Raw genomic sequence first — 72,089 nt, forward strand, 5'->3', positions numbered from 1 at the left:
GCATTATGTTACTTAGAAAACTGGCATAATACTACAGATTTCATATATATATATATATATATATATATATATATACATATATATATATATATATATATATATATATGAAATCTGTAGTATTATATATAGATAATATACGTATATATACGTGTATATATATATATATATACGGTTACTTGCCTAATCCTGTTCAACACTTGTGTATAAGTGTAAACACAGTGTATAAGTTACTGTAGATAAGAACATCTGCCAAAGTAATGAATGTAAAGATCAACAGAGAATACAAGAGAGAATACTTTCATGATCATGACCATGATCTTTTTTTTTTTTTACCACATACAAGAAATGTGTGACTCTTAACAGAGACACTGCTTATGTTGAATCCAGTTTAATCATTGTGACAAAGGCACAGCTTACATTTCCAAATTTCCAAAGGCGACTTCAAAGATAAGTAAGCTCACTCTTTGTGACATTGTATTTTCTTTTTTTGTAAATTAACATTATCTCAATTAAATGTGTAAAATATGTATAAAACATAAATGAAAAGATTTAAAAATCCAAAATAATATAAAATTATGTAGTGCTTTACAGTGTTTTTGTTTTTTTTTATGTTTTCTTTAATTTTTCACAGGGCTCTTCCACTACACCCCCTTACCCACTTGATTATTTACACTATCTCTCCAGCTCTGCTTCCAAAATTTCACCCCAGGTCTCTGCATCCAGAGGGCACATGCTCTTGTCCGGGATTTCCTCTGCAGAGTGAATGAAGCTAAAGCGGCCACTTAGCCACTCTTTCTTCACATAACCTTTCTGATAATTTCGCACGAGGATGACCTAAGGAGAATATAAACAAAGAGAGAAATTTCACTATTTTAAAAAATGCTGAAACATATATTGCTTGTGTTTGTGATGACTAGAGCAAACACATGATAATGGACTGGATGGACATATTTACAGTTCAGACCTGCAGACAGTTAACTTTCCTATGTAAGAATATTGAATTCTGGTCCACATGTTGCTTCAAGTCGGCTACATAGAAATTTTAATTTCTTTGCTAATTAATTCAAATTCATTTGCCCTGTCCTGCTCTGAAATGAAGCAGATCTACGTTGGGAAATTAAGTTTGTTTAATTATTATTACACTTATTACGTAAGAATAGCATGCAAGCATGCATTTGCCTCTTAGCACCAACAATTAAGGGACAGTTCTAAGTGACCAACCTTCCAAGAAAGGCCCTCTTCTCGGTCCCCATCGACTTCTCGCTGACAGACCGCTCGCACAGTCAGGCAGTGGTTCCTCCAAAGATGGTCGCTTTTTTCAATAATGTGGTTCCACTGTTTGCATGTAACCGCGGCGCTGCACAGGCTCTTAATGTCCAGTTTGCTGAAAATGTTCACGCACATTTCCACGGGCAGTGTTTCAGCAAAGTTGTGCCCATATGTCTGTTCGCTGGATATCAAGGTGGGGCTTCCTTCACCGAAATGACAGGTGTCCGGATTCCTTTTGGAGACATACTGCATAGCTTGCCGTCGCAGACACTTTGATCCACAGCCCCTTTTGACAAACACGATGTGAATGTCAACGTTAATACAGAGAAAGCTGGTGGCCAACAAGGACAGCTGCCATTCCTTTCGGAATGTATGAACATGCCTTCCTGAATCTACGGTTTCATATACTGTAACCTGATGGTCACCAGTTATTAAATTGTTATATGGGTACAGAAGAAATACCTTAACAACAATTAACAAGTCGTGGAAAATACATCATTTCAAGTAAAATATGAAGGGCCTTTAATTAGACTGAAGACTGGCTGCTTTAAATGGTAACGTTACACTAGATGGATTTCTTTCCATTCGCGCCTGTGCAGCTTAATTTGAGCACTGCGTTATGATAAGTGTCTAACGCCAACAAAACAAATACAGCAGCAGCCACTGGTCATGATTTCATATTTATGCACCAGCCCCTTCCTAACGTAAACAGCTAGATAGCTAATGCATGTTTAAAATACAAATAGCTAGCAAACGTAGCTAAGTTATACGCGTTATCACTGCAACATTATTAGCTAGGTAACTAATTAGCGTTTGCTAACTTATATAAACTTGTGGCCATTAGTTGACATTAGCTAGCTGTTACCGGTATTCACTAGCAAGCTAGCTTGCTGTCTCCCTCTTCCTTTTCACTTGCATATCTAACTAGACATTACCAAACGTTAATTAGGAATGTAACAAGTGCAACACTGTACTGCAGTTATCTCAGACAAGGGTATGTAGGTACTTAACTCGCTAAATCACTACCTTCAGTGTGGTTTCCAGTCGATCCCCTTGACAGCTGACGGTTTAAAGGTCCTGTTCAAATCTTGTTTATTTACATGACGTAGCAGGAACGCCTAAATGAACAGCGCATGCGTAACACTCCAGAAAGCAAGTTGGGCTTGTCAGAGAACTGAGCCTTGCCAACATAATGGCTTTTCATTTTTCTGCCTCAGTTTGAATATAGTTCTGTTTTATTTTATGAAGTCGTTTCAATAAATTTACGCAGTGCAAATAATATAAAACAGCAAACAAGCACATCAAAGCGCATGCTCCAACCGGAAGTGTGCTAAACCGGCCGATCGAAATAATAACAGGAGTGTTATTTACACCACCGAGATAGATGGCGATAGAGAAGTGAATGAGAGATTTGTGTTGAAAGAGGAGCTTCTCTTGTCAGTATCTTCGTTTGTTGTCAGGCGCGACTGCATGATAACCACAGAAGTTTAGACCAACTGTTAGCAAGCAAGCGTGGATTTGTGCAACGCAACTTTGTGTTGCCTTATCATGCACTGTGGGCTTCTGTTAAATTTAACGATTTTTTTTTCTTCCGTGGCACATTGGTCCGAAAACACACTACTTTGCTACGTACTGTGCTATTCCCATAAGGCGCTTTGATGCGAAAACACATCCTCGCGGGGGTAGGAACGTGACCTCCTAGTTACAAGAAGTATTTACTTCGCACTCTCACATCGGTATTTACATTATATTACGTTATTGTCACTTAGCAGATGTTCTTATCCAGAGAGACTTACATATGCTATTTGTAACATTAAATGTACTGCAATAATCAGTATCAATAGTAGCATGAGATGTCCATTTCGACTCGCTGCCTTCCGAGTCTGTCTTCACCATTATCGATTATTAAATTGTCTACCTAGATAAGATATCTAGAGATAGTACGAGCTGGTTGGCTAACTGTAGCCAGTCTAAATTAGTATAGATGGCCAGCTGCGAGCCTTTACATCGACATTGTTCAAGCTTTCAAGGTAAAGCGGTATTTCACGAACTTTTAGGGCTTGAATTAGAACTTCCCAGGTAGGAAGACATCCATCCAGATTTCAGCCAATGAGTTATGAAATCCATTTTTTCGTATCTACAAATAGATGAATAATTTTTAAAACCTCCTGTTTCCTGCTCATATTAATGATACTTCGCTGTCTGACTCGCTATCTTTCAGCGTGCGATCATTATTTACCTTGGTAGGAAGTCAAGGTGGGCTAATAAGTGATCGAGTGTAAACAAAACAACTGTGTTAAATAAATTAGACATCTGTCCAAACTGACATGACACACATTGATTCCCTAACAATGACTTAATCTGCATCCTCATGAAACAGACGGCAATGTCACGTTTTGAGCTGGAGCCCGTGGACGGCGGCAGTTCTATACCACTGCCTCCTGGGGAAACCGTACTTGGAAGAGGTCCATTTTTCGGGGTGAGTAGATAGACTAGTTAAACTAAGCATTCTTTATAGATAATTTAGATAACAAGTTACCTCCAGACGTCACATGGTATGTTTATATATCATGGTTCTAATTAAATGTTTGATTACTGGATGAAATCATCACGAAGTAGGCTTTTCACTTAATTTATCAAGCTAAGTAAGCCATCTAATTAGCGAAATAACCTATTAGGGCCAAATGAATTCCGCGATGTGGAGAAAGGCTTTAACTGAATCTGGGGTTTATCGCAGAACTTAACGAATCACCTGCAATTCAATGTAAGAAACGCAGCCAACATGTTGGAAATCCCGAATGCCCTGACAAAGATGGTTTTGCCCCAGATTAGACAAATGAAGGGTGGGTCCTTGAGCAAGCAACTCGTTGCGTGATGCCGCGATGCAGAGACTTAAATTTGGTGTGTGCAACTAGTACGTATGTAGCAAGCTAGGTAGTAACATCAATCATGTCTAAGAGAACATCTAAAGAAAGTGGTGGGGGTGGTGGTTACTGTTCTATAAATTTTTCATAGAAACATTTAAAATGACATTTTAAGAGTGCAGGAATAAACTGATACAGTGCATTACAATACAGAGCATGTCCAAATTTGAATCCATTGTTAATATGAATTGTTCTGTTCTTAATTGCAGCACTTTAATAAAAAAGTCAAAGTGAAAATGTTACGCGTTCTTTTTGTCATTTATCAAAAAGATGGAATTCAGGACATTTTTACAATGAAAACGGAAAAATGTGCTTTAAAACGGAAACGAAGAAAACATGCAATAGAAAGTTTAGAAAAACAGATTTCATTTGGCCCTAATATATCCTAAGCGGAATATCAAGGATGAACCTATCCAGCATAATCAAAGAGTATCGAAGCATTGATAAGGATTTATTTGATACATCTTATGATACAGTAACTATATTGGGTTAGGTCACACTACATGTATTCACCACTGGACAGATTGCTGAGGATTCAGACTTTATCTTAAATGAAATATATAGGCCTCAGATGAATAAAGGAAATAACCAAGTAATTTTTTCACTACTGTATATGTACTTGGACATGAATTGATTCATGAGGGTTGCTACATAAATTTACATTATGACTTTCCACCATGTAGTTGCTTGAGTCACTAAACGAAAACATACTGGGCCAGTTTTCCAGACTTAGGTTAATACTACTCCTGGGCTGAAAATCACAAAACCTTCCTGAGCTAAAGCATTGCCATGACTTTCAATGGAAGCACTCTTAACAGCAAGGTAAGTACTCAGTGTAAAAACTCTAACAGCAAGCATTCCAAGTTTGGTTTATGAGTTTGTATGTAGTGTGAGATGTACGTGTTTGAGTAATACCAACCATGTACAGTGGCTCAACACACCATTTCAAAATTTATTGTTTTTGGTGTCTTAAAGGTTGGAAAAAAGACAAGTGAAGTTAGCTCTATTTACACGTTGTAACCAGCAATATCTAAGTGAAATCAAATGCCTCAGTGTTTTAAAAAAATATTAAAAATTAAAAACTATGAATGTCTTGGTTGCATAAGTCTGCACACCCTTAAATGAATACTTGATGAAAGCAAGGTGGACCTTTTGCATTGATCAAGTGGCTTTTTGCATAATTCAGACAAGACTGGATGTTCTTTGTGAGAAGTGGCTTCTTTCCTGCGACAGTACCCCACAGCGCAGAATTGTTGAGAGCAAATGAAATTGTTGCTGTGTGCACATCTTGGCCAGTGTTAGTCATGAAGTCCCGCAGCTCTTCATATAGCTGTGATAACCTAGCAATAGGTTAATTGGTGGCCACCCTGATCAGTTTTCTGCTTGCACGGTCATCCATCTCGGAGGGACGGTCTGGTCTAGGCAAGGGCCTGGTAGCGTATTTAATCAATTTCTTGCTTGTGGTTTTTACTGTGTTCCATGATGTGTGTGTATATATATATAGCTATAATCCTCTCCTGATCTGTACCTTTTTACAGTTTGACCCTGGAGATGTTTTGGCAGCTCCTTGTTACCTGTAGTTGTTTCCTTACACTGGCATACACTAATAAACAAGGAAACCTGCTGGAAAAACCTACAGGAGAAGCTGATTTTATCCTAAACTAACTAGAATCACTTCAGTTGGTCACAGATGATGGTGAATGGTTAGATCTGAATATAATTACAACTCCCATTATAAAGGACATGTAAACTTATGCAGCCAATGTGTTTTTCTATTTCAAATTCATATTCAGAAATGTTTTGCCTTTTGATTTTTACTCTGATGTTGTGGGTTACCATATCTAAATGAAAGTGGGGAAAAAAATCTGATTTAATGGGCTTTCATTTCAGGCCTCAGAACAATAAGAAAGATATTTTGGAAGGATGTGCAGACTTCTACATCCACTGTAGATTTCATATTTATGCTAATTTCTTCTCTTTTGTATGCACTTTACCAAAGGAAATGTGTTTTAGTTTTTTGGACTGGGGTGACCATTTAGGAAGCGTGTAAGGCAATTCTTTGTTGATCTGTACATTTCCCAGACCGACATTAAGCCTCCTGGTCCATATATAATTTTCAATTGAAATTCCATTCGAAATGATTTTCAGTCCAATAGGCTAAATCTACATCTGGAAAATGCGTCCAGTATGTGTTTTTGTAGTGAATCAAGCAGGTATTTACCAGAATGAAATGATACGCAAGTGGTAAATTTTATATAGCAGCTACTATCTAACTCTCACGAATCAGCTGAGTACATATAGTCACCAAATACTTATATGGTTATTTCCTATACTTCTCTGAGGACTATGTATTTAGATGTTTTCTGAAAATCCAAACTTTATCCCCAGTCATGAGTGTATGAAATTCTGGCAAGCAGCCACACACAATGTTTAAAAAATGTTTTTTTAAAAAATAGATTTCAGATGTTTCTACCCTAACAACAACACTACTGCTACTTGCAATTAAAGTATACTTGTGATGGGGGCAAACCCATTTAATACAACTAGAGGTGAATATTTTTATGACATTTTCAAACATGTTAGCTTGAGCCCATCTCCCAAAAGGCAGCTATAGGGAAGCAGGTTGACATAATACTGGATTTCACTGTATTCCGTGTCTGTAATCTGCTCTGCAAATGCCTCCCACACAAAACAGGTTAGTCGACTGTTAACATCTTCAGGGATTTTCAATCTGATCAGCCACCACTTAGCATATTTTGAAGTGGAGGTGTGTGTGTATTGTTGAGTGCAGAGGATTACATGATTTTATGCTTCATCATCAAGTGACTGGTTGGTTTTACTTTCCCAGCACATCCTTTTGCTGGCCCTGGCATTTGGGCTGTTATCTTCAGGGATTTTTGTGCACCATGGTTGTTGAGCTCAGCGGGGTGTCATTAGTGTAGGCTACATGCCAGTGATTCCACACGTCAAGTGACTGTTTTACAGCTACCAGTATTGTTATGATGGATTGCTGGCTGGCCAGCGAGCTGGTTTGTCAAGTAGTGTTATAGAGACTTTCAGTTGGAGCAGACATCACTAATGCTATGGACTGTGCCACATGTGTTTAGCTGAAATGATTACGTGCTAATGATTTGACCCATTATCGTAAAGTGAGAGGTTTTACATGCACAAGATCTTTTCACTTGCATGGGAAATTGGACTGAATGTGATTTAGGTAGCCAACCTAGCTAGTGTAGTTTATCTAGCTACTTATCTCATTGTAAGAGACATATTACATGTTGTAATGTGTGAATATTGTTAACACTGATCTATTTCTGAATCAAACACATTCTGTGTTAGCCAACTAGTCATTTTAAATGTTGTCATGCAGGAGATGTATTAGAGCATCTGCTCTGTATGCAAACTGTACTAATATTTCTTCTGTAGCTAGGTAGCGTGTGTTGCTAGCTGCCTAATGTAATGGAGCGAGCTAGTGAACAGCTGGTATGGGACAATCAGGAAGTGAGTACACCTACTGCTGGTTACTTGGCTCATGAGTACTGTCCAGTGGAACATTAAGCTAGTAGCCTTTTTTTTGTGTTTAAATTAAATTCCTCATTGTAAAGTTATCCTTCTCCTAATCCTGGCACCTTTCAGGCTAACTGGCCACCAAATCCTAGATTATGTTGTGCAGAAGTCCTTATGATATCAGTATGACCATGTTAAATAAGATACATGTGTATGTGTTTACTGATAAATGGCAAGTGCTTACTATCATTTATTGCAATACATTGAGAACAACATTTATTTATAGACTAATCTGATATAGTGGAATGATCATTACAGCCATAATAAAATCCAGTTTACAATAGATGGAATTTATTTTCAGCGTTACTATTATCAGTGAAAACAAAGTAGACACCACCTTCACTACAGTGTCATAATCTGTTTCTCTCAGTGCTTTTCAGAGTCATGTTTTCCAGACTACTGAATGCAAAGCAACATCATCCACACTTTATTTTGGAGTTGTGTCAAGACAAAATACATGTTTGGTACTATATGGTATTATTGTGAATACAACCAGGTGGAAAACACCTATGTGAATATGTTTGTTAAAACACTATCAGTTTCTCCTTTAGCCAGTGGGATATCGACAAGTTGCGGTGCACTCTCCATCATTGTTTGCTTCAGTTGCTGCAATAGGAAGCTGCTTCCGTTTCCATTCCAGTTGTGTTTAGTTCAGTGGTTTTGTTGCTTACCAGTGGTACCTGCTGTATTCAGTCCTTTGGCTGATATTGTGTAGCCTCAAGCATTGACATTAGGGATGCACCGATATATCGCCCGAACATCGGTATCGGCCTATATTCGCCTTGTTGACTGCCATCGGCCTATCGGCAAATAAAATGACATTCACCGATGGCAGTGGCCGATGTTTATCTGTTGTGTCGCATCAGTTTTGCGTGGGATAAATGTTCTGTTGGTTATTTGCGGACTGACTCGGACAACAGTAGCCTACCCAGCTGCAGATTCAGAGAAGATCCAATAGGTGGTACTATAATTAGCCTTATTTACATGGCAGCCATTTTGCTCTTATGTCACACTCAGGGTGGGAGCAGGGTAACTCTTCAGTCAGCATCTATGGCAAAGTGGACCAAAAGTTTTACATGTGTTTGTATCTACCTTTTGAAGAAATAAAACAAAACAGTAGCGGTTTTAAGGTTATATCCACTAAGTTTAAAGAAAGACCTGGCGCACTTAGCTAACTAGCTAGCTAAAACTAACTAGCTTATTATTACTTCGGTATGCAATTAGGAAATTATCAGGAAGCATTACTATTATATTGTTCGATATTTACCAACTCTCCACCATAGAACAGAAATGGCAGAAAAATCCAAAGCTTGATAAGCATAATAAGCATTAAAAATGCTACTCTACCTATTGAGATCACACTCTCTTCAAAATTTCCATGTGCCAGTAAAGCTTGTCAAATATGAAGGGTTTCACCTAGCTACTGTTGGCATGTTCTGGTGTTTGCAAGCTTGTCTGATGTTAAAAATTTAAGTTCATCCCTTTTTCCCCAGTGTGGTCACTTGGTAGTGGCTGTTCACAATGGGGGGAGTAGATAACAGGATAAGACACTGTGTAGTTCCATATAGCTGCACTGTCTTTTTGCACTCTGTGGAAATGTTAAAATGAAGTCACATTTCCCTGGATTCAGACTATGCTCCTTTGTGCTTTAGCTATTTTCAAACTGTATTGTCTCAAAAATGTAACCTGCTCTTGCCAATAGTCTGATTACACTAATGCATACATGCACCTGTATAATTTAGTTAGAACTGGGGTGGATCCTACCTTGCCCTCGGAGAATCAGAGCCGCATTGACACGAAGGACAAACCACAGTGCTTGAGTTTGGCGAGAACAGAGGGATTTGTTGAATTTCATTACATTTCTGAAGTTCCCATACTGATGTTAGGAAACAGCAGAATTGTCACTTGGTGTATTCAGAGAAAAAGAAACTGTGGGGGTCTTAAAGGGTACAACATTTAGCAACAAAAAAAATCAAGTTGACAACAGTAATGTAACCTACCCATGTATTTTGGGGCGGTGTCCAGGAGATTATCTTGGGAGAGAGGCATATCATTAGAATGGCGGTAGAATCAGTAGACTCAATAGAAGAGTCTCTGCCTCTATTGGCTGGTTGTTGTTTCCATGTCATTATACCATCCATGCTGGAGAAAAGAAACAAAGTTCCCCAAGTGTTTTCTGTGATCATCTGTGCCTTTTGTATAAGAAGCACTTAGTGACAAAGTTTCTGCCTCTTTATCAGGGATTGTACAGAATATAATAATTAGTCATGTTCACCTCAAGCCACTTGATACTGAATGAATTGAAATTGTGATCAGAGTGAGTGCTGGGGAGGTTATCTTACCCGAGGATAATTATCTTGCCACAGGTATTTATGTATGAATTGTCAATAAATGCATATATATTTCATGCAGGTTTTAATTAAATCTGTTTAATAATTATTGGTGAAATTATGTATTGACTTAAGTATACAGATGAATAGTTTTGTCTAACTGAGCAAACATTATTTTGAGCTGTGCATTTCATTTAACCTGAATTCAATCAGTTTTTAACCTCTTCTGGCATGGGATGTATTTCTTGATCAAAAGCTCAACTCAAAGTGAAATGCATTTAGGCTTGTAACATCTTTACAGATTTAGTCATCCCGTTGGCGTGTTTGTCCCATGCAGGTAGCTCATACATTGGTTTGGGTTTTGTATAGCATTGACTTGTAGAGATTCTAAATGCAGTACTGTGGCGCTGTCATTTTTCAGCCGTTTTTATTTTTGTTTTTGTTATTGCAGTGTTGGACCTCCAGATGTCGCTGTAAAGCTAATCATGCCAACAGCAGTCCACTAACCAGTACCTTCGCTTGCACTTTAGATTTTTCTTCAGGAGTCAAGAGAAATGAGGCAATCCCCCACATTTGTCAACTATTCGTAGGCCAGTAGTGTGGTAAAGTCGTTAAAAGTCGGGCAGGTTGCAGGGCCAATTCCCCTGGTGAGAATTGAAGCCGCAGACTTGAGCAACTTACTTAGCCTGAATTTTTTCTTTAAATATGTGGGGGTGTAAATGGATAACAGATCAAAATGAAAGCTATTTATGTTGCTCCTGACGAAGTAGGCTTTTGGATATCCAACTGTGAGTATCAGTATTTGCCTCAAATGTGCAAAAAGCATTTTCTGTATATACTTCTGTTTAACTTGCTTCAACAGTGTCTGCATGCTTATGATCTTTGGAAGACAAAGAGGCACACCAGCGACACAGCTCAAGCTCGGAGTCAGCATCTCCCTTCATCCATTAAATTGTAATCTTTGTCTGTAGTACTTTTTAATGAAAACAATTGGCTGCATCTGCACTTTACATCATGTACTAAAGCAAAGAATGAAAAAAATTGTGCCTGAACTCTTGCTCTAGCTTTAAGCATCTTCTTTATTGAACTTAGCCTCTTAGCATCGCTTTCTTCCATAGGGAAGCTGAGTAGTTTAAAAGCAGCTGCATTCCACACTTTCATTGATGCCCAGACATTATGTCATACCCATGTCATGCATAGATCAATGAACCTGGGAAAGACTAGGGAAGTCTGGCTGATTTGCAGCCATTAAACCCTGTTAAAGGCACAACAGGTTTGGGATAACACCTGTCAGATGGCAGGACGGGTTTGAAAGGAGGCTTTTACCCTGTGAATTGTGCTGGTGTTACATCTCCAGAGATTCTTTGCTTATCGAGTGTGAAGCTGATGCCTCACCTTTATTGGACGGCTTGTGTAATGGGTTGCATGGTGGAGTTGTGGTAAGGCTTTTAGATTACTGACCAAAGACCTAATCCCTTTTTACATAGTTTTTTCCACTCTGTAAAGAAATTTACTACAGTACAATGGACATCGTACAAGAAAATTAGGGCTGAGAACTCAACAGGTATGTGGCGTTAGTTTTTTCCCGTTTTAACAAAAAAAACTAACGCCACATACCGAGGATAGCTGTTATTGTGCTAAAAATAGCTGTGCGATATATTGTGATGGCTATATCATGCAGCCCTAATTTGCACTCAAAAATCATTATTTTCAGTTTTCATCGCGTCTCGCTGAAAGGTCTGTGGTCTAGTCTAGAAGTGTGCTCACACTGTGTTTCTGAAATTTTCGCTCATTAAAACAGTCTTGTCCCCAGTGGCTCAACTATGTCAGTGGTGCAACATCTCATGGGGTTATAACAAACAGGCTGAGACACACTTCTGGTAGGGGAAGTAACCACTGCATTAAAAAAGCAATCAATTACAAGTAAAGGTTCCTGCTCTCTTTCCGATTACTGTACATTTTCCCAGTTAGCTGAGGTTCATCAAAGTTGCACCTTATTGCAGACTTTCCTGTCTCACCTTCCTGAGAAACATTTGGGATGTTATCACTGAGCATAGTGTTACAGATACTTTCTGATCTCAGTGGCTTGTACCATATACCTGTAGGCCCTTCTTACCACTCCTCTTGTGGTAGTTCTGTTCTTTTTGATCTATAACTCAGAGAGCAGTAACTTTGAAACTGTACGTGCCATAATCTGAGTACTGAGTCATCCTCTTTGTCCCTTACAACCTCAAAAGAACTTATAGTATATTCTGAGGAAACTGATTAATGCCACCTTGGTTAATATCACAACTCTTAATGTTGTTTTTCACCAAAAACAGCTTGACACTCCTTGGTTTCAGTGTTAAATGTGCTCTTAAAATCACCAGGAAACATATATTGGCACCCTCTGGGTTGTCACTTCCAGCTGTTAGCATAGTATGAAAAGTCATTTTAACCAACGTTTATTGCCTGTTTTAATCTGTTGATTAAAAAAGTCATGCTTTTCCAGTTGTAGATCGAAAGGCAAAGGCAGATTCTGCATTGATATCAATCAGCATTATCTGAACAGCAGGCAGCCTTTTAGTTTTTCATTCAGTTTCTTGTCAGCTTGATGCAGCGGAAAGAAGACCTTTTTTAGAGCATAAACGTGATGACAAGGTGCTTTATCCCTTGTTCTGTTCTAGCTGACATCCTCGGTGCCGTGGGATGCCTGTTGTGGTTTAGAATATTAACTCACCTTTAGGCAGCCGCAAGGCTAACGATGTGGTGTTAATGTGCAGAAGTGTGAGATACTTGGTGACTTACTGTGACTGTGGCATGGTCAGCATACAGCAGAGCACCAGTGTATCACTGTAGTAACACTGGACTTTATATAAATGCTGAAAACCAGGTACTGGTCACTCCTTGCATGTGACCACGATTTCTTGTATTCTGCACATGTCTGGGCTATGGTAGGGTGGCAAGACAGAAACCCTTTCTTACAAAAATATACATCCAAGCCCATCTAAATTATGCCAAAAGATTCATTCAGTCACCCCACACCATGTGGGAAAATGTGCTACGGTCTGACGAATCAAAGGTTGAACTTTTCGGTCTAAACGGTAAAAGATATGTTTGGCGCAAAGCCAATAAAGTTCATCATCCAACGAACACCATACTGACTTTGAAGCATGGTGGTGGTAGCATCATGCTTTGGGGCTGCTTCTCTTCAGCTGGCCCATCAAGATAGATGGGATAATGAATAGGTCCAAATGTCAAGATATTTTGACACAAAACCTGATGGCCTCTGTCAGAAAGCTGAAGATGAAGAGGAATTTCACGTTCCAACATGACAATGACCCAAAGCACACATCCAAGTCGACCAAGGCATGGCTTCGGAAAAGAAAAATCAAAGTCTTGGAATGGCCTAGTCAGAGCCTAGACCTCAGTCCCAATGAAAACCTGTGTAATGACCTAAAGAGAGCTGTACACAGGAGATCCCCTCACAATTTGAAGGAACTTGAACTTTTTTGCAAAGAAGATTGGGGTAAATACCCAAGGTCTAGATGTGCAAAGTTAACAGACACTTATTCACAAAGACTTGCTGCTGTAATAATGCAAAAGGTGCTTCTACAAAATATAAGTTGGGCAGGGTGTGCAGACTTATGCAATCAGGGTGTTGTAGTTTTTTTATTATTTATTTTTCCTAATAATTAACTCTTCTTTCTTTCTCTGGATTTTTGTTTGTTGGAGGGTCACAAGATGGAAAGAGTCTGACATTTATGCTGTTATTTCTGTCTTTCAAAAACCTGCAATTTCATAAGGGTGTGTAGTCTTTTTATATCCACTTTAAACTAAGGAGAGGATTCCATGTGGGGAAAAGAAATCTCGATTTTTGGTTATTTACTTCTGATAGTGGCTCAGTATTTTGTGTCATAAAATAATCAGTGGTGGAATTTTTCGAAATGTCATTAACTTAATTGTAAGTTGTGTGTATTATTATGCTAACATGATCCATTAAGGTCTCTGCATTGAATTATTTTCATGCACTATGGTATAGCTGGAACCTTTCTGTTCACATCTATTCAGTTCAAGGGAAATCTACCAGTCCACCTGTTTTAGCTTGTTCAGGGGATGAGTTGAACTAAATAGCTGTTGGACAGAGGCTTAGATTCAGTCAAGCTACAGTGTCCTTTGACTTCGCCTTTGAGCAACCAATTTAAATGAGGTATTTTTTCCATTTATTATGACACATTTTGGTCACATTTTGTCAAATTCAGTTTTGTGTAACTGGGAATGGAAGAAATGTAATGTTTGCTTAAAAAGAAAAAAAAAAAAAAACATGCAAACTAGATTGAAATTGCACCTGAATTATGATACAGGAACCAGCCTTTTTGTAGTGGTTGGCACAGGGCAATCAGCAGAGGCATAAGTAGAAAATGTTCAAAAAGGAGGAAAGTGTGGAAAAATAAGAAAGATGTGATCGTCTCAAGCTTTAGAAAAACAAATAAGAAACAACTGTTTGCTTGGTTATGACAAGCCTGCAAGTGGCTGGAAGGGAGGTTTCTTGCCACTTACACATGTCCTGCCACAAAGACAAGCAAGGCTTTCAATATGTAGCTGTGAGCCTTTTATCTGAAATCTGAAGTTGGATCTTAAAATGGACCTCAAATGCATTGATTTTCTCTTGGATATGTTGTGTAATTGCAAGAAACAGACAGCCTGGTAACCTTTTATCTCACAGAATGTGGGCCATTGGACCATTGTTGTTCAATAAGGTGCAGTGCGTACTGGAAGGGGGAATCCTCACGTACATGAATGAAGAGGCTTTACCCCAGCGGACAGGGAACTACATTGATTAAAAAATGAAAATGAAATGCTTTGATTCAGGCTGATGTTAGTGTGATGAATGTTTGAACGTGTCTTTGAAGGAGCTCCATTTCTACTTGCAAACACGCCAATAACAAAGCTCTCTGTCAGCTTCATTCCAGTAGTAAAATTGTGTGCTCAGTGAGGAATATGTGTAAAGGAAGCCAGTCATTACCTAATGAGCAATGCCTGCATGATTAGCCTGATTAATTAGACAGGTGTATTCCTGTTTAGTAGGGAGGTTGGTTGTTTTGCTGTGGTGGTGTCAGTGTCCTGGCTCCTGCTTTGTTGTTGTGTTAGAAATTTTATGAATGTGTTAGTTAATTAATTAATTAAATATCATATTGTAGTCATTGTATTTGCTACAGTATATATATATATATATATATATATATATATATATATGTGTGTGTGTGTATGTATGTATTGTAAGGTAAAACAAGGCGCAATCCCGATCTTGGCAGAAAAGACTTCTTTATTTACAGGAACGGCAGTTGTCAGAAATACGTGAAAACGCACTCTGGGTTCAACGGAGTCAATCTGAACCCTGAGCACTCAGCGAAGGCATTCTTTATACTGATACAGAGCTTTGATCAGGATCGACAATAATTAGCATACAGGTGGTGAAATACAGGAGGTCTGGTAATTACATTATCTTCCCTAGCAAGAACAGTTCTCAATCATCTATCACCGGTTTCTTTAGAAGTACCAATTGCTGCAATGGCCAGCTGCGGCCAAAGTAACAATTGAAGTCTGTGAGCAGAACTGTGGTTACAATAAGGCCATCTAGACAAATGAATACAGGCACTTGCATACCTTAAGTGAGAGGATCTGTGCTATCTTATACTGCACTGAGTGAGCTGGTTTAGGGAACTGGACCAAAATCTTACAGTATACTGAAATGCTGTTATTTGCAACTTCTCAGTGGGGATCTCTTACAGCTGCCACTTTCAGATGGATATGAACATGACAACAAGGGAAGACTTGAAATTAAAGACTAAAAGGAATCAGTAAAAGCTCTACTATATATGCATGTGATGAAGGTGTCCCCATTGTGTCCACTTCATTATGATTATAGATGGAGAATATATATAATATATGTCCCTTTTTTGGATGAAGACAAATTTTCTATAACCAATTGCATCTTAATGGAAGGAAAGAGAGCTCAGATTTATATAATATTAATGCAGGAACAGAAAAATATTTTCTTCTTGTTGTGATTTGACAGTGATTGCATTAACCTCAGAAGCATTTGGTTGGCTCCCTTAAAAGAGCACATCTTGGGGTGCCTGGAAAGTGCCTGTAAATTAAAAGCTTTGGATGATGTAACATCCATGACTTTGTACCATAGCTTTAAGTGACAGCAACCAGAGATGAAACAGGAGGGTGACTCATTTTCATTAAAGACAAGAGTTCAATCAGGCCTACGATACATAATTTTATCTATATATTTTTTTTCCAGCAATGTTTATTGAAAAAGATGGCTTTGGCAATACTGAGATGCATATCAATTACTATAATGATACATAGTCCACAGTAATTACAGTATTTTTTGGTCTGTTTTTTTTTTTTTTTTTGCTATTTGCCATGAAACGCAAAAGGTCTGTGTCTTGCAATATTAAGCATTCTCCTTTCTCATTCTTTGGGTAAATGTTATTCTGAATTTTTTATTGTTATGGGCCCGTTCTGTTGCAACAAGATACTTTTGACCAGAAGGTCTAATCAAATGAACTCACAGGCAAATTGGGTTAATATTGAGTCTTGTCTTGGTACTGAAAAATTCAAACCTCAAAAATTCAAAGGCTTTCTAAAATCTTTGTAATCATTGTCCTCAAAGGTATATCCGTGGCTGGGTGGAGTGGTTGTGCCCTTTGCCTTGTGTCTGGTTCTGTCAACACACTTAACTTGGGGAAAAAAGTGATGAAGGAGTTGAAACTTGGTGAAATCATTCCCTGTGAGTCAAGAAATAAATTACCTTATTAGGTCATATAAAATGTGCTCCTGGTTTTTAGTTTGCCCTTTTCAGAGTAACGCACGCAGGCCAAGACATGAATAAATTAATAAAACTTCAGCAATGAATAAGAAAAATAATTTATTATTTTGGACATCAATTCTTCCATATGGAAGAATGTGGATGACCAGTTTTGGGATTTTTGACCTTTGGCACAAAGAAGAAATGCTTAAAATGTAGGACTGCCACATATTTCTAAATTATGTATTGACCATCATGGAATGCCATGTGATGCCACAAAAAATAATTCCTTTCATTTGAAAAGAAGCATTAATGAGACATCAAACTAATTAGACATACTAAATATACATTATGGGACATATACTAAGAATGAGAGATGTTAAAAATCACTCCATGGAGCATCACTATAGTTTTATTATGAATTCATTTTTAAAAATGTTTGTCTCACTGTTATTGTTCACATACAAAGATGACCAGAGTATCTGCTACCCTCTTGTCACCACAATGAATGCTGGTATAGATTCCATGGCTTCTCTACCGGTCTGGTCAGATGGGATTGGAGCTGGGGTTGTGGAAGCTGGTGAGGATGGCAGTACTACAGTTATAGGCTCAGCTTGATCCTCCTCCAGTGTCTTCTCTTGGAGTTGTACCTAATCTTGTTGCCAGTTTTCATTCGGATCCACTGTGGGATAGGTCGGTTCTACTTCTTGGCAAGAAAGCGCTTGATCCTGAAGATTTTCAGGCTACCCTGAAAAAAAGGCTACCCTCTTGTCACCACAATGAATGCATGTTTTTTGTGCTGAATTGATCTGTAGTCAAAAATTTGTTTTATTATTGGTAAAGAACATTTTTTTCATTAACAATATTTCAAAGTAATGAACATAATGAAACTGTAAAGCATATTTGAAAGACAGTGTCTCTTCTTTAGGAATTCAAAAAAAAACAAAAACCAATGTGCATTGAAAGAAGGCATTCAGAGTAATACATGTTTCAGAAAGGCGTTCAAGCACTAAAGAGAATTGTTTTCTAAATGTGCCATGAGTTTCTTCTTTACACAGTAAAATGAACAGCTTTGTATAACTTCTCTCATAAAGCAACATAAATGTGGTACAAACAGCACCGCACTGCCTACTTTGCCATGCTGAGCGGCCAGACATGAAATTGGTCGAAATTGGTCCTCTTTGCAGTAGCTGTACTTAAACATGTTTTACATGAGTTGCTTCATTGGCTTCCAGTGATCGTGACATTTTAAAATAGAACTTTATTGAACTGAACCCAAAGTAAAAGTATTGCAGTTGCTAGCAAGTTGAGTTTAAGGAACAAGTAAGCAAGGTTAGTATGGGTGCTGTCCAGCATGATAATGAGCTTCAACCTGGCTGTGGGTAAAACTGTATTTATCCAATCCATCGTCTGGAAGTGTTATCCTGAACTTTCTTATTAGACTAATGATTCATGGTCCCTTCACATGCAGTGTTTTTGTCCATCAGATTCATTTTTTTCTTTTTTTGAATCCTGTTTTTATCTTATGTCCAACATTTTAGTTAAACATATTAGTGATTAATATTGATTGTCCTGATGTTTATTATTTGTAAATGTGACAGATTATTTATCCAGTTTTTATCATATTTATCCTGTGAATGGAATGTCAACCCCCCCCCCCAGCACCCCACCTTTTATTCTTATTTTAAAAGATGACAATTTTTTGGATTTACAGATATTTTGTTAATCTCAAACCACTTTGAAATACATGACAACTCATCATTGGCTTTTCTGATTGGTGTGTCAAAACTGTGATTTGTGTGACTGGTGTGTCAAATAATAAGGTTAGTGTCATCAGTAAACAAAATATGAAATATAGTGTCACATACCCAGGCAAGACCATTTATATAAATGAGCAATAGTAATTACAGTAAGTATAATTTACTCCTGTTTTCCCAAGGTTTATATAATTCTGTAATATGGGGGGTGCATTCCACTATTTCATCTTGTGTGGCTGTCTGCATTTTGTGTTATCTCCTGGCACTGTAATACAAGCAAAGCTAAATGGGCACAAAACCCGACCAGTTTTTCAGCATGACATTATTACATTAGTTGCTTTGCTGGTACTCTTATCCAGAGTGACCTAAGTAACTTAAGTTGATTTTATACATCACCCTTTTTATACAGCTGGACATTGCTGAAGCAATTTGGATTAAGTATCTTGCTCAGGGATACAACGGCAGTGCTCCTAAATTGAACCAGCAACCTTTGGGTTACAAGACCTGATCCTTGTCTCTACATCTTGCTGATATGAATTACTGGTCATTAAAATTAGTGTGTGCATGTATGGAGGGCAAAAGGTCTGGTACAAAAATTCTGGCTGAATTTTTGTGTTTTTTTTTATTTTTATTTATTCTATAGCCATTGCAAATACGAAGGTCAGATGAATTTTTTTTAAGATTGGATTGGTAACAGGAAATACGCTTTTTTCTGTTGTTTTTTTCTAACTTGAATTGATTCACTTCACATGCAGTTGATAGTTGTTATTGTTAGCAGATGTCATTTGATGAAGTCTTTTAATCTTGTTGTGTTTGCCCATACTAGTGTCCATGTGGGTCTCATCTTGCATTTCCTTTGTTCCAGGTTAGCGATAAAAGAGTCTCCAGGCATCATGGATTATTGGAAAATCAGGGGGGGCAGCTGCGCATCAAACCTGTATGTATCCCTTGACTTTGAAGAGCTAGGCCGACTTATTTCATCATATCTTGTCTTAACTTCATCACATTTCACATGTGCCCATTGCCTGCCTTTGCCGGCTATGCTTATTATTCTTTACTAATGTCATTTTGAACGGCCTGTTAGCCAAAAGTAAATTGAAAGTTTGAGACCATATTTGGATTTCAGTACAGCTGTTCAAATGAACCAGTGCTCAGTGCCAAGTATCAACACTTCTAAAACATTATCTTAGCCTTGAATTAAACCTTCATCCTTTGATTTCTGCATCTGTTTCTAGTTTGTCCCTTCGGCTTTCCTAAAGGGTCAGTGTAAATTTATGATGAGTGTATTTGTGTGGAATTTACAAAAAAAAAAACAAAGAGTATGTGAGTGAGTCCTGGCCACATCCTGCACTGAAGACAAGATTAGCCAGCTAGTTATTTGTGTTTCTTTCTCTGATTTTATGCTTGCTCATAATTAATGGCTATGGACAAGCTTTTCAGGTCTGTTGTTGCTCAAGTATTGACAAGAAAATGATTAAACTAAACCATTAGCTATACATTCAGTGCCAAGTTCATGTCATGTGAAGAATGTGGCCAGAGAACAACAAAAACACGCGCTAGTATGATTAAGCAGCGCAAGATGTGGACACAAGAATGAATAATTAGACCCTGTGCCCCAAAAGTTCAACTTTCAAGTAGTACTAACGTCAAAGTTATAAAATGCTAAATATTTCATACCATACTTGTTTGTGTAGATAGAACAAATCCAGGTAGAATGTCACTCTAACTGCCCAGGTGTTGATTATGACTCTTAGTCACAAGTCCTTTGTATACTTACTTTATTAACCAATTTGCACAGTGTTCCCTGTGTGAAATAGAAGTATAACAGTTAATTTTATGTTCCAGCAGTTGACCTTACAAAACCCTGTTTCAGTTTATTTTCCAAGATGAACTTTGATTTGTTACATTTTGATTTCATGTGTTAAAGGAAATATGTTTTTTCTCTTGTGTAGTATTTTTTCTGTTACTGTATCTCTCTATATTTTCATCAGGCTAGGGAAAGAGGCAGCTTTGTAGGGATTATTTTTTAGTGTTTAAGTGGAAAAAAAAACAAATTGCTTAAATATCTCCTCTACAACTGGTCAATTACAAGTTAATTAAGCACACCAGAACTATTGGATGAATAATCACCTGCTTTCTGCTACCACCAAAATGAAATGCTTGAATTTCAGTATTCAACTTAAACTCGTAGTTTTCGGAGAAGTCTATGTGTACTACCACCTCAGTGTTCCTGATGCTATCTTTTAGATTTCTAAACATTTGATGTGGCCACTGATTTCAGGAGGCCATTCTGATGTAGTTTGCTAGCAAGGAGCTTGACATTTTCATGGTCTATACAAGCACACATATTCTGGTCACTTCTTTTAGGCTCAGTCACATTAAAGGGGTGCAGGCGTATAAACTGTCGGTATGACAGTGATAAATCCTCTCCCACTCCTTCATTATACTGCAGTTCCTTCAGTGGTTTTAGAAGGACTCTTCTTTGTATCTTTTCCTTTGCTTTGTTTGTGGTGTCTTTTTTGCCGGGAAACAATCGACTGTTTTCATCTCTACACAGGAATTGGACAATTTTTGCCTTCCTCTCTACTGCTACTTTCTTAGCACCCCTTGGTTTGTATTTTTCACTTAAATTGGTCTTTTTTTTATTAGATGTTATTAGACCTTTCCAATGTCTTCCTCAGCTTCTGACATTGTTTTCTTGATTGTTTGAGTTGCATTTTAAGTTGGGGGTTGATGGTGCGAGTGGTTCCTGCTCTGGTGCGGGGTTCAGTGGTGAGTGTTGTTGTGGTTCATTGTTCTGCACAGGCCAGGGTTGAGGTGAGTGCTCAGGTGAAAGGTCACGAGGCTGTTGCTGATGGAGTGAGGTTCTCTCCCTGCGACTCTTCTGGTTTGTCTTCCATTGTTCCCTTCCCTTCTCTGTTGGTTTTAGTGCAGAGATTGGTGTCTTTATCTTCCCAGCCCCTTGTAGCTAGACATGAGATTAACACAGGAAAAGAGATGATGTGAAAACAAGCAAAATAATTCCTCAGTTCATTCCTAATATGTTTGTGTAGATTGATCTAGAACCTGCTGCTAAATGCATAAGACTAGCTCTTATTTTTCTTAATCAAGTGCTCTTTTTTTACTGAACTGCCCTTATTCCTCAACTGTTCCACTTCACTTCACTGATACCTTTTCTCAAGGTACTCTTTCGTAGCTGCTGGATCTGCATGGATCCTGCTGGATCTTGTCTTTATTGGACAGTGGCATCTGGAACATAAATCACATTGAAAACCTTAAAACATTAATTTGAAATTATTAAACTATTAGTCAATAATTTAAGTTAAAAAATTCAGTAACAACTGGGGGGGGTGGCTATTGCCATTGTTTATCTGGGAAATACATGTAAATAAAAAAATAAAAAACACAAAAACATTTCTCAAAACATAAAAAAGTAATAAATATATGGATATCTATGAATTTGACCTTCAAAAGGTTGATGTCATCTTTCATATCGAATGTACAAATTTGAATTAAAACAACATTATAAACACTTTGTAAGCGCTGTCCAGTATGACACACGCTTTTATTTCAAAGTACACCAGTGATATAAAAGGCCAAATTATTATTATTTTAGGAGAGACTCACTCACCTTGCTCTCTGCCTTGGGGTTCACCAGGGTTTTCTTTATGATGCAATTTCCTGTCAGATGACTATCACAATCCATTATGGAATGAAATGGCTACTGAATGTCTGTTATCTGGGATGACACTGACTGTAACCGCAGTAAGTGGACAGAAGTGTTTCAGTTCAAATTGAAATGATCTTAAGAACAGCCACAAAACTTTAATTTATTTGTTAAAACAATTGAATAATTATGCCTAATGGATAAAATTTAAGTTTAATTGATTTTTTTCTACTTTTGTAACAGTTTTACATTCACAACTAAGGTGTGGACGGATATCCGGTATGACATTTTGGCACTTTTGAGGTCACTGTAATGTCAAATTTCTGTTTCTATTTAGGTACAAACTCATTCACATAATAAATAGAGGACAGATGAGCCAGAATGTGTAGTATAATAATAATAATAATAATAATAATAATAATATTTTATTTTATAAATATGCTTTGGACACCAAAAAGTCATGTCACGTCATTGACCCGAATGCACAACCCTCAACTGCTGCTATAGGTATTGCTGTAGTTGTGTTTTAGCCAAAAGCTAATGAAGGATCTATTTTAAACAAAGCTGCACTGACAGGAAAAAAGGACAAAGGTTTTACTATCAGACCTAGCAATTTTAAATTCTTGCTTTTACCTGCCTTTTCAGTGCAACCTATTACATGCATAGCAAGACCTATTTCAGCTGTCCAGGAAACATGGCTCCATATCGTTTCACAATATGGCTGAGAAGACAGAAGTCTCCAATTATCTCTTTTGCCTCTGGGTAAAGAAGAAACACCTGCTAACAGTGCAGGAATAAAATGGCTTATTCACTGCAAAGGCCAACTACCTACAGCAAAATATATTACGGAATAAAGATTGTCTTTATTTTGTAATCATGTTGGCACACCTTCTTTACAAATGGCTATTTGGCAGCTGTGTGCTTGCAGATGAAAACAGTAACAAAATCATACAACATTCTAATGATATGCTGTCCTGCTTTTAATCACAGGGAAAGACTGAGAGATTTAGGTGCCATATGTACTTTTTTAAGTAAGCCCAATGGAAATTAATCTTGCTCTTTTTTGACTCGCTGAGATCCAGGGCCTGTCAAAATGTTCGTATTCAGCTATTTGCAAATGACACTAATTTCAGGCGGAGGCACAAGCTTTACTGTTACTTGATATTAAGGCTTGGCTTTGGGGGTAATATGTTCTCTGTGGTCATATCTCTTGCTTAAGATAATGACCAAGGCACACTTTGGTCAGAGGCTTCGTACTTATTTATGGCCACAAATTATGAGCTTGTGGTCTCATGTTTCTGTTCTTTTTTATATGATAATGTTGTAGGCAATATTTCAGTGGCATCAATTTGCTGGTTGCCTAGAAACAATACCCCAGCTCTATTGTAGATATGTATGATGCTTGATATATTTTTAAATGGTAAAATAAGCATTATTATTATTCATAGTAGTGGAAAGCAAAATGGAGCAGTCATGTCCTGTGATCACACAGGAAATTTAGCTTGGATTTACATGAGGCTGGAGCTCACTGGCCCAACAGGAAATTGGCAAAGCTTCACTTAGAAAATATGTTCAGACATGATCATTGATTGAATCAGTATGTGCTCATTCTCCTGTAGAGTGTGTAAACTGTGTATTCAACACAAATAGCTGCTTTGGTAAAAGCAAAATGAAATTCTGTGTCACAATTTACAGTTTTTTTTTTTTGTCCTTGATAACCACCTCACGATCTTGTTCATTCTCACTGATATAGTGGTAAATTTGTGGTAAACAACACTTACATGCCATTTCAGAAACAAATCCTTAGTCCTTCAGAAATCTGCTTTATATGAGGGATCTAGAATAAACAAGTACTGTTTCCTACATAAATCTATCTTTCAAATCCTTTCAATAAGCAGACAACGCAACACAGGAAATCACAGTTTTGTTTTTTTGTTTTTTTTTAAATAAATGTCTTTTTGGTTTTAAAGGGGAAAATTAGCAAGTTTGTCTAGAATTTGAATCTAAAAAGGCTCAGCTGTGTGATAACTGAAAGGCCAATTTTTCCTCATTTTCTCCAAAAAGAAGAGGACACAAGTAGCATAAATTGTTCATTGTCCTTGAAAATGGAACTTATCTGCTTAAAAGAGACATTGTATTTTCATTTGATGCAAAAGCATCTGAAGAATCCACTGTTTTCCCCCAAGTTCATTTTTTCATGTCGACATCCATTTCAGGCATAGCCATGCCGACCTCAATCTCCTTAATGAATAAAATACTCCATTAAGGGATGCTTGGATGTGAAAAAAAGATTAATTCACTGCCCCCTCCTATTTTACTATGTGTAATGTGTTAGACAAAAGTCTTTAATGTAATTTAGTCCTTCTCAGACAGTAGAGCAAAATGCACTTGATCCAACAAATCTTTCTTGCATGAAAACAGGATATGATAGGATGTAGTAATTCTCACAGTGATACTTCAATTAAGTAAAAATAATATCACTCCCATTAATTAATTGCATAATACTCTGCATAAAATGTTTGCTCCATTTTTGGAGACATTTCTCAATTAAATAGGATTAAAAAAAAAAACAGGTCTGGAGGTCTTTCTTTTATTTTCATGTAGGTTTTTTATTTCATGCAGTTCTACTTGTGAGGCGAGAGATTGAGCCTATTTTCTGTTGAGATTTGAAAGCAAAAAAAAAAAGACTGATGGCGTGAAGGTGAGATCCAGTGCTTATTGCCATGTTCAGTGACAACTTTGAAGAAAAATATTGCTTTTATTTTCCTCAATCAAAGAGAACCAAGAAAAGCTGTGTTTGTACTTCATGAAGCTGTCATTCTGGGCAATGAATAAAACTGGGTTTGTAGCTCTCTGTTTGTGCTGTTTATATAACATGCAGTTTAATAGTGTGCTCAGCATCAGTATACCCTGGTAAAAACCCTCACTTAAAAATTTTGATGTGTTAATGTATGTACTGTAATGTTGTGCATGTGGTGCAGTTAAACACATGTACCCTATAGTATACTGTAGTATATGAGAAGGCCTAGCTACATTGCAGACAAGGTCAGTAGAATTCAGTGTCAGTGAGTGAATTCCCCCATAATCATGGCACCCTTGGCAAAAGTGCCTAATTTCAATGAAACTTCAGGCAAAGTGAGGCATTAACACAGAGTAAGGTCCAAGTGGTCCTGCACATTTATACAAAATGCTGTGATGCAGAGTCTGGCTGTTTTAAGATCAGATGTTAACAGAGTGTAATTAACCGCATGTGGTTCAAAGGAGGAGCAACTGTCAGGGGTTTTGAATCCAAATGTAGATTTGTCAAGAAGATGTTGGCAAGGTCACCCCCTGTAGTTTGAGTGGAGGCTTTTAAAAGTGGCCTCATCACTTCTCACAAAAAGTTAAGACGGTAAAGACAGTAACCCTTTGTAGAAAGCATTGTGAGAGGGAGCAGGTCTCGTTGTCAAGGGAATGGAGATGACTGCGAAACATGTTTTACAACATGAAGTGTATTTGTTTTTTCTGGCTCAATGCATGACAATTGCAAACATTACATGACATTCTTTAACTCTCACAGTAAGTCAACTCAACCAAAATCTGCTTAATATACAGGCTATACAAGCTTTGTGTAACATTAATATTAAAACCCAGTCCTACGGAATTATTTCCCCAAATTATTTCCCCGATGTGAATATGATAATTCCATAGTGGTCTGTGATGAAGCCGGCTGGCACACCAGGAGCAAAAAAAAAAAAAAAAAAGTACTTTATTAAAAACTCACCAAACAAAAACCCACCCTTGAGCTTACATAGCCATAAGCAAACTCCTCACAAAAAGTCCAACCACACACCTGTATTTAATGAACAGCTGAATAGACAGGTGAGGCTCATTAACCAATGGCTGGCTCTTACACAGACAAAGACAATTACAAATGGATAATTAAAGTAGCCTGTCTGGATGTGATTGAATAAAATGAGCTCAGTCATGGGAAAAGTAGAAATTATAGCAACAAGGACCCTTAAACGCACACACAGCGCACACACACTCACTCTTTAACAACTGACAATTAATTAATCAATCTGTTTTGGGGGAAGGTGAAGGGTCTTCCTCACACTGTCCAATGGTGTTTTCGAAGCTCCAGCTCTATCATTCCACCAGGTATTCAATCCATTTGCAGTAGTGCAGTGTTGGCCAGGACATTTGGAGATTATAAAGGGTATGCAGAACCCAGCTCAGTGTTTATGCACATGTCAGATTTATGTTTCTTATACGAAAGAAATCATTTTAATATGTGCCTCAGTGAAAAGTATGCGTCATTTCCTTAACTAAACGAAAGCAAAAACGTCTTGCCAAGCTAAGGTCACGATGCTGGTAATCTGATAAGAGGATGACTTTTTCAGCAGTTACAGGTTTAGGACACCACTGGTCTGGTCAGAAAGTGACGGGTTTGATGCAGCAATGTGCGGCTTTTATTGCTCGGCCAGTGTTTGTCTTGGGTGATTTATGAAAGTGACAACAGAAATACATCAGGCTGCTCCCAAGATGAGAGAAAACATGACCGTTTTTGTGGATTTTTTTATTTTTTTATTTATTAATTTTTTTATTTGGGCCATTCAGCAAGGTGAGCTTGGCAGGAATGCGCCAGTGTTGCTGGATTGAATTTATGTCATCATACTGAATTTAGAGGAGCGTTTGCCAACGAGGAACAAAAGAGGAACAAAAGCAGCCCCAGTCCCCTACGTTCACTGTGGTAGACCTTTTTGTGACTGTGACGGCACAGGTGAAGGAATAGAAGAAAACGAATGGTAACTCAAGCAGAACGATACAGACAGCCGTATAATTTACTCCTCACTGCTGGCATTCTTAACTGTTAGTCATAATTGTTTCGAAGTCGTGCGTTCAGATCCGCATGACACGAGAGTGGGTGTCCAACAATAATGCTCAATAAACATGCTGCAATTTAGTCATACCTGAAAGCGTAATTTTTGTTTTATTTAATGTGTCGATGCTAATGAAGTTGCGTTCACAGAAAGCTACACATTTGATCTCCCAGAAAATGAGTGGCGCGGAGGGGGTTAGTGTGTTTTCTGAGTCCTTTTGCATCATTACTCTAAAATCACTCAAGTTTGATAATCACAGTGAGTGAAATGAATGAAGGAGTGAAAGAGAATGTTATTCTCTTTCTCATGAGGTTCAGATGCGGGTTTTTGTTTTGCCTGTGCTAGCTGCAGTGAATGTCATAATTTTGATGAAGATGGTTGATTCGCTGATGTGTCAGAGGAGATAGGCTTTCTGTGCATCCACTGTCCTATTTCTGCACTCACGTATGGCCCGCCATTATTCACAGCCCGTGTTTGATGTGAGTCTAGCCTTGTCGTGTGTCCTCCCAAAAGATACTTCAATGTGAGGAATAGGTTGGGATGAGTATTAAGGTCAAAACACTTACCCCCCCCCCCCCCCCCCACCAGACCCACCTGAATCCCTGCTTCTGCCAGTCATCCCTGGAGGACCGCCCGGAACCGCTGGAAAGAGACCAGTGGCACACGCTGCTGCCCGGGGACCTTTTCTCCCTCCTCCCTGGGAAATACATCTACAGGGTGGTGTCCATCAGCACCGACAGCACTCAAAGGTACCACCCGTACTGACTCCCACACAACATCGCGAACAGTTTTTTCATAGTAAGAGGATCAACGAAGACGTTGGCAAATTGTAACGTAGGTGCAGTCCGCATGAATGATAAATGATACCCATGCGATTAACCGATATTGTTGACTTCCAGTCAGACAAAGCTGAATATGAGCCCACACATGCTTTCGGAAACTTAAGTCTAGTTTTTACCTCATTGCAGTTTTCCCATATTTATGTAACTGCTCCCAGCAACTTTTTTATGTTTATTTACAGAACTGTTTTTTTTTCTTTCTCCAGCAATGGCTGCACCCACACTTTGTCTTTGTGAGTGATAAAAATAACAGCACTTATACCAGTCGTTTCAGAGTTATTTTCAAAATTAAGCACAAACCTTACAGTCACATTGACATCTGGGCTTTGTGGTGTGGTGGCAGAACACTCTTACTGTAGCGCCAGAAAATGCCTCTACCGAGAACACTTTTGCTGATGAGTTTACAAGAAAAAATTCAACTAAGCGCTTTACTAGGGAAAAAAAAAAACTGGTGAGTTCTTGAGTTTCAGTTTTTACTTTCGTTGCTCCATATTGTCAGCTTAGTTTTGATATGAATTAGCTTTGATATAAATAATATTCATAACAATTAAAATTAAAACTATTAAATGGTAATTTAACCAGAAATATCACCCTGTAGTGAAGTTTTAAATCTCTCCCGCTCTCTCTCTCTCTTTGCTCTGTTTGAGCAAATTTATGTATCAGTTATTGAATTAGCACATTTATTTCTTGAAGCTTTTTCTCACAAATATAAAAAGGCACTTAAAATGTAGTTTAAACATTAATATAATTGGTGTGTGTGGCTTTAAGATGTTTACAGAAAGCAATGTGATAAACAAAAATGTTTTAATTCACAGATTGAAACATTTCCCTTTTTACATGTGGATGATATTTACCATAATTAAGATAATAATTAAGACTGTAGTACTATTCAAAAAATTGAAGCTTGCCTTGTGATTGCATGCTTGGTTGAAACAAACTGATATTTGCTCCAATCTGCATCAAATTGAAAATATGCCTTAAATCTTCATTGTAATTTTAAAACATGGAAATGAAATGCATAAAATAATGTGTATATCACAGAGGGAATGGTGAATAGGTGGGCAGAAAGCTGTATATATATGCCTGACGTCTGAATGGAAGGATTAAAAAAAAAAAAAAAAAAAAAGTAATTCTGGGATGTGTGATCTTTGAAAACAGTACCCCATTGTCTCTTGACTGCTGACTGTATCTTTGATGTCTTTTTCTGTTTGAAGTATGGCTTAAAAACAAGCTAAACAAAACACTCAATTTTACTCAATGACGAGTTCAACCTGAACAGGATTCTGTAAATTACAAAGATTTGGAGTGGGCTGTTGAGGTCTTAGATCTGCTGGTAGTGGTATCCGTTCCCTCTGCATGTTCAGTTATAGCAGGTTGACAGCTTGTGATCTGTAAAAAATAATGCTGTGCTACCTTTCTCTCGAGTGGTCTGTGGAATGTGTTTGATACGACAGGCACCTCGTTAATTAATACACATTGATTTGAATCCAAAGGTGGTCGACTCTCCTATAATCGCACCTGGTGTAGTGCCAGGTGCTCACATGTTATTTTTAGGGAGATACTTAACCTTTGAATTTTGAGAAAACAGTGAAAATCAGTCATGCCTGCTGAAAACTACTGCCTGCAGAATCGTAATCGTAATTAAATATCAAACATGGGATGTGATATGACTTGCAGTGCCAGGAGATACCTTACCGGCACAGCTCCTTCATTCTTCAGTTCTTACAAACTTCAGGTTGGAGCAAAAATTTCCTCTCAGCACTTTGGACACAATTACAATAGCGTGAATTTCTCTCACTAATTTTTAGAAGGAGCCAGCAAGCTCAGCAGAAGCCAGGTAGCTTGCATGTAGTTAACCCTGTCAGCTATCATGAGCACAACCAGCACTCTGCTCACATGGATGAATAACCATCCCAATTATAACGATGTGTGAAGTACCCCAACCAATCTTAATTTGTCACTAGGGGCTTTCAGATAATCTGACAGGGTTCAAAAAGTTTCCAGTCTTTTAAATCAGAAATACTTAGATGGTTTATATTTTCAAAAACTCAAAAATATATCCACCTGTCTTATAAGTTGTATCTTCATTCACTGTTGTATGTCATATTGTTGTATAGGTTTGTCTCTCGCATGTGTACAGTGTACAGGAACAGTATAAAGTAGAAACAAAAGCACTGATGAAAGAGATTGAGTGAAAACATCTGCGTTTTTTTTTTCTTTTTAAGATTAGATAATTACCGGAATTAAAGTTATTGATTGGAGGGAGCTTTTTTTTGAAAAACAGGTTTTATTTTTTTGTCCAACGTACCATGAAAAAATATTATAAGAATTGGACTTATTGAACAGTACCTGAGTAGCTGAGGCATTATCAACACTACCTCGGTATATTGTAGTAACTTGCTGGATATGGTTGCCCTGGTTTATTAACTGACATTTACTTGTTTTGAGGCACAGACTGCACCTGACTTGACATCAGATGCTCATTCATTGCTGCCTAGAACTCTATATGCTCTCCTTTTGTAGAATTTCCTGCAGAATGAAGCCTGGACTTACCCCTGACAAAATCAAGAAAACAGTTACAAGTGAATGAAATCTCAAACAAAACATGTTGCACGTGTAAGCATGCAAGCGCAATTTATAGCCAGTCAAATCTGAGTTTATTTGATGTGGTTCCTCACAGAAATAGTCAATGTTTAGAAGATGAAGAGCCACCCTCTACATCCCCTAAACCACATGAGGAGCCAGTGCACCCCCAGCCACCGAATGGACAGAGTGACCTGACCCAAAGTGTCACCCGAAAAACGCAGCCGACAGGATCAGCGCCAGCTTGCTCGGGTGAGAAGGAAGAGGGAGCCGAAACGCAGGCTCCTCACTCTCAGAAACAGGTGTGTGAGTCCTGATTCTCTGAATTAGATTAAGCAAATGTCTTAGAATAACTGTAATGTGCCCTTTGCGAACGCCTGGGGCTATCGTTATTTGAAAGTATAAAATGGGGAGGGATTTGATCACGTTACACTGGTGTTGTGAGCGTGCGGGTGTGTTCTCGAAGCCCAGCGCGGGATATTCTGGATCAGGAAGCGAGGACCGCCCCAAGCCGGAGCAAAGGAAAAGGGTGCTGCCTGCCTGGATGATGACCGCTGCTCCAGATGTCAAGAGCCCCTCGACGTGTAAAGGTACTCCTGCACTCCACGGTCACACCCATCTCGTCCCTGCCTCCTGTGTTACTCTTCTTACGCTGTGGAGCTGTCCCAACCCATTCCCGCTTGGGTTGCAGGCATTTGTTTTTTGCATCGTGTACCTCTGCCCCGGTGAAGGTGAAGTGGCTGGGGAAAATTTGCTATACCGTAAACGCTACTTTCAGTTTATCTTCCCTAATCATTCAGTGTTCGTGTCCAAAAACTGACAATCCAAAAACTATCCAGGGGTCTACATTAACGGTTGCAGGTCCTGCCCAAGGAAATCAAATTTCACCGAGCAAGACGTTTTGCCAACCGTTGGCAACCAAAAAATATATGCAAGTAATGAAAAAAACTGCAGCCTTCATAAGACCAAATTAATCCCTAGTGCAAGATTCTTGTTGTAACTGCTTAATTTAGGGAGTTCGTACTTGATAGTACTTCTGCCAGTCAATACATGAACAGTTTTAGCCAACATATCTCTGATCCCTCAGCCTCTGAAGTGTGTATCACTTGTCACACACACACACACACACACACAGACACACACACACACACAGACACACACACACACACACATTTTCAGTCTTTCTTGGTGTGCTGTTTTAAACTGTTTCTAATGGGAATTCTTCTTTATCTAATGAAAATGAGGCCATAAACCTAATCAACTAAAACAATTTAAAACAGCTTAAAACAATTGCATTCTGTTTTGGGAAGGTTTAAAATCTTGCTTCTAAATTGTTGATAACTTATGAGACTATCCATTTTTAAAGTGCTCTGTAGCTTATCCCATGTGTATGGAGCATAAATCCAACTGCGGAATAGTCTTTTTTAGTCAGTTTAGAGTGGTGCACAAAATGGTGGCTTACAGTTCCTCGAAGGATCTGTGAAAAGTCAACCAATGAGATGTATTCCAGAACCTTTTGTAAGCATATTTTGATGTTTGCAGTTGTTTAGTTAGTCACCCCTCACCAGACATTTAAGATGAATTGAAATGACAAGTGGAAAGAAAATCCCTCACAAATAAAGGTGGGCTTATAAGGTTAAGCCCTGGAATGGTGTTGCAGTAAAGTTTTTTTTTCCCCTTCAACACACCACCAGTTTTTCACCTCTGCTGTAGCAGCTAAAATGGGAGCTCTAAGTTTTAGCAGCTTTGGCCTAAGCCTTATCTTTGACACGGTCACAGCCACATAACCGAGAGAGGAAATGTGTCAAAGATGAAGATCTCTCAAGTGTGTTGAGTGTTGGTTGGGAGATGGTGGCGTGGAGGCTGCTAGGATCTTGAGGCTCCAGTCAAATATGTGGTCAGCGCCATTGGACAATTTCTGAGTGAGAGTGACATGTAGGTGACCATTCCTATGTAGCACGTGAAGTCATGTTTTAATTTCTGAAGTTCCCGAGCTGATGTCATTCCTATTGGAATACAAGTACGCCTGACAACTAGATATAAGGTCAAACATTGATAGTGTATCACATCTTTTTTCTATCTGATAGACTCTGGATATGACGAAAATGTGTCATGTATTATTGGCCATTTGTATTTGAACCACTTAATTTATAACATTGTACACTCGACTTAGGTGATTATATCACGATTATACCATGACTGTTTGCCTCTGTAAGGGTTGTAATGTCCTCTCAGGAGTCAAAACCCTCCCCTGTGCCGTCCTGTTAGATGTTAGAAAGGGAACTGTGGAACCTTTTTTTGTTTGTTTGCTTAAAGGGTCTTGCAATTCTATTCCAGACTCCATTGATAACAGATAATGCCCTAATAACCATCAGCCGTGGGTGATGACTGCACGTCGTCATGGGAGTAATAGCTATAAATCTGACTTTTACAGTCTCATTGACAGTATCAGATATACAAGCTGACAGGCACCTGCCTTTAGACAAGAGGCTCAAATGTTGTGTAAAAAAAAAAAGTATATCCAGCCTCAGGTAATGAAAAGTAATTAATTTGTTCTTTAAAGACGGAACGGTGTTGCCCAAGACATGACATATTACAGGACAAATAGAGAAGAACACATGGAGAGCACCTTTTAAACTGTGATCGAAATTCCTCTTATTGATTTAAAGTGCACTCAAAAGAAAAAGCGTTGAAATTGAAATTGAACATTGAAATATTTCGACTTGCCTATTATCAGAGAGGAAGTCTGTCTTTTTAGTGTAGATGATGGTCAGCTTTTAGGGAAGTTAGTGCAGACATTTTTTTTTATAAATGTTGTTATGTTTTACCCAAGTCTGCTTAATTTCCAGTGGCACAAAACCTTAAAATGAAGCCATTCATAAAATGAAGCATCTGCTTATTTGGCTTTTGACAAGTGACCTTTTCAAATGAAAATGCAGTAAACGTCTTGTCCTTACAGGCTTAACAGTTCATGGTTTAATAACTTGATTGAAAATGCCACCTGGTGTGTGTGAGCAATGCCCATATACCCACATAGATCAATTAACACAATTATCTGTCACAGATTTTGTGTCACATTCAAATTGATTGGGAGTGGAAATTAGTGGCATTTTCTAAACCATTCAGTCTTTACTGTTTTCCATCTGGTCATGGGGTGCAATTTTTTCCATAAACATGACAGCAGACAAGGACATGTATTCTGAACACAAAAATAACAAGAATATATTTTTGTTCTATTCAAACAGCAAAAAAAAATGCCATTAGCACCTGATTGCATTTTCAGTAGCTGCATTTGCGGTATGTGGGAGTGAGCGTGGGAGAGGGAGGACCACTCAGTGAGCTTTCAGTAACATTGCACTAGGATGGTATTCCTGACACAAAGCCTTTTATTTAATATTGAGCTGTGAAGCAAGGCAGTAGAATGCTAATCCAGCAGGCAGTGCTGAGCCATAGCCGTGATGCTGTATGACAGAGAAACTGGTATGAAAAGGTGAAATCTTATCTGTATTCAATGGATCATCTTTTTTCGGTTTACCACAATATCAATAAATGATGATCCATTGAGAAGACTTCTGTGACTAAAGTCAGCTGCTCTGTTTCATATTTAGCTGTCAAAGTCTCAGACAGCAGCTGAGACAGACTGTTAAGTCACATACACCGACACATCCAGTTCATTCGCAATGCGCTAGGCATAGTTGGTGTAATGTTAAACGTGCCACTTGTCTCCTTGCTTGAAACTTACAACAAAAGCTGTTAACTATATCGCTGACAGTAATGTTTGTAAAGGACGCTTGGATGAGTGAAGTTCAAAATTCAACACTTGTGCTCCCTGTCGCTGAGACAACAACAAATGCATTAAAATGTTTGCTTCCAAAAATGAACTCTTCAGGAGTTACGAGGTGGATTTATACCATCAGGGGTCACTGTACAACGATAATGCCAATAATAAGGATAGTTAAATAAGAGTGACTTCATTTTTCTTTTAATATAAGTCTCTTCTGGGCATGAAATGCTCTGTCAAGTCAAATTGACGAAAGTACATAGTTTGTAGAGTGGTCTATCTATCATACTGTTCAGAGCGGAGAGGAAAGAGGTCTGAAATGGGAAAGTGGGATTTATATTGGAACGGTGCAATGCACTCTCACCCTGTGATGCAGAATGGCCCTGGCAGCACACACCAAGAGAAGATATTCCAGTTATGACCATGTCAGCTGATATAAGCTGATAAGAAACATGGACGAACATAGAACAGGGCTTACATGCTCCAGAACCTCAACAGGATTTTAATCAAATTGTGAATGGGAAAAAGGGTGAAGATTTCATGCTTCTGGTTCATGCTCGGCCTGAGATAGTGGTATCTGATGAACAGAGCCCCCTTCCTTTGCAGGTGGCATGAGAAGAGGCAGGGAGAGGGCCATGCCCACACAGGCCAAGCAGCCTCGCCCGAAACAGGTCAGGGGAAGGACGGTCTCCTCGGGAGAGGAATCGGAGCAGGCCGAAGTGGAACGTACGCCCAGGAAAAGGGCAAAGAGGATTCGGAGCGACGAAGGGGAGGAGACAAAACCCAAGGTAGCTTAATGAAAACGTGGCCTGTAATGGCAGAGTGTTTTTTTTTTTTTTTAAATTACCTCTTCCGTAGATGGTCCTCTTTTGATCAGGCTGTTTGCCTGACTGAACTGATCAATTTCATATTTTTGTCATCAGGTTCAGAGTTTTTGGTAAGTATTTGAGCTGGTCTCATGCTGAATACAACGTGTGAGCAAAGCAGGATATTTCATCTTCAGTAGCTGCCCTGCAAGCCTGATTTTTAAAATTTTTCCAACAGCCCGTGATTTCATCAGCAGTGGAGGCCAGGCGACCAGCAAGGCCCAGCAGAGATGAGACAGGGGAAGAGTCTGACGATGTGCAAGAGGAGAAGGGGACAGTGAGCGGAGGGTCTGCTCTCAGGGCCAGTGCTCCCCGGAGGAGGCGGGGAGAGGAGCCCAAAGACAGTGGAGAGAAGGAGCGTCGCCCTCAGGGCAGAATCGTTGAGGCAGGGGGTCAGGAAGTGAACTGTGCAGTGTCAGTGGGGCAGTCAACGGGCAGCTTGGGCCCCTCTCAGGCCAAGGCCCATCCCAGAACCCCCTGTCCCTATGGAAAGGACTGCTACAGGTAAAATGCACCCCCAGTTTCAGGACAACGGTAGCTGGGAGAGACACACTGTGCTAAAGGGAAATTAAGTGATTCCTCCTCCAAGTGACTGCTGGTAATATTGTGGAAAAGGATCGGCTGGCAGTGGGTTTAACTGACAGTTGTGCCATAGTATGAAGTTGCAGAGAGGCAGAGGGCACTGTACTTGTAGCAGTGTCCCAAACTGCACCCATTGCGATGTCATGAAGCAGTCTAGAAAAGAGGCGTCTGTGGGGTGGGGTGGGGTGGAGTGGGGGGGTTTGGGGAGGGGGAGTGACTGGGCTTGAGCCACAGCCTTGGTTTTCAATCCTGTATGAAATCTTGCCTGTCCCTCTTGCTGTGGAAAGATAAACAGCAGGGTGATTATCCCTCAACATGGTTGCCAAGTCCTTTTTCCCACCGCCTCTCTGATGTGTAGCTCTCATTTCATTGGTGCTGTGCTGCCAAGATTGCACAGGCAAGCAGTATTATTTGATGATTGTTGTTGTTTAACTAGTATTAGTAGTGTTGTTAAAATCTTGCCCGAATTGAAACGGAAATACATAGCAAAGACAACAAATGCTGTCAGGTTATGATTTAAAAGTTAGGGTATTTTGTTATGTGTCAAGAAATGCACATGCTTTCAACTTGTTACTTGCCAGTGAAAGTTTCATATAATTCCATTCATGCTTTTGGTATCAGTGACGTATGCCATTGCCAGGGGAAATCAAGTAAATGGTGCTTTCCTCAGAATAAAATCCTTTTTTATTCTGACTGTGATAGTCACTGAGTCAGTTACTAAATATAAATCCAGAACATTTGTGATCATTTTTTCCTTTTTTCTCATCCTGCAGTTTCAGACAGACTTTTTTGCTTTTTTACGTTGGTACGTGAAGTTTTATCGCAGTTGGTGTATTGTTGAAAGCGTGTAAATCAGAAGGTGTGAATGTTCAATTTGGAGACTGGGTGACTTGATGAAGTCAGAGAGGGTTCAGAGCAGGAACTGCAACTGATTTTCTTTTGTGTGACTTTTGTTTGTCTTTTTTATTTCAAAAACAATGACTTATCGAGTGTTTCAGGGAGGAAACAAACAAGCATGGAGCATTAGCTAGCTGCTTGGGTAATGCTCTTAGAATGCAGCTGGATTTTCTGTCTTGATTGCACTTGAAAGTGGATTTAGCCCAACAATCAGCTGATCCATTTCTGTCACCATTAACTCACATTTATTAAGAGTCTGTGTTCTCTGTTTTTTACCCACAGGAAGAACCCAGTCCATTTTCAGGAATGCAGTCACCCCGGCGACAGTGATTTTGAGGAAGGGGCGGGTAAGGAGGAGGAAGGGGAGGATGATGACAGACCGGAGTGTCCGTACGGCACCTCCTGCTACAGGTAGGAGCTGTGCCATCATGCAGTTAGCGTGGGTGTGGTGAGAACCAATCGGTAAACAAGCTCCATATTGAGGGGAAAAAAAATACTTTGAGACACTACGATGGCAATTTTGTTCTGGCGATTTCACTCAGCAGAACGATTCAGATGTAGATGATGATTGTGATTGTGATAATTACCGCCTTTAAAACACTGGGCAACCCCATTCTTCTGTCAGCGGGAGAGTACTGTGGAAGAGTGTTGACATTCAGGCAGCTCTCATGTCCCGTTTCACTGAATGGCATACTTCAGCAGGGAAAGGCAACGGTAAACTTGGTGTTTACTGTGTGGATATTAATATTCTAGAGAAATGAATGATATTCACATGTGTCCTTCAAGAGCATAAGGTCAGCTGCGGAGCACTGAAATTTCTCCTGCTGATGTATTGTTTTTCATAGGCCTTTAAGTTTCATGCAGATTTAAGATTCATGATGATCAGACTTTTAAAGGCTGGGCATAGCAACCTCAATGATTTTTACATTTTGCATCCATTACAAGATATTAAAAATACCTCAGCTGCTGTTATTTAGTCAAAAAGGCATGTTAAAAATTATGCTGATGCCGTAAAATATAAATACTGCGGTCCAAGCTTCATCACAAGTCTTCAGTCTTACTTTCATTCTAACAAAATCACTTTCTCATCCAAGGCAGCGGGGATATGATGCTTGTACTTGTGCAGGAGCGTGGGGCATAGTGATCGCAATCCTCCGATACACTCACGCGCTAATGGGACCGTTTCTCACGCTGCAATCCACCAAGTGCCCTCGAGCGAGTTAATTGCCAGTTGGAGGGCGGCTTCGTTGACGTGGTCTAAGTAAACCGAATGCACCTGATGAGTCAGAGTGTGTGTGAGAGTGGTTGATGAGCAACTGCTGACATACCCACTGCTGTCCTCGGTGGAACAAAATTGATTCAGTTAGCCACTTTGGGCTCCTGGGCATCGTCAGCTGGTGACACAACTAGGACCAAAACTGGGCTGTAGAGCTCAGCCTCAGCCTTAACTGCTGAGCTACTCAGGAGCCCGTGATCTTTTTGAAAACAGTTGAACAGCTTGGCTTGAAGTTGATCCTCTTTACAATTGCTGATTGTAAAGACAGATTTTCAGGATGACAATTCCATTGCTTTGCCTCATATTTTCTGCAATGGTAGAAAACTGTAAGACCTTCTGATATTACCAACAAAGCAAAGCTGCCTGACACTTTTGAGCAAGAACATTATACATCTCCCTCTCCCACACACACCCCAAAGAACGTGTGCTTTGAAAACACATGGTTGACTATAAGGCATGACTATTTCTTAAATCACAGAATCATTGTAGGAAGAGTGAATTAAGCAAAGGGGTGTTACGGTCATCTTTGAGATAATTGGCAATGTAAAAAGCAAAGGGTTTGTTCTGTTTAAAATTGGCTGCTGTGGTGACCAGAACTAAATCACTTTCGGACTCTGCTGCTGTACTTCAGGAGTAATGTTCTGTAACTGTAAATTAACATGGATATTTATAGCACTTTTTCAGACCACAGTGTAATTAGTGCAGGATGGATTAGTCTGAGGATAGACACAATGCACAAAGATGACACCCCTGCTTTGGGTCATTAATAATGGCTTTATACTCAGCCTTTGGGGAACAAGATAATTATACGTGCAAAATTATATTTGCCATTCTAAAATAATAGTTTGTTATTGTTAACAAAAAAAACAAACAAAATTGGCTATACCTGAAGACCTAAAAGAGCAAGATCTCACTTGTATTAATACAATTAGAAACAATTAGTGGCTCAATTCAGTCCAGACTGACCAGATTTTACTTGTTCTTACAGCACAAGATAACAAACCAATAAACTTGCTCTTTAGAGGGTATATGTGTATGTGTAATGAGCAGAGTATGTCTGTCCTATCAAAAGAGATACAGGTCGGGTCAAATGTTTCATTTGGCCTGTGTAATTTTATAATAATCAGGTGGGAATATCCAAAACGATTCCCTCATTGCAAGTGACGTTTGTTGTTGTCCTCCCCTGAGGTGAGGGTGAAATTTTCCTTCTCTGTGTTGCCTCGCCATGGGGAGATCCATATAGCTGTCGTGGCTTGTTGCTTTGTGCTCTTCGGTTTGTCATTTTAGATTTTTTTTTTTTCCTACCCAGCTCTCATCTTTTTACAGGGGCACATTAGCGTATAAATTGCAGAGATGTGGTTGATAGTCTTGAGTCGGTTGTTCTCGATCGGTATCTGTGCAATGAGCAGGATGGCGTCTCCCTCAGTGAAAAACCCTTTGTGCTTCTTTAGGGAGCCAGTGTCTTTGTCACATTCAGAAACGCACATGTACATCGACACGACAGCAGAGTCTTACAGTTCTTTAGGGTGTATGTACCGAGCACGAACTACATTAATGAACTGGTTCTTTTGTCTAATGTACACCAATGGTGAGTGCAAAGGGTGATCCCCTTATCCTTATTGATCCAGGTATATGGGTTACATTTGGGGGGGAGAAAAAGAGTTGTATTAATCTAATTTCAGTAAAGTGCTCAATGTATTTGGCAGCACAGGATGTAGGAATGAAAATATGATCCACAGGGCCAGGATTCTCTGATTGAGGTGTGCCTTGATCTCACATCTTTGCCTCCACATCACAGCCTGCTACATCTTCTGTTTGTCAATATAATTGTGCTTGTGGTGATTCAGACATGATTTTCAATTATCTTTCAGGAAGAACCCCCTGCACAAAAAAGAATACAAACATACCAAGGACCCAGGTATATATTCTGTTTTTTTTGTCAAAATGGTGCAATTTAAAAACATTTATGGGAAGCAATATGGAATATTGTGATTGAAACTAGCAGGAGCTATGGTTTCTTCCACACTGTAGTAATTGCCTCATTTACTGATATTGATTTTATGTAATCAGGAAAATAATGCTGTGAATTTCTGCTTTATTGCCGGAGTAAATTCAGATTGCATTGAAATATCTATGTTTATCATTATATCACACACGTAGGTACATAACCTCTCTCAGTTTGGATTGAGGCTGAGGTGCTCTGAAATATAGTCTTCCTACTCCATACGGTCAGTGTAAGTTCAGTGAATTAAGAAAAAGGACAAATGTCCAGCCAAGCCAGGATGTGTTAACGCTGCGGTAACGCAGGCTGTGGGAGGTTAAAGGATCAATAACTCCTAACACAATTAGTCCCAACCATCTTAGCCCAGCATCAGACGGGAGTGGCAAACCCATTTTGAGACGGTGACCTTTCGCTAACAAAATAGAACATGACTGATTACCTCCCCCCCCCCCCTGTTGAGCCACATACCCATTTTCCACCATTGATGAAAGAGGATACATGTGAGTCATCTGGTAAACAGTGTGCCAGGCTTTTTATTACCATAAAATTATTTCCTCAGATTTTTGCATGTTTTTTTTTTTTCCCATGCAGGAAAAGTCTTGTCAAGAAAGATTGTTTAATACAAGGGTTTGAATGGCTGAATGGCCAATGAAATGAGGAGAATTAGTGTGTGTTCTGTTCTTCAGTTACAGATCAATACACTGTAGAAATTAAACGGGCCACATCAGTTGTTGAGTCATAAATTGTGACATAATTAAAAGCACAGAATTAAAAAAAGATGAAATGTTCCACAGTCAAGCTTTTTCCGTATTTATAACTGTTCATTGATTTTCATAATAGTGGTTGTTAAACTGCAGGTGGCAAGAGAAAATGCTCTATGTCTGCTATAGAGAATGTTGTGCGATAGATATAAGTGTGATGGACATCATTTTAAGCCATAATATCAATATTAACATTATTATTAACAGTAAGGAGAAAAACACTGCAAGGATCTAAGGCAGCGCCTGCTAGAGATTACTGCTGTAAAATGCATTTGTGGGTTACCAGCAACGGCACACAAATTGGGGAAAAAGAAGAGCACTTTTCACAGAATAATCAAGGTGTTGAACATGGAGCAGACTTGACTGACTTCGGTTTGATGTCATCAGCTTTTAAGAGGAGGGTGGAATTGATGGGGAGACATGAATCCTGTATGCCTCCAGCTAGCACGTGGGGTGTTTACACTATGTGCTTCTCTTCCTCCCCAGCTAAAAGTGCTCCTTTGGATGATGACGATGGGGAGATTGATGATGATGACAGCTTCATAAACGACGACAGTGAGGACATTGACGAGGATTCTGATTATGTGCCTCCCGAGTCAGACGACAGTGCTACGGAGGATATTGAAAGGCTCAAGAAGGAAGCCAAGGCCTTTCTGAGGAGGAAAAAATGATTGTTTTTCTTTCTATACAATTCCGTATAGAGATAATGTTGCATTAAAATCTTCAAATTGCTTTCTTATGAAAATAAAACTTGTAAATATGTATTAAAAGTTGTGTATTCAGTTATTATAAAAAAAATGAGCAGGTTAGAGCATCATCTTAGAGGTAAGAACTGTGGCTGTTTTTTTTTTTTCTTCTTCTACGTGAATGAAATACATTTAGTTCTTAAAAAGGATATCTTCCCTTTTTCATCATCTGTAGTTCACATGAAATGTCTACATTAGGGTGATTTAAGATGGAAGTCGCACCTGATTTTATAGAGGGGAAGAATTGTTTACAGCAGGGACTGTTGGCTAGCAGTGACTACTTGGCTCTGAGGTAGATTCCACATTTTAGTCATCTGTCTTCATACAAATCATTTAATCCCCTTGTCCTGCTAAGCATGAGAGTCTCCCTTAAGGTGCTTGGCTACTGTTGAATGTCTTCCCTTTCTCCTTTGAAAGGTTAATTGTGAAAATCCTTTTGTAACAGACAACAGCACACAACATCTCCCTCCTTGGTTGTTCCCGAGTGGTTTATTTTATACAGGGACAAAGTGTTCCTTTTGTCAGTCTGTGAAGACTTTATTTGAACACTCCTTCCTTATGATTTAAGATTGTACAATTGAAATAGCTGAATCCAATGCCAAGAACACATGGAGTGCTCCTTCCATAGCACTCCATGTGTATTACATAATAGCATTTGTAAGTGTCGCTACAGTAGGGTGATAGTCCAGTTTTAAAAGAAAATATTGTGCAGTGCCAGTAAATCATTGATATATTTTTTGGTAATACTACAATTGGTAGTATTACTGTAGGCTGTGTTACTGCAAAACTTATTGAATGTCACTTTATCCATGCAACTAATGTACTAAAGACATCTTACCTTACTACAGAGAGGAGTATTAATATGTAATTTTAGCAGTGGAGGATAGAGTAGACACATTTTGTGGTTTTCCGATTTATGTAGAGGATTTTGCTTTGCTCAGCCTGAGGTAGGTTATTAAAAGTCATTTTGTTCTTGGCAGTGATTATAGAAGATGGAGCAGTGCCAGTGTACCACAGATGTGATTTTGTTTTGCTAACAAAGCGAAAAAGATAAGCCTTTTGTTACTTCATTAATGTGTCTTCAATCCAGGAATTTCAATGTGTTTTGTATTTACTCAATGTACCGTAGCGCTCCAGCCACTGAATACAGTGGTTTGTTTTTGGTTGAAAATGTTATCAGTTTCACTCGTGTAATCACTTATTAATTATAAATTGAATTTCAATAGTTAAATTACTTTACTTTTGTCATTAATACAGTGATAAATATGTTAATTTGGTAAAAACCGCATCACCATTTTAATGATATGTGTTTTTCTTAGAAACGTTGGTTGTGCTTTATTTGAAGTGCGTTGCGATCAGCCTAAATACCTCCTGCTCTCCAGCAGTGCGTTTGGCTTGGTTTCATGTCTGGCCTGAGACATGGCTGGTTGTTTAAAAACATAAAACATCCAGCACAACGCTTTCGTACGGCATCAACTGTGACATGAACAAGGCTACATTTATGCCATAACAAATGACATCAGTAGTGATAAACCGAACTTTGGATGTGAGTTTTGTAGATATCAAGTGCTGGAGGGTCAAAACATGATACCGGAGCACTTTAATCAAAGAAGTTAAATAGTTCCCTGCACTACAAACATACTGTGATTAACTTGTATTATACAGTGTATAATTGGAAAAAGCTCAATTTTAAGAAAAGCCCACTAATTATCAGTGTTGACTATTTGTTATTATTTGAGCATCTCTTGCCAAATTAGACAGTAATTTGCAATCAGTCATGTCTTACCTGCAAATCTCAAAGTCTTAAATAATGAACAATTTCCTTTGTATCAAAAATTTAAAGACCAAAATCATTAAATTCACTTATTTGGCAAAAGTGCTGTTTGGGGGAATAGTTCAAAGCCTCTTCCATTGAAAAAGGAGTTTAGCAAACCAGATATAATATTAGAGATGGTCTGTGAATAAATAAATAAGGCCTTCTGTGAGGTGTAACTTGACCAAGTTGCCTGTTGAAGTCATCTTATTAACATTGTAATGTAAGTTCCTCACAGCTTCGCAAAATAATGCAAAATTATTAGGTTACGTTGTTGGCAGTCTGGCAGTTCTTTCAAGGGGTTGTTAAATATGTTGACATTGCCTATATCTACTTTTAAATCAAAATGTTAAGAGCTTAACACCAAATAGCAATGTGCAAATTATATCTTCAGAGCATTACTATCTCATGTTGTGCAGATTAATACAGGACATATGTGTTTTCATCTAGTACCCTATCTGTGCATTGTACAAGCATCGCAGAGTCCCTCAGTAATACTTTAGCAATACTGGCATCTAGTTCTTACAGATATAAATACAGTTTTGATTTATTCATGTATTTATTTATATCAATATGGGTAGTATCCTCTATCTGGAAGTAATTTGTAGAGTTAGACATTTTTCTGTTTCTGCCAGGTAATGTGGAATCTCGAGGAATGTCCTGAGTTTCATACTCCAGTTCAAAGCATTCAGAACTGCAAGCTGATGAACATGATGAACATGCCTTATAAAATATTCACTGAAAGTAAAGTGTAACATTATTATTTATTTTTTATTCATTTCTGCTTAGGTTGTACTTTTAAAAATTAGAGTTCATGTGGCTAATTTGATAGTATTGTGCAGTATAGTACAATATATGCAGATTGTGTATGATTTGGGATGATACAGAATCTACGCTAAGCTAAGCCCTCCTATCCTCCTGTCATATCCTAGCAGCAGTAACAATAGCAAAAAATACTCATTCATACTCATACCTTCTCAGCTGGAAAGAGAGAGGCAGAGGAATGGTGCAGAAGTGTTGGGGGGGGGGGGGGTTGATAGCTAACTCCATGTCTGTGCCATGTAGCTGAGGAGATTAGATGCATTCCAATTCCAAACTGCGAAATTGTGCAGGTTACATAACTTGTATGAGACTAAAATAACTTATCTAATTATTGTGACATTTTTCTTAGGTACCAGTGAGTGAGACAGGCACACTGCGATTTAAGCAGACTGTTTCTACTCAGGTGTTTTAACAACCTAAATGAATTAGAAGGGATAATGTTTAGAGAGTGTATGACTTTCAATTCATATTAACATTGATTATTTCAAATTCCATAGCAGTTATGTTTTTTCTTTCTTCTCTCCCTGGGCCCACACTGAACCCCAGTCATGTTCAGTGTTATGCCACTGTAGAGAGCCGTAAACGGAACTGTCTGCATGAATTACTTTAATATTCCTCAGCTCCATCTGATCATTGACCACGTTCACGAACGTGATTCATTGGTTCTGCTGCTAACTGGAGGCCCCACCCTTTTTACAAAGTCAGTAATGACAAATGGGTAAATCATTTTCTCATGTGTTTTAAATCTTCACAATTGATTACCGAAGAAGCTCACATGAGTTAGCTAAATGTGTGGAAGTCAGGTTAAGCTACAGATGTCTTGTGTGATGGATTTTTGTTGAGTCGCTTAATTAATGGTAATTACATCTGCTAGAAAGTATGAGCGCCTGTGCTCCTGTGTCCTAGTTTAGAAAAAAAAATCTTAACCTTTCTACTTTACATTCATACTGTGAAGTTGATGGTGTTTTCAAGAGATTGCGCAGGTTCAGTCTGAAACCTGGACACTACCAGATACACTTGCATTAAAGCTCACTTAATTGCTTTGTTTTACTTTAATTTGAAGTTATTTGTTTCTCTATTAACGTGATTTCATGATGCATGGTTTTTAATGTCATAGAGCCTTTTCAAATAACATGATCATTCACGCTGGCTACTTGAACATTTTCAAATAACATGATTATTCATGCTGGATACTTTGTACCAGATCTGAAAAATCAGGACCTTTCACATCGTACCACAATTACACTACAAATTTCCAGAGAACTTATGATTCCAGCAGCTGGTCTGTCGACCATCATTCATAGCTCATCCATTAGCAAAGCTTATTTTGATGGCACAGGCTGCGAACGCATTGGTTGTTGGCAGACATTTTTGAAAAACTGCAGTTGGAGAACTTTCTAATAGGACAGAGATTTGTTTTTTTTTTTTGGTGGTTGATTCAGTCCTTAAAGTGATTATTGGGCTGTGGTGGAGACCTGGAAGATTGTACAGCCTTTCTCATCATCCACATTTTTCATGCAGGAGCCTACACGACATGAAAATTCATGGTTGAATTATTGTCTTGTGCATAATTGCCTTATAATCTTCTTCTTATCGTGTCCAGCAGCAAAGTAATCTACATAAAGTCCATCCATAAGTTCACGCAGTTCTTCCCAACATCGTTATATTCTGCTAGGTCAGTCATGTGGCAAGGTGAGGCCAGCAGAGGGCATGTCAGGAGGTGGTCCATGGTTTGTTGGTCTGTCCCACATTCACAGCTGGTGTCTCCATTTAAATGACCCCATTTTGCTCTGCTGACCTTACATCTTCCGGTGCGTGACCTCAGGCGATGAAGACACCTCCACTCTCTCCATGAAGCATCAGCTCCCGGTGGTAGGCTCTCACTGGCTGGTAGCTCCATAGAGACATTTGGGGGCAGGCCCTGGAGTCTCTTCTGCCACATAGTTGTGCGCGTAGTGCTAGCTGTGATAGAATCTGCTGGCAGCACATGGTGGAGGAAGGCCTTCCTTGATGGAAGCCTTTGTTCTGCTGGTTGGTGGCTGAAGGGGGCGTGTCTGTGGTTGCTGGCTTGGCGGGATTTCTCTCTTCTGCTTGCAGCGGCTCTCCTCACACCTGGAGGTTCAATACCTGCCAGGAAGTAAAGACTGTCCGTGTTGGTGGGTCTAAGGCACCCGGTAATCATTCTGCAAGTACTCTTGAGGGCAGAGTCAAGCTTGGAGGCATATGCTAATCTCTCCCATACTGGACAGGCATACTCTGCAGTAGCAAAGGGCTCAGTGCAGTAGTCCTCAGTGTCTGAGGATGAGCACCCCATGCAGTAGAAGTCAGTTGGCTGATGATGTTTTTTCAAGTGCACACTTTAGACTTGGCTTTCTCAATGTACATTTTGAAGGACAGAGTTCTTTCCAGGGTGACACCGAGATACACAGGGAACTCACAGGACTCTAAAGGAACTCCATTCCAGCTCACTTTCAACTGCCGTTTAGCCTCACGGTTCCTTAGGTGAAATGCGCTGACTTGGGTCTTGGCGGGGTTAGCACGTAGATGGTTGGCCTTGTAGTATGGAGACAGCTCATTGAGAGCATTGGTGAGGCATTGCTCCACCACTTTAAACTCCTTATCTTGCGCAGCAATACCTAGGTCATCTGCACAAATGAATTTATATTTATGTATGCCTTTTAATTATGTAATTATTACCCAGCAGTTGACCCTTTCTGCTTTATTTCAGAAAGGAATACAAGCACTCTAGCGCTTGTCTCCTCCACAAGACAAATACATGTTTTTCACCCATGCTTGTGTTGTACCTGCTAGGCCATGCCTCTTGTGATGATTAATAAGAACTTTTAAATCAATTGTTTCTCTAGACAGTGAGCACCAGTTTAGCTCAAAATCAATGGCTCATTCATGACGCAGACTTGATTTGCGGGTGAGAAGCTTTTGAAAAGCGGTAGGTGCTGTATTGCAGTTTATGGATGCATCAGGTTTTAAATTACCTAGATAGCATATTGCTTGATGAGCATAATTAAACACACTTCACAGCCTTGGCATGCTTATGCCTAGTTCATGATTATATTGCCTGAATAACCCTATTGAGGGAAAGGACAAACACAAAATGTTTGTGGGTGTTCCTTCTTAATTTAAAGTTATCCTCCTCATTTCCAATGCCTCGGTTGTCTGTCAGCATTTACCTGCCAACAGAAATGAGGGGTGTTCTATATGCCTGTGCAAACCCAGCAGCCTGATTTGTGATCCATGCATAGACTTCGTACAAAACTTGTGTAGGGTCTAGAGATAAATGTGTGCTTTATCAATATTAATGTTTCTGTGTGGTGACGGTGATTGAATCTCCCATAGAAAATGCTGCTGAATAGCCGTGTGTAATTATTCATGTGAAATGGCCACCATGAAATACAAGGGAGCAGCAGTGAAATATGTCATTTGTGTGATGGTCTTTGCAGTGATGTGACATGTAAGACCCAAGATGCTTGTCTGCCAACTGCTTGTCTGAAAATTGTGTTTTTATTTCAGCTTCACCAAAGTGAAAGGAATTCTCAAAAACCATCTAATGAGACCTACATGAGAGGGGCACCAAGTGAAATATGCAGTGGTTTGCTTTGCTGAGATACTCCTCTGTAGGATGAACACCCATTTCTCCAGTGCAAAAACGTCTAGCTGCAACCATGTTTGCAACTGAATGAACATGTTTCCTTTCAGATAAACATCTGAAGTGATGTGAAGTATACTTCAAATCACTCAACCCATTAGTGTTTTCAATTATTCATAATTGAAATGTATGTATACATACATTTTTTCTGATGCCACATACAGTTGAATTCTATGTAAAACAATCTGCTTTTACAAACTAAACACAAAATAGCCCAACCAAAGAAAATTGGAGAGATGCCAAGAGGATACATTTTATGCTTTGAAGATTTGTTCTACAATGCTGTTACTCATCCACAAGGACATGTTCATGCAAGTATGCGTAAGTGCTCAGACACGTCAATGCAATGAACATTTTTCTTTTAATTAGTCACATTTTATGTGAAAACGTGCATATAGATAGTATACAATTAAATTGTTTCAAACACATGGCTGATAAATGAGGCCTGGTTGCTATGGAAAAACAGGAGGTGCTCTAACTTAGGGCACAGAAAGCACAAGAGTGAAAGGAACCTTCCATTGTGATACTTTTACAGTCAGCCATCACCTTACATATGAATAACAAGGTTACAGTCCATATATATGTCTCATCTCCTTTCTCCCAGTAGCCATGGGGGCTATTTAGGAAGGCCATTGTCAAACAACCCTGGCCAGCATTTGCAGACTATTGACTCTCAGTAATTAGGGGTCACATGGGGAAGGTCAATCAGGAAGTGGATATGAGAATGTATTGAGTTACTTGCATGTCATGTTTACACATTTAAACATGTTTCCAGGTGGGAAATAGCAGTGACTTCCTGTTTCTATTGCTCAATATTCAATACAATGGACAAAGGCTGAGCTGTTGACATTGTAACCAACAGTCAACAGTCCTTATGCGTCATTAATAAAGCCACTTGGAATCTGGAGCTCTCGTGGTCCGCGCCTGAGTCCTTGCCTGTGCCCTGACACCATTAGCTGAGTCCTGCACTTCACACTCGGAGGAATTTCTCACGCACCATTGATGAGGCTGAAAGCGACATATTTTCTCTGCCATTTAGCATCATTTTTAAAACATATTTTGGAAATTGTCTCCTCAAGAGTGAGTGATATTGGGTCTGTATCCTTCATCTATATGTAAAGGATGTTTTACACTGCCTGGTTTTAACACACAGGTGTTTACAGGTGTGATCCAACGCCAATTTCAGTTGCATTGTGTTTATAAAAGACAAGGAAATAGTTTTATATGCTTGAATAGGCTCTGATTGCAATTAGTTTCCCTCAGTCAATTTAACAAATTAGCTGTGGTGGAGTGTGGGAAACCTAATCACAAATAAAAACCAAGGATGCTGTATGAGTCATATGAGACACAACTGTAATTGTGTGTTGCTTCTGATTTTGTCAATTGCATTATAATAATAAAAAAGCAAATTAAATGAAAATCTATTCATGAAGTGCTTTCCAGATGCGTTCATAATGAAAAACAACAACATGCAAAACAAAGCATTCTGGCTTCTGAATTATGCTTTGAATGTATATCAATTATTTGTGCACCACGCATTGCTGTGATTTTTTTAATGGAGTGTAGTGGAGAGTGACTAGGTCTGTGTAGCAGTTATGAGGTCTATACAATGAAATACTGAAGCCAGACTTTATAATTTGCTGTCACTGTAACTGTGAAAAGAAATGGTGCTCAAGTAGTGTCCAGTGGATTTCCATGCTCTTCTGCTCCTCAGCAGTTAAAATGATGATGAGAAAATATATCGTGTTTCAGTGTGTGTGTTGCTTTAGTTATTGTGTAATTGCGAGATTATTTTACCACCACTCTTCTCTATGTGTTTGCTAATGATCCAAGTGTGACATCCCCTGGAGGTATGTAATGAATGCTTGGTAGCGCACAGATGTGGACCCCAGAACTGTATCAATGAGTGAGGACTTTTTTGATCCCCATAATGAGACATGTGTCATGCAGTCCATTGAGTCACTAGGGACATTGCCATTTAACTTGGTAAATCAAAAGAATCACTGGACCAGAATTTCACAAAGCTCCTTTGCCTGTTACATCTGTGGACGTGACTATCAATTTTTTATAGACTGAAGAATTTGCAAGTTTAGAAATAGCACAGCCTCTTCTTACTCCTCTTTAGTGAACAACTAGCCTCCAAATTGCCTTTGCTTCACTTTACAGACAGTCAGGCTGATTCTGTAAGTACAAGTAACTTATGTAGTTTGCCCTCCTCTGGTATTTCCACAACCAGTGATGTAAAAGATGGAAAGTAGACCAATTGGTTTCTTGGAATTCTGGGAACTATGGAGTTTTATAGCCCTTTTAAGTACTTGTCAAGTACTTCAGCTTTCCCCTCCCCAAAACAGGATATTCTCCAGGACCTGATGGTTAGAATGAAAACAGAGTAACATCCCAGACATGTGGTGTATTCAGTAGCTGTATATGCCTTAGGTAATCTATCACCCTGTCAGTTCTCCCTAGTTGGTAGAACCAGGAAGTTAAGCCAGGAAAGGAGATGGCATGTGTTCCAAGCATGGTCTGAAATGAAATATTATTGTCTGTGCCAAATAATCTGACTTGGCATTACTTCAACTGCCAATGAGGTGGTGAACAATTTGACTACTTTTTGTTTTTTGGGGAGATCAATGAGTTTTAAGGGGACACAGAGGACTGGAATCACTACACGGAGACATTAGTGCAATATTTCATTGCTAATGACATTGAGGAGGAGGATATTGGGGTGATATTACTGAGGGATTACGGCCCGACTTATTACAGTCTTATAAGGATATTAGTCCCTCCAGTGGAGACGGCGAAGTGTTCATTTGGACTTTGTAACACAGTTCAGAATTTTGGGCCATTAAGAAGTTCAGAAACAGCATGACAAAACATTTGACTGGGACGGTAAGCCCCAAAGCTGCCTGGACCATCTATAAGCACTGCGCCAACCCCACTGTACAACAGGGAAGTGACCTGCGGGGCTTCTTATGGGGAGAAATCTGAGAACCAACCTGGATTTAATGCAGCTGGATGAGAGACAAAAGGTCCACCAAACGCAAACCAAGCAGAAGGAGTGGCATGATAAACACTCAGAAAACAAGCCATTTGATGTGGGGTTCCATTGTGGAGGAGGGGTCTTCTTTTACCATTCGGCTATGTGATGGACACATGATACACAGACATGCAGATCACATCAGTCAAGCTGGATCTGTGGCCACTTCAGTCCTAGCAGGAGAGGTGGTATCTGGGTACACAACTGTGATGTCCTTTTGCCTGGCGGGGGAATGTGTGGTCCCCCTCGTTAAGCTGAATTGTTCTACAAATGGAGAAATCATTGTAATGCCAATTGTGAATGTAACCTACTTTATTCCATGTCACCGTTGAATGGAAAGCATGCTCGTGCTCATATTGCTCGATGTTCATATATCCATATTGACGGATTCTTATATCCCCATATAGACATAAACCCATAGATGGATTTTCACTCTGGAAAGGTTTCTGTTGTGATGGGGTATGCATTAGATCGGATATTACAGAAAACAAAGTAACCTCCCAACCTTACCCTCATCAGTAAGGCACCTGGGCGCACAAATAGACAGGGGACTGCAAAAACAAGCCTTGATAACGGTGATCTGATGATGCAAATCTGATGTATTCAAAAGATTCACATATACCAAATTAGTACTGAGAGGAGCAAATGCCATTGAGTGTCATATTCAAAATGAGCAAAAAATTAATCAGTATGTAGTACTTGAACATGACCCTTTCTGTCAGAAATAATATTTTAGAGCTGATCATTTTTTAACATCTGGCTTCATTATGCTTTACAATTTAAAAGTCTGCTTGCAAATGTGTGTAAAATAAGTGTCTTTAGGAAACAAAACATTTTTATAACCATTATTAGGAATAAGAACAAACTTGTATGTAAATGAAATGAATTGCAACACCTTGTATGAAATCATCAGGTGAATTCAACACATTCAATTTTCTTATAAAATGCCAGACTTCATTTTTAATTGCAGAAGTCTGTCTTTGGCAACTGCTCTTATTCAGCTAAATTAGCCTGTTATACAGGAATCATAATGACCAGAAATATGCCCTGGTTTCAGTTGTTATGCTTCTACATGTAACTTTAACTTTTTGTTTTGCTCTGCAGCCCCTGTGCAATCTTGTTCACTCCCAGTGAAGAGCTGGTCTCTGATTTTCAAAGTATCCTCCATGGAATGAATGGCTATAGGGTGCTGTGATGACTATTGGGAGCTGCCTGACTTTAGGTGATGGCATGGGGGAAGAACATCTCAGGGACGCCTTGCAAAGTAACACTAATGCTTCAAAGAGTTCGGTACCAAGGGAGATATCCTATCAGGCTAATTTTTCGTCTGTTCTTTTTAAACTTCACTGCTCAAATTCTCAATTGGTCATCATCAACCCCCCCCTGCTGCATTGGATCTTGACGTTCGGATCTTGATTAAGCCCTTGATGGGAATGATATTTATAGCTAGAAGTCTGCATCTGGGAAATAGGCATATTGCTGCTTGGCTAATATCATATTTACATAGTATGGTTGGGAGAGCATTTGCCTACAGAGTAATGGTGCATCATATTATGACCTGGGCCCTGATTTTGACAGTTTCACTGTTATAGTAAATACATCATACTCCTCGTTTAACCTTCTCTCTCAAATCATTGTTATTTTTTAAAATTATTGTTATTTTCCTGATGTCATATTGTCTGCACCCCAATGAATGATTAAATAAAACTATGTTAATTTCACTTCCAGCTCCAGTCAGGTATCCATTTTAAGCTCTAGGTGCTACTTTGAAACTGTCTCTTCAAAAGGCAATCTTCAGAGTTCTTCAGATGAGAACAAAGAATTCAAACATAATGCTGACATACTTCACCTAAATAATATGAGTGGTGTGTATACAGTAGTCATGCTACATGTCAATAAATCAGACATGGGTGTTTCAATTCTTTTCACTATTTATATGGGTCTGAATTACAAATTCATTTCGTTTTCCCAACAGGCAATGGTAAATAGAGAGAATCTAAAACTCTGAAGGGATATTTATCCAATTGCAAACAAGACAGATATATTGGGGCAGTTTATGGGTGTCTCCATCTGGCCTAATATTGATCTTTAGGATTTCAGCAGTTTTCTTTGAAGGATTACCAAGGAAGAAAACATAATCCAGAATAGTTTTTTTTTGGATAAAATAAAGAAATTAATTGTCTGTTTTCATTCTTCTACTTAGACATATGGATGGTACTCATGTGACAAGTTTTGTGTAAACTGCCACAAAGAAAAAAGGGCCATGCTACATTTTCACTATCCCTACAGTATATCTCACTGTCACATTAAAGAAAACATAACTTGTAGTATCTTTTATTGATCAGGCATTTGTGTACAAGGGTAATGAGAATGGTTTCAGCTAGTTTTGCAACTGGGAAATTGTGTAATTCTACAGAGGATCCCATAAGTACTCTACACCAAAATGCATTTGACATTTTATTTGATTAAACAGATTGCAAAATTTTTTTTGTAAGCATTTTTTTATTAAATAGCTTTTTTTGTTTAGCAAGAGGATAGGCCAATTTGGTGGTCACTGTACATGGGTCTATTCGTTAGGTTATCTTCATAATGGCATCCATCAAAGCTTTCTTATGGCTTATTCGCATGGGAATAATGCAAAAGCATGCATTTGAAATGTGTCTGAAAGGAAATATTGACAGCGATCTGCATGAGGATACAACTACTGAACAGCTGGGGTACTGTGTCGATTCTTTCACAGATCTGTGATTACAAAGACATGGGATTGTGAAACAGGCATTGTAAATAGTGGCTCCACTGTAACAGACGGGGTATAACATAGTACTGTGCTATGAAACTCACACTTAACTTGTGTTTATTCCTTTCTACGTTTTTGGTAGATTTGTCCTTTTGTTTCAGTTGCATTTTTTGCATAAATGTCAGTGTCCCTTGGTTAGCAATAGAAATATTAGCATATCAAGCAGCTACACAATGAGTGTACATTGTTAATATGTTAATAAATTAGCCATCTTGTCCATTAAATATTTTGATCACCTCTATTGGTTCTAATTTAATCCTACTGACCCAGGAGAAATCAATATGCTTACACTCCCAAAAATTATTTAAGAGATTGAAAACAAGCCAAATCTACTGCAGAAGCTTAAAACCTTTTCCATCTGGTTTAATATTAATTGATAATATTTAGGCAATTTCCTCTGAAATATAATGGAAGTTCCATGATTTTGTGCTTTAATTATGTACATCCTGCAAATTAATTTAATTAGCAGCATTTCAACTTGTGGATGTTTTCTTAGACTATTTTTCTTATGCTTTCCTGTCCATGTAAACACTTTAACGAGAGCCCATTCATTCTGGTCTCCCATAATCTATGACGCCTAACATCCTTTCCTTTATCTCTTTTCTCCTTTAATCTTCCCTCACCTTTTTGCTCCCCCTTTAGCAATAGGCAGGGTTTTGCCACTCTCTTGGTAAAATGACCTGACCACTCATCTGTTCCCTCTTTATTTCCTCTTAGTCTCCTCCTGTGCCTGTTTACCCTTGTACATGATCCTTAATGGCCCTTTATAGCCTCTAATGCCTTGGTTCCAGTCACACATGCAGGTGCACTTGAATGTGTTCATGCTGAAAAATCCGTTGTGAAGCCAGCCGTAGGTGAGATGTGGTCGAATGCACTCCAGGTGCAGCCGGCCACCTTGTTTTCAGTATTCCCACATCCCACATCGTGATTACACCACATTTCATGTTACAACTATCTAACTACCTTACCATGGTGTTTGCCACTATGTGAGAAGCTGGTGGCAAAGGGGGAGACATCGGAGATAATTCCATTGCAAACTGCACTTCAAGGTTATGTAAGGAAAGAGTGTTTTTTTTTTTTCTTTTTTAACACAGGCCTTTGTTTGCAAGGGCAGTCAGCCTAAAACTCATTGTGGCTGATGGATGCAAGTCAGAATGCTTTGATATCACTCGTATGCAAGCGGTTCTCGAATCTTTCTCTTTTTCAGCTTCTGATTCTTCAAAAGCTGCCCGCCAGTTCAAGTCAAGCATCTCAGTGCATCTCTTCAGCAATCCAGGACCTCACCATCTTCCAGGAAACATCACGTGGATCCTCTTCCGTGGTGCCATAATCCATGCGATCACACTCAATCCACTCTTTTAATGCTACAGCTTTTAAGTTCCTGTTCCACACCAGCCTGTTTACTCATAACACACGAGTTAGTACTTTTCAGTCATCTACTACTCTAATAATATCCTTGGATAGGCTCAACTCTAATCGCTCAAAGCATTAAATATTCTAAGACTACTGCGGTTAATAATAATAAAACAACAACATGTACAACATCAATAAGCGCTGTTTTTTTTGTCTGTTATCACTTAATCTGCTGAGCTGCTGGCCCAGGCCCTTGTGTGAGCCTGCAAGAAATAAGCCAGCTTCCTCAAGGCCTGCTATCCTGGCAACACTAAGCAGACTATTTAAATGAGAGCTATTTCCATCCCCAGTCCCATTCCTCTACTCATCTCACTCTTTGTCTAGCTACTGATTATAACAGACATGGAGAAAGCATTGACACATTGTGCCTTGAGCCACACTGACACCGTGGCACATACCTTACTTACTGCTACAACTACTACTACTGGTAATTATTATTATTATTGTATTGTTATTGAAGAAAGTATTTTCTTTGTGGTCAGGTTAGGAGGTAGGCCTAACACTGATAATGGACGGACATCAGTAAAGCACCAGTCAGCAATGTGCATGATCAAAGTGTACCACATTAACACCATTATAAATTTAAGTGCCCCATTAAATCCATTTTTCTCACAGCCATCATGTCAGATCAAAGCCCTTAGCAAGCTGTTGCAGTTGATATTTACAGAGATGGACATCAACCAGATGATCCATTGTGAGTGTGTTTATCTGAGATCACTCTTAATCTCTCTTCCCAAAGGAAAAAAACGCTCACTATTGGTACAGTGGTGTGACACATTACAAGTTTCTTGTTGTGTGTCTAATTGTCATGGTAGCTTTAAAATCTGGCATACTCACAACCAGAGATGGGCAGTATTTCTGTTACTTGTATTTGAAATACGTATTTCAATTACTTTTGAGTATTTTGTAATTTGTATTTGATAGGGCTGAAAAAATTCAAATGTAATTTGTAACAAGATACTTCAGAGTGGAGTAATTTTGTATTTTCAAAATACTAAAAATATTTTCTCCATGATTCATAAAAATTCATACATCTTAAAATGAAGAAGAATACACTTAGACACACTCACACACAGTGCACGCACACACACACACACACACGCACACACACACACACACCCACACACACACACACGTGCGCACACGCACACACAGCCAGCACAAGGGAGATCGGGAGCTTGTACACATTTTATATTCATGATAACCTTATCAAGAGATGTCTATCTAATTCTTTGCACTCCCTAACTTTAGTTGTTGCTCAGTTGATGAGAGCGTAAAACGAATCGTGGCAGTTTAGTTGTTCTTAAAGGTACTAAAAAGGCTACTAATTGAAGTGGTTGGGTCTCACATGCCATGTCTTTGAATTGCATAGAGAGCAAGTTTCTACATACTGTACAAGACATACTATTTTCTTTTTTTCCCCACAGTTTTGCTTAGATACAGTAGCATTCTACTTCCTGTTTTTCCTTCCTGCAGGGTTCAAACTCTCACCAGAGCCTTGTGTACATAATAAAAATCTGAATGTTCTGCCATTTTGTACAAATTCAGAATGCCCAATGTTACAAATGTATTTTCCTGTATTTTGAAAAATACATGAATTTTATCTTGATACATTTTCTGGCACCGGTATTTTGTATTTTATTTTTATACATTTATTTGAGGGGTATTTTGTATTTTATGTTTATACATTTATTTGAGGGGTATTTTGTATTTTATTTTTATGCATTTATCTGAGGGGTATTTTGTATTTTGTAACAAGATACATTTTGATATAAAAATGTGAAAAAAATCCACACATGCTATATGAAACAGTCTCGTCCATTCAAGCACTTTTTACTTACATACATTGACTACATTATTTAAGTAACTGATTAAATCACTGAATTTTTATGTGTATGGACACCTTGTGGACTTGTTCAGATTACATTTGAGTCAGAGATACAGTGACCATTGTTATGATTAATTGCCTTACTGATTTCAACAAAGTTATTACACTGTACATGCAGCTTTTGATAATTTGGCAACATTAAGAATTAATACTTGATTATGTCTATTTGATAGCATTAAATCAATGACACAGAGGAATGGGAAAACTGAATTAAAATTGAAATTAGCTGAAGAATGACACTAATCTCTTTATTTTAAAAACTTCACATGTTCAGCTAACATTAAAAAAAGTGATTAGGCTACATTTTCTGCACAATGTATTTTTACAAGTGCAAAGCCGAAGGCAAGAAGCGTTATTAAAGCATTAAGACTGTTAAAAGTCAAATCACTGAAGCAAGATTTGTTCTTCATTTAAAATTATATAACATTCATTAACAAATCACTTCATCTGTTGTCTAACGCCCTAGGTAGAATAATATCAATGACAAATATTACTCTACCATTCTGGCAAATACCTGAATTTCTTGATGTGATGTCAACCAATCTACAAGCCCACATGCCTGGTCTAATAATCTATTCCTAATGTGTACTAAATAAAAAGCCCATGGCACACAGCAGTCCTTCCTGTTATATTCAGACCGGTGTGTGAGAGAGCCACAGCAGCTCAGAGCCCACCAGTCAACTTTCTGATCAGATGAACAACTTTTTTCAGCCTGTATTAAAGGCTGAAAAAAGTCATTTTAGGCAAAGTGCAAGAAAATTGTTTCTACAGGCAGGAAATAATACAAAGATGTTATGATGGATGTGTTCATACCCGTACGAGTCTACAATGAAGATAACATTTTCTCAGTGTGATCAGAGGCATCATTATAGATTAGGCTTCTTTAATTTTCACCCCTGGGGAAAAAAAGGAAGCACTCTTCTTTCAAATATACAATGCTACACTTTTATTCTGAGAATATCGAACAACCAATCCCCTCCAAACAGTCTTTTTAAAAAATGTACAAATACAAATGACGATGCACTATTTTCATCTTCACCAAAATAACCAACAATTACAGACTCCTTTAAACACATCTTAGTACTCCTTTATTAGATTTCCAAAACCAGAACAGAACAACAATGACAGCTGCTGCTTTTCACATTCACATGGCACAAACACCGATGGAGAACAACTTCCTGCTCTACTGTGATAATTTAACACTGTCTGTGAAGGGACCATGCTGTGAGGATGCAGTTCTTTGAAGAAAACGCACACCAGTCCTGTTGAAAAACCTCTGTGTCAATGATTCGCTACGTAGACTATGCGCTTCCTATGCCAGTCTCCATAAACCCGTCACGCTACGTTCTTGGCGGCAGCAGTATTAACAGTGGAGAATAAACCCCTTTCCTCACGCTCAACCAAATAAACAACCCGATGTTTATAGGCCGAGAACAGGGAGCGCCCGGCGCCGACCCCTCTACCTCAGGCGTATGCAGTCGATCTCCTCGGTTACCCGCATGGAGGACGTCCGCATGTCCATCTCGTCCGTGGTCTTGCTCGGGGCGTAGCTGGACCTCCAGCGGAGCAGCACGATCTTGCGGAGGTGCTTGACGGTGTTGTTCTTGACGCTGACGAAGCAGAGGGTGTTGATCATGCTGTTGCTCATGGTGATGCACTCGATGATGTAGAAGGCGATCAGGGAGTGCCTCTGGCGCGAGATGAGGGTGGGGTGGAAGTCGCGCAGGATGGTGAAGCCGTAGTAGGGGGCCCAGCAGAGGAAGTAGGCCGTCAGGATGCCGATGAGCACCACCACCGTCCTGCGGCGGCAGCGCAGCCTCTTCCTGATCTGCTCCGTCTGGAAGCCCGGCACGCTCTTGAACCACAGCTCCCGCGAGATGCGCGCGTAGCACAGCGCCATGGTCACAACGGGCCCCACGAACTCCACGGCGAAGATGAACAGGAAGTAGGAGCGGTAGTAGAGCTGCTGGTCCACGGGCCAGATCTGGGCGCAGAAGATCTTGTTCCGGGTGGCGCCGTGGGGGTACATGGTCTCCGAGGCAAAGTAGGCGGAGGGTATGGAGATCAGGATGGGCACAATCCACACCCCCAAGATCAGGCAGTAGGCTGTTTGATACTTCATACGTGGCCTCAGGGGATGAACAATCGCCATATACCTAATAATGGGAAGTCAGTAATGTCAGTGTCATCATGTCACTAATAAGGGACTAATAATTAAACAGAAATGTAAAAAAAAAAACACCTTTTGTCCTGGTAGCTCTGCCTATGCTTTTAGTTTCTAATCCCTTTGTTATTGTTAGCAAGCTACAAGCTATCCTTATAAATTAATGAATAAAAAGCCAGCAAAAACTAAAAGCAAGTAAACAAACTTCAGAATCTCTGCGCTGTTTCATGAACATTTAAACTTCAGAATCAGAATCAAATTATATCAATGAATCAATATTTGATAAATCTGGACAGGAACAAAAAACAATTAGCCACAAATTCGAACAATCTGTGGGTCTGTGCGGCAGCAGCGACATGCAGAGGAGGTTCAGTGGTAAGGAGCAGGACTTCTAACTGAACATCTGATGGTTCAGTTCCCTACTGGGCCCCTGCTGTTGTGCAAGGTACTCAACTCATAATTGCCTCAGTAAATATCTAGCTGTATAAATGGATACAATTGTAAGCTGCTATGTTAGTTGCTCTGGATAAGAATGTAATGACTGTAATGTAATGAATATATTAAAAAAATGCTGCTCATGTTCATGATGTAAGGGATAATCATGCTTTTTGAAAATAAAATTGGTACTAATTATACCTGTTGACATTAATTAATCAGTGAATCAATTGTTTGATTGTTAATTGAGCAAACAGTTGAAACTAATGACTGCTTTAAAGGTAATGCTTGTGCTAAGTCATGTCAGCTCCTCTATTTTCCACTCCCTAGCCATCAATAGTGTAACCATGACTGTTAGCTAAGAGCTGCTCCAATTAGCCTGTATTAAAATAGGTTTATTCTTTTCCTCTTAATACCAGTGGTGCAATAAGGGTCACTGCCTCTTGGGCCAGTTTTGGCACCACAACGATGAGGTAATGGCCCCTCAGTTGGACGCTGTCCAGTACCATCTGTACCAAGGCTAGTGAGTGGAACGTATAATGGAACAAGGCCATCATTTCTTAGGTACAGGCGTATGAGCCAAGCAAACCTGCAAGTCTTAACGCTGCATACCACAAATGGCACTGAGCACTCTCTGCAAATGCAGACACCACTGTCTGAACAAACAGTGCGCAAATCTGACAGACCATGACTGGCTGACATCTCCAGTCACCCCTGGCAGAGTTGATGTTCCCAGGGAACAATGATACCAGCTGGGCCTGGGCCCACTGCAGAATATTGCAGGTCATCCCACGGTGCAGCAGAGTCCCTACATGTCCCTAGTGACTGATCATGTGGTCTGTGTGTAGTAGGACCTGTTTCCCAGGGAGGCCTATAGGCAGCTAAGCTCTAAACAGTGTTTCTCAATCCTACTACTGGAGCCCCCCTGTCCTGCATATCCTCCATCTATCCTTCTATCTAACATGCTCTTGATTAAATCGGGCATGTTCAGCTAATCAAAAGTGCCACTGATGAGTTCAGTCAGGTAGGTAGAGCAGGGAAAGATGGAAAACGTGCGGAGCAGGATTGAGAATCAGCGCTCTAAGACATTTATGACTCATTCCATGTCAAATGATCTAAGGAGAGGAGGTTTTTACGCCAATTGTCTCAGAACTTGCCATTGTATCAGATAGTATAACGTGATGAAAGAAGGGTCCCTAAATTTAATGGTTGAATGGATAAATTAATTTTAATCAAGTCGGCCACCATTCTTCATGTTTCTTGTAAAAATCAATTATTTCAAAATTGTGACAGAGATGGAATTTCCTTTGTTACAGCAATATTTAAATGTCAAAGAAAAAAATCAATCAAAAACAGCCAAATGCCAATTTTTCAGCCTCTAAACCCCATAATTTTAACATTTAATTTAACAACATAAAACATAATCTCTCTACATCTGACAGATAGTATACATTAAAAGTACAAATAGTACAAGTGAAACTAAAAAATTCAAAAACATGGCAGATTGGTTGGGTCTAACATTGTGATGTTTTTTTTTTCTCTCAAAAGAATTACCTTTATTAAGCTTATTCTGTCTTTCAAATTACCAGCTCTACTTAGTACCATCTAGTGGGCATACCTGGTTCCAATATGAGACCCCAAAACTCAATAAATGAAATTCCTTTCACAGGAAAAAATCACAATTTTAGACCCAAAAAAATGTTCTTTGTCTTCCAAGACAAGTCCAGATCTGAGCTGAATTTTGAAATAATTGATTCTTACAGGAAACATCAGAAACAAAGATGGCCAACTTGGTCAAAATTAATTTACTTTTATATATGCAACCAATAAACACTTTCACAAAAAAAAAAAAAAAAAGTTAGAGGACATACCTCTCGTAGTAGTTTGCATCCTCTGACAGAGTGGCAGGAAGTTCTGAGACAGTGGGAATCGGGTCCAAGTGGATTGACCCTTCTATGTGGGTTCCACCACAGACTCACAAGCCGTTTGACACTGTAACCCTGCCTTTCAGATAGGCATTAAAGTAGAGCAGGGCTCTGTAAAGGGACATTGTCAAAAATCACACCATGAGTCAGAAAAGCTGGAAACAACCCCACCTCCAAGGCTTTCACAGTCTCTTCCATGATAACCATACTTCCATCCATCTCAGGTCCAAGCCAGAAGTGTTGAACCATTTCTGAAGAAGCCCAGAGAGAGAGGCTGGTGCCGGCTGTTGATACTCGAGATGCAAGACAAGGCCACCCAAGGGACAGTTGCATAAGCACTGTCTAGATCATTGCAACTTTTCTTTGGATGGATTACCTCTTGTTACTTTTGAATCTGGTGTCATGCCTACAAAGTTCAACAGCTGAGTCTGGGTTAGGTGCTTGTTCCAGACATTACCAGTGAAGCCCCGCTTGTTCATGTGGCTTAAGAGAGCACTTATCTGCTCGAAAGTGATGTCAGGAAGAAGCACAGATGACTCCTTTGTCCAGACAGTTCAAGACTGTCAGGACTGTATGCATATCATACAATACTGTCAAAGAATCCAGTGACAGCATATGCTGTTATTTTCACTAATATTCATCCACTTAGCTGACACTCTTTTCTAGAGTGACTTTCAGAAGTGCATATAAAAATCTAAGGGTAAGGGCAAAGACAGTGTGAAATCATAAATGTTACAATCTGATGAGAGAAATCAATACAAAACACACTGTTGTCACACTCAAATTGTCATTACAGAAAATTGTGCTTACTCAATGGTATTAACTACCATTAGCAATGTTGATAGCTAATTATTAGCCCTTTCAATGCATGACCAACAGGTATGCAGTTACAGTGACTCACTCATACAGAATGAATGGCTAGGCTCCTGTAATATCGCACAGGAACAGTTGTACAGGACTTTTTGGGTACAAAATATAATGTAAATGTAATAAAATATAACAAGATGTAATGTAAAATATAAAAGTTTTAAGGTAGTGTTAATTTTAGTGTTAATTTGCTATATGATTTACAACATAAAATACAGACAAGCATTGATCAACAAATTTTGACCCTTGCAACCTCACATTCTCAGCTATGGCACTTTCACAAGATGTACAGTACCACTTTATATTCTGCCACCACTGCCTTACAGTACATTAACTCCAAGTCCAGCTAATGACACTAATTTTTCCGTCTCTGCCTGCGCCTTTTACCATTTTTAATTGAAGTTGAAAGAATTACTTAGTTACTTACTCTAGTTACTGCAGAGAATTACATTACAGAGTATTTCATTCAGATGTACTACAGCATGGATAACTGTTGTCAAAAAATCTCAGCATTGTTGGATCAAAATTTAAGGTTTAAGGTACACAGAAGATGAATGAAAGGATGGAAAGGCAAGACTGAAATGGAAAATAAATCTTAACACAGAAACAAGGTCCTCTGAAAATAAATAACAGTTTATTCTCGTGGAAAGGTCTTCAGTAGCAGTAATTTTCTTCATCTGTTCATCGTGCCATCGATTTATTCTTTTTGAACTTATAAAACCTTTTCACAATGAATTTCTTGTCAATACTTTACACACAGTCCAATGTTCACAGCCAAAAATGTGAACGTATCGAACAAAAGATGATCTTCCGCTACTGTGCAGTGGCATGTATGGGTAACAGCCAAGGCAATGGAATGCATATGCAATGTGAATTTTAAGAGAGGTTTGCCTTCACCCAGGCACGCAATATATATTTTAAAATATTTTTAGGGCACGTCAACAGCGCTTAATGGAAGCAGAAATACAAAGCAACCGCCTCACCGCGGTGCCTGGGCTGCAATAAGACTGAGAATCTGTAATAATGACGGGCGACAGACTCTGCTTGGAGGCCAGTGGTGCATTCTAATGCTTTTACTTTTCTTCGCTTTTGTTTGGTTGCCAGGAAGTCACAGATTGTGTGACATTTGAATAAATGACACATCGTGTTCAAGTGATATGATGAAGATAGATTTACCACCACAATCATTCCCAAACTTTTACACACACAAGATGTGTGGCAGGAACATCAATAAGTGGCTGGACTGACGTGTGAGCATAATTCTGCATAAACTTGCAAGTGAAACAAATTAAAGCGCAAACTATACAACCAGGAACTTCATGTAAAAAAATTATGTATTGCAACATGACAAACATAATATGATCATCGTAGCAACAGTATACACAGCAAAAGCTACCAGCTACCTTTAACTAAGCTCCCTCCCTCTGCCACAAACATGCATTCAAACTTCAGGGTTCAGTCAGCTACACACTTAAAGTGACTAAATGCTATTCACTCACTTTGCTCTCATTAATTAGCTGACTTTTTGTTATTTTTAAAAGCAAGAAACAAGCTTGTAAGTATTTCGCAAACTACATAAGAATGTAAAGCTGCTTCTCTCTGCACCTGGTTTTGGCTCATTCAGTTCTGAACACTATCACTTAAGCCATTATCACTGTTTTATTGGTTCCTATTGATTTATGACCACTACCAACACCCTTGCAGTAAGCCACAATGATGTGCCATTTTCTAAGCCTCACAAGGATAATCAGCCATCAGCTTTTTGAATAGGTTTTTGTTCTTTTACTTCTTAAAAAAGATCTTGTTTCACATCCACCTTTTAAGCCTCATTAATATTGTCTATACTTAAACCAATTTTTGTCTTAACAATCCATCTCGTAATCAGAAGAATAATGAATATTAAAACCAGAATCAATGCATCTCCCTCCAAATGTTTCAAATGAACTCTGGTGCATATTTACCTTTACGAACGTATGTGTAAAATGTGGGATATGTAGTGTGCCCTGTAGTTTCTGGGCATCTGATAAGCAAATATTACATTATATCGTTGTTATTTAGCAGGCACTCTTATCCAGAGAAGCTTGCTTAGCTTACAAATTTATTCATTTATATAGGCAGTTGTGAGTTGAGTACCTTGCCCAAGGGGTACAACAGAAGTCCCCCAGCAAGAAATTCAGCCTTTTGATTACAAGCTCACTCTTTGCCACTGCACCATATTGCCGCTAATGAGTGCGGTATGTTTGGGAATCAATCAGCTGACCCGAAACCCACCTGTCAACAGCGATAGCCAGCAGTGCGTTGGTGGACACGTACAGAGACACTGTCCTGAGGTAGTTGATGGAGGCACACAGCATGAGTCCATGGTCCCAGGACAGCTGCTTCACCACGTAGTAATCCACCAGGAATGGGCAGCACACTATGGCCACGATGAAATCAGAGATGGCCAGGTTGGCGATGAGGAGGTTAGTGAGGTTCCTCAGTTTCTTGTAGCGTGCCAGGGTGGCGATGAACAGTAAGTTGCCCACACCACAGACCAGGATGATGCAGATGAGGACCACGCCGATGACTATGGTTGCCACAAAAAAGGCGCGGCCCTGCGTGGTGTCTGGCACCTCATCTGGCGGCACTTCGTAGTCTGTGTCGTAGTTGGCCACGAAAGGGTCCGGAATACTCCTGGAGAGATGGTCTTGGCTTACTGTGCACGCCACTGCGGCCAAGCTACTGCTGTTGGATTCATCCATGATTTCTGCGTTTGCAGTTTTCGCGAGATTGCTTATAGTTTTACAGCTCTGTCCTGGCAATTAAGAGCGCGCTGTGACCGCACGGCAAATCACAAGGCTCTGGTACTCATGGTGTTGCTGTGAGCGGGCAGAGAGTCTGCGTATCACTGAAAAACACGACATGTGGACCTGTAAGGCAAAGCACAGTGTTTTATATATGTGAACAGTTGAAAAAAATATTCAAGGAAAGGCCAGATTATTATAAAACCCCAGGAGAATATAAACAACAGGAAAAACATTAAGATGCTCCAATCAAACTGCTCTTCCAGATGCTCCAACATGCCCCTCATAAAGATTTAAAATGTAAACCACATGGATAAGATGACATCAATTGTCCATTACAATTGTTTGGCCATTTATATGTCAAAATATGGACAACTAACAATGTTGTTATTTAGGGTGTTTACTTAACACTCTAGAAAACCTATCAATATGTTAACTAAAAATTAAACAATCAGGAAAGAAGACCATTACAGGGCTCAGAGAGGCTTTGGAGTTATTATACATACTGTGAGAGACATTCTGTACTAAGGAATGACACATCAGATAAACAATCTCTGCCTTCTCACAGCGCGCTTCCATGCCACAAAACATTAATGAGAACCGGTATGATTCACACAGCATACAACATAGGTTACATTCATTATGAAAGTGTCAAAGTAGTCTACATGCAGCTCCAGCAATATGGTTGTCTTTTCTAAGACGAAAAAAGGAGTACTTTCGTTTCAGTTACGATTCTGTATTGTCACCCATCTACTCAGTAACCTTCGTTTATATTTATTTCCAGTCCGTATGTATTTGTACAGATAAGGACGAGAAGAGAGCACAAGTACTCCGTACTCCGTTGTGTCGGCTCTTCGCTACGTTTGCAGAGGGTAGTTATAAAAATTCATGACAGAAAAAAGTCATGACAGCATTTTTATTTTTATATTGAAAAAACTGTCCGAGTCCCCTCGATTTAAATGTCTCCAAACTGTGCCTCCTCTTAATCTATTTGTCCTGTGGAGTTATCCACGCTTGGAGCACTTAGCTAATGTTTTCACATCAGTGGTAAAGTTAACTAACTCAACAGTTATCCTCCACGGATATCCATTATTTTAAAAATTCAATAAACAAATGAAAATGGGTTTTGATTAGGCGACAGAAACAAACGACATGGTTCCACTACAGACGTTATAAAAAGCTGTGGAAACATTTGACTAGTAATAGGACTACTACAATCATTGTAGCCTACCATAAAGGAGGTAAAAAATAAAACATAGAGCCTACAGAAATCAGGCAAGTGGAATACAACTTAATATGAGTAACGCACACATTAAATAGGTTTATGATAAGCAAATTAGCCTACAATATAGCTCGATTTTTCGTATACACTGCACTTCGTTATTTAAAGCAACAACTGAGCAACTGGTTTCACCATCGATAAGACATTCAATTAGCCAAAAGTGGTGACTGTAGAGCAAAAAATATTAACATGAAAGTCATTTCTTGCAATAGAGAGTGACACCTACCTGCAGATGAAAAATGTGAAGGCATTAGTTTTTTTTCCCCCCCGAACTTTACTTATGCGGCAAAAATGAACAGCTCCCGCGTAGGCTACTGTATGGCACGCACTACCTTAGCAGAGCAGTTATGTTCTCTGAAGTACTGTTCTTGGGTGAAAAAAAAGCACGTCTTGTGTCTCGACTTAGCTCCTTCAGCAAAACTCGTTTTGCCTTCTTTCTCTCCCTCTAGTGGATAAAGCAACCAAAAATACCGATTGGGGAGAAATTCGGAGGACAATTCAACCACACAATTCAGCCTCTGTGATGATGTGCATTTGTGTCATGAATGGGCTACGACTCGCGTGGTGCTCCTAGGAAATGTAAAAAAAAATCTAATTTCATCCACATTGAATTCAACGTTCACGGTGATGTCAAAACTTACCTGATAACGATTTCATCGAAGTGAACACATTCACATAATGACAAAAATGTTATTTTTCAACATACGTGAAAAGGCTGAGAGTGAGCATCTATCTATTAACTCTTCAATGTGGCTCAGCGTGGGAGGGTGAAGCTGCAACCAGTCGAGACTGCGCGATATTGCGTCCTTGAGGTTTTCAGCAGATACGCGTCTGAACCTCTCGAGAGTGTTTTGTATTTTGCCTTATACCCACTCGATTGGATAAGTGCCATCAAGTGATTGGTTGTTGAACGTATTGGACCATCAAGACAGTGAAATAAAAACCCGCTGGAATAAACAATAAAATCACAGAGAAGCTACAGTATATAATAAACAACATGAACTGTTCAAAGGAAAGTCCTGTCTCTCTGTGGTCGTTAAAGATCATATGGCATTTAATAGACGTTTTCTAAACAAATACCCAATCCGGCTCACGTGTCCAGGCTACTTAGTCAGTTGTCTATGTGGAAGGGAAGTTAATTCTCAGTCGACCTTAATAGCAAAATAAAGGTCAGATGAAATGTTAACCATCTACAAAATGTGTGGCACAGTTCATTATCCACTGACATTTTATGTATGATTTTTCAGATTGAGGGTCCCATTGCACAAAAAGGGAGCAGCATAACTCAGAGCAAAGAACAGACTCCTCTCTAAATACACAAGTGAAGAATAATATCTTTGCCTTTTGACATATTGCCTGATAGGACCTTTTTTCTTCCAATCATCCAATGCAATATATTCAGAAGAAACTAACAAAGTAAGTAATGTTGGTTGAAGGGCCCTTTCTCTCACAAAATGAGCTGTCTCGACCACCCAGAAGGGAGCATTAGGTGGGTTATAACTCTGAAGGCCAGTTCCATGAGGTCTGTGGACTGAGTGACCATACATTACATGAAGCACATTATATGAAGTGCCATTTAGGAACACAGATTGCCCCCCGCAGGTCAGTACCTTACAATTTCAGACCAAAGTGGATATTTTCGTTGCCTCTTCCATAGTCTTCGGATGAACTGGTGAATAAATTACAGGCCTGCAGTGTCATCGCTCTTATTCCATGGCTTTATCTCTGTCCTTTGATACGAACCATCAGTCTTTTCTGATCTGACATGTACCCTCTATGACCAAATACGATTTCTCAAGGTTCTTCGCTGCTGAAGTGGCGCTTTGGCCAGCTGATATAAGCCACCCAGTCGTTTACTCGCAGATTGATGGGTAGTCAGTGTAGCTGCTGCAGCTCCTGTGATACGCTGTAGTTAAAGTGCTACCTGCTGGAGCAGCTTTGCTAAAATGGATATGAATGAAGGGGTGGGAAATCTTCCCGAAAGCATTTTGGGGTAAATGTCAAGACCTCCTCTTGAAGCACATGATCTCCTCACTTCTGGCCTCCCAGCAAGATCAACCCAGGAGATCAAAAGTAGCGGGTAATTTTAGGTCCAGGGTGTGTGTAGTGGCTCTGGGCCATGGATGGGGAGGAGTGTGTGTAAAGGCCAGCATGCTCTTTCTTTATGTAATGAAACAAGTCACATAAGAAGGCAATACCCCTATAAGGTACATAAGCGTAAGTATAAAGTAGAAAGGTTTATGCGTAATCTCACACACCAACAAATGCATATGTGCATGCAGACAAACATACATACATGTGCACACACATGCACACACACAGTGATGTCATAAACATATATCTCTTAACATGATATGGTACACAGAAGACATTTGTGGAAATAAATCGAAGTGGATCATCCGACTACAGATCTCGATCGAAGTCTCTTCTTTGTTGAAAGGGAAGTATAATTCATACATCATTGTAATTCTGGGGCTCCCTTTCATCTTTGTTGTTGTAGAAGTTCAAAATAAATATGAATTATGCAGGGGTAGTCCACACTCATGCAGCAATGCACTTTAATACACTTAACATTGTTCAGGAAATAAAAGGGCAACTGGTTTCATTTTCTGAAAATAACAATCAATAGTTTATTTTGACATTACCCACTGACATACTGTATATCTTATTGGATTTTGAAATTCATTCCTCCGGAACAAGTGTCAAGAATCAATACATATTTGAAAATAAACCCCTCAGAGGAAGTATTTCTCACCAATCACACATTAAGTCAGCCCTTATGAGGCTATATTCTATGTACTTGGTTTCATAATTTCATACTACCACATTAAATTACATTTGCTTAGCAAGTTGTCTTTTCACTTGGTACTTCCAAAAACAAAGCTTCTTTCACATTTAAATGCATCAAATTTAAAAATGAATTGAACTTATATTACAAAGATCAGCATTTTCATTATGGTTGAACAGAACTCTGATTATGTTTTTTATGGTTGATATCAGCCATAAATTTATCTGATAAAAATATCTAATAATTCAGTCTGCAGGTCAAATGCTTATGAAATGTTTGCATTGTACTTTACATTTGGAGTGATAGCTGTATAATTCAGTCCGAAGTAGGATCTTTTTTTGAGTTGAAATGGTAGAGTATGGAGTATATGGTCAGTAGCAATATTTTCATCACCATGATGCAAAATATGAGGTATAAATAAATGCGAGCAGGTTATTCTCCTCCTTGCTCATCGTCTTCACTGATTTCTTCCACTTGTGTTCCCAAATCTTCCTCTATTTTTAAACTTCGTTTTTAATGTCTGTTAACTTAACAGGAAAGAATATCCCTTTCAAAGAAGTTTTTCATGTTTTTCAGACTACTCAAGCTGCATCTCAACTATCATAACTGAAGTGATAAAAACATGTGTTCAAATATTAGATTAGATTAGATTCAACTTTATTGTCATTGTGCAGAGTACAGTTACAAAGCCAATGAAATGCAATCAGCATCTAACCAGAAGTGCAAAAGAATAGTATTATTTACAGATAAGTGCAGGTAAAAGTAAGTACTACAGCATAAGTGATGCTATATCTTACAGCACTGATTCTCAATCCTGCTCCTGGGGGCCCCCTGCTCCACACGTTTTCCATCTTTCCCTGCTCTACCTACCCGACTGATCTCATCAGTGGCACTTTTAATTAGCTGAGCACACCTGATTTAATCAAGAACATGCACACTAATTTCAATGTGTGGTGTGTTTGGAGCAAGGATAGAAGATATGCAGGACAGTGGGCCTACAGGAGTAGGACTGAGAAACAGTAGGCGGGTTTCCATTAACCTGCTTAATGCGCAATTGGAAAGCGCGAACTAAAAAGTAATGGAAACGTGAATTTTGAAAAATCCCTCAAATATCGCAAAAAAAGGTTTATACACTTACATGAGGCGGTTTTTGAGACTATTTGACAAGGCAATAATTCAAACCATTTTGACAATTTGATTTGACAAACCAATTAATAATAGATGGCGACGACGACGAACCAGAAGTTCCTAGGGAGACCTCCACAGATTCAGATGGTGAGTTAAGAGAGTTTACCATATCTCTTAACCTTAAAAACATAGCGTTTGGCTTGCTACGGTGGTATTATTCTATACAATGTATTATTGGTAGTTCAGAAACGAATGTTAGCACTTGACAAAAAATAAATGTACAATTGTTACTACTTGTTTATAGCTGCTACTTCAGTACCTCTCCATACCTGCCCCTCTTCACTTTACTGTAGCATCATACGATGTTTTGCCCATGTCAGCTGATGCCCGCGATGAAGCCTTAGATGTGCCGGAAGGGGGGGGGGGGGGTCATCTCTACCTCCACCTCAAGAGTCGTGGAGGCAACCAAAAAGGTGTAGAGCATCAGCTTCATCAGTGCACATGAGCATGTTAAGGGAGCAAGCGAAACAACATCAGGCCACCCTAACCACAATTTCTGATGTACTGTGCCCTTCAATGCTTTGAGAGGGCAACAGATGCAGCAGACTGTCATGCCTGTGCATGGAGCAGGGAGCTCAGCTCCCTTTCCCCCACCAACAACCTCCAACATACCACCAACAGCAACCTCCAACATACCACTACCACCAACAGCAACCTCCAACATACCACTACCACCAACAGCAACCTCCAACATACCACCACCAACAATCACCTACCTCTTCCCCTGACCATTCCCCCTCTTACAGAACATACCATAATAAGTAGGTCATAGCATACACACACACATGCACACACACCCATCTCCTTTTCCTCTTACAACCAAAGAGACAACAAAAGCAAAAAGTTCTTTTATTCACCCTGTCTTCTCCACCTCGAACAAGTCATGTGATCCCTGAACATGTGTACACACAAACACACACACACACACACACACACGCACACAGACTCACTCAGGTACAGATAAATCAATGCCCACTCAAATACACACATGCACATATACACAAACAGGCTACTATTTTGCTGTTGCCATCATGTTCATTTTCAGTTTAACGGCAGGTTTTGTGATTTACAGCTGACATTTAGCCATGTTTTATATAATTCAACATCTTGCACACTAATTTTCTGTCAAGTCAGCTATTGAAAAATTTGTTAATATTTTCTGGGTATGCAGAGTCTCCAGCGAGGAGTAGAGGCACTTGGACTCCCTTTACTTCCATGGTTGCTTGGGGGTGTTTTGCAAGATATCTGAAAAGAACACACACAAATCATATGCTGTGGCTTATAAAATGTGAAAAATTCTGTGTGTGTGTGTGGGGGGATAAAATATGTCTTTCAAATGGTTCTGTGATAGATGGGAAAATATGCAACTGGGGTAAAACTATTGGAATTTCAAGATGTTCAAATATCTGGACAGATGTGACGTGATGAACACAGCAGTATCATGAGCACTGCCAGGTGACCCAACACAAATGTCCCTGATCATTAATTTGTCACCCACGAGGGCCTGCAGAACAATAGATGTCCAAGGCAGGGGCCACGAGGGGTCCTATCGTGTTGCATAACTCATCAAATGTTAAGCGGGTCATTCTGAAGTTTTGGATCCATAGGACCTCTGTAAAAGTCATTGCGGACAATGACTTCCCAGAAATCCCTGAAACGTGGCAGCTGCCAGGTATAAGGGCTTTGCCCTTCTGTCGTTGCGCGCATCACAT

The 72,089-nt window shown here is 39.2% G+C and overlaps 3 protein-coding genes across 3 annotated transcripts; 1 reads left to right on the plus strand and 2 right to left on the minus strand.

Annotated features, from left to right (window-relative positions):
* Positions 1–588: 588 nt before the first annotated feature.
* On the minus strand, positions 589–2,371 carry LOC118792954 (F-box only protein 48). The gene is made up of 3 exons (XM_036550860.1): positions 2,296–2,371; positions 1,222–1,555; positions 589–834 (listed from the first exon to the last, which is right to left on the minus strand). The coding sequence occupies exons 2-3, from the start codon at positions 1,519–1,521 to the stop codon at positions 673–675; spliced, it is 462 nt and encodes a 153-aa protein (XP_036406753.1). The 5' UTR covers positions 1,522–1,555; positions 2,296–2,371; the 3' UTR covers positions 589–672.
* Positions 2,372–2,743: 372 nt separating this feature from the next.
* aplf (aprataxin and PNKP like factor) lies at positions 2,744–41,436 on the plus strand. The gene is made up of 11 exons (XM_036544934.1): positions 2,744–3,005; positions 3,650–3,748; positions 19,515–19,586; positions 27,767–27,927; positions 30,698–30,902; positions 31,067–31,190; positions 34,988–35,169; positions 35,426–35,751; positions 37,009–37,137; positions 39,874–39,920; positions 41,252–41,436. Exons 2-11 carry the CDS (start codon positions 3,656–3,658, stop codon positions 41,434–41,436), a joined length of 1,524 nt encoding a protein of 507 aa, XP_036400827.1. The 5' UTR covers positions 2,744–3,005; positions 3,650–3,655.
* Positions 41,437–58,404: 16,968 nt separating this feature from the next.
* LOC118770559 (prokineticin receptor 1-like) lies at positions 58,405–65,077 on the minus strand. The gene is made up of 2 exons (XM_036518344.1): positions 64,608–65,077; positions 58,405–59,101 (listed from the first exon to the last, which is right to left on the minus strand). The coding sequence occupies exons 1-2, from the start codon at positions 65,075–65,077 to the stop codon at positions 58,405–58,407; spliced, it is 1,167 nt and encodes a 388-aa protein (XP_036374237.1).
* Positions 65,078–72,089: the final 7,012 nt, after the last annotated feature.

Source organism: Megalops cyprinoides, chromosome 1 (genome assembly GCF_013368585.1).
Source record: "Megalops cyprinoides isolate fMegCyp1 chromosome 1, fMegCyp1.pri, whole genome shotgun sequence".
Taxonomy (NCBI): domain Eukaryota; kingdom Metazoa; phylum Chordata; class Actinopteri; order Elopiformes; family Megalopidae; genus Megalops; species Megalops cyprinoides.

Coding starts and splice junctions, on each gene's coding strand:
- LOC118792954 (XM_036550860.1), bottom strand. CDS start 1,521: ATGCAGTATGTCTCCAAAAGGAATCCGGACACCTGTCATTTCGGTGAA. Junction 835..1,221: donor AAGAGGGCCTTTCTTGGAAG/GTTGGTCACTTA, acceptor TATTCTCCTTAG/GTCATCCTCGTGCGAAATTA.
- aplf (XM_036544934.1), top strand. CDS start 3,656: ATGTCACGTTTTGAGCTGGAGCCCGTGGACGGCGGCAGTTCTATACCA. Junction 35,170..35,425: donor GGGAGGAGACAAAACCCAAG/GTAGCTTAATGA, acceptor TTTTTCCAACAG/CCCGTGATTTCATCAGCAGT. Junction 37,138..39,873: donor TACGGCACCTCCTGCTACAG/GTAGGAGCTGTG, acceptor ATTATCTTTCAG/GAAGAACCCCCTGCACAAAA.
- LOC118770559 (XM_036518344.1), bottom strand. CDS start 65,077: ATGGATGAATCCAACAGCAGTAGCTTGGCCGCAGTGGCGTGCACAGTA. Junction 59,102..64,607: donor CTGGCTATCGCTGTTGACAG/GTGGGTTTCGGG, acceptor TCCCATTATTAG/GTATATGGCGATTGTTCATC.